Source organism: Hyperolius riggenbachi, chromosome 8, assembly GCF_040937935.1.
Source record: "Hyperolius riggenbachi isolate aHypRig1 chromosome 8, aHypRig1.pri, whole genome shotgun sequence".
Lineage (NCBI taxonomy): Eukaryota > Metazoa > Chordata > Amphibia > Anura > Hyperoliidae > Hyperolius > Hyperolius riggenbachi.
Window position 1 is genome coordinate 115,425,459 of NC_090653.1, and position 72,089 is coordinate 115,497,547.

Below are 72,089 nucleotides of genomic sequence, written 5' to 3' on the forward strand. Positions count from 1 at the left end.
GCACGCCTCCAGGACTTATCAAGAGCTGCTCCAACACGTTGGAACTCTCTACCTCCAGCCATTAGGGCAGCCCCCTCCTTCAACATCTTCAAGAAGGCCCTTAAAACTCACCTTCTCACTCTGGCCTACCACCCCTCACAATCGCTCTAAACCCACAATGGAACTCTGGTCCCTACCTTTCGTGTCCCTACCTCTCCCTCTAGATTGTAAGCCTTTGGGCAGGGTCCTCCTACTTTTGTGTCCTACCTGATCCTGCACCTCCATTACTGTGAACCCATGTTCTGCACTTGATTGAACCTAACTTGCCTAATCTCCATGCTCCATCCAGTGACTGACTAAGCATTACCTTATGCTCATACTGTGCTGTGTGATCTGGTTTTCTTGTATTCCTGTATTGTCATATTGCTGTATGTCACCCCTAAATATTGTCTGTAACCTAAATTAATGTTCAGTGATGCGTAATATGTTGGCACTTTATAAATACAATAAATAATAATAATAATAATGTGCTTTTTAGGCACAGTACAGGCTGAACAGCGAAGTTGGGAAGATTGTATGAGAAGGCTGAAAGCCAGAGAGACAGCCAACAGATCTAATAAGATTGGTACAAAAAATAAGGTGATTGGATTGGTGCAAAGCAAAGACTGTGTAACACTGATACAGCAAAGTCCCTGATATTTGGCACCGGCGGTGGGGATAGCCTGATGCCAGATACATGTGCTTGCCAGTTGCTTTTACCCATGTTGGAGCCATGCACAGATGCTGGAAAGCGGCTAAGAGTGACAGGAAGACTAGAAGATGAATATGGACTTTACTTTATGTCCTGCAGAATGGGAAAGAAACCCAGATAGTGGTTATGTTAGCATAGATTGTGGTAGGAAGTATCTTGCAGCAGGTTTGTGTAGAAGGATTCAAGATTAGAGATGGCCCAAACCTCCGATTTTCTGTTCGCGAACCGTGTTCGCGAACTTCCGCAAAAGTTTCGAGAACTGCAATAGACTTCAATGGGGAGGCGAACTTTGAAAACTAGAAACACTTATGCTGGCCAGAAAAGTGATGACAAAGATGTTTCAAGGAGTCTAACACCTGGAGGGGGGCATGGCGGAGTGGGATACATGGCAAAAGTTAGGGGGAAAAATCTGGATTTGACGCAAAGCAGCGTTTTAAGGGCCAAAATCACATTGAATGCTAAATTGCAGGCCTAAAGTGCTTTCAAACATCTTGCATGTGTATACATCAATCAGGGAGTGTAATTAGAGTACTGCTTTACACTGACATACCAAACTCACTGTGTAACGCACCACAAACAGCTGTTTGTGTATTGACTGGTGCGCACCATGGCCAGAGTGCAGGCCGTGGTGGTTTTCAAGCCCATATGGTTGCCGGGCTGAGGTAGCTGAATGACAGAACAGTGACTGTCCAGCTGATCAAATTTGGTCTGTCCACAATGAAGCAATGACCTTATTATTTTGGGTGTGCCCCCCCCCGATACACTCATATAGCCGGCGGTCATTGCTTCATTGTGATACGCAAGCCCCTTCACCGCGGCAAGGTAATGAACATGAAGGGGAATTGGCACATGTACATGCCTCTTGTTTTGTTGTTGCAGCTGCAGTGCAGGCAGAAAAATTAGGCAGGCATGTACACACACCAGAAAAATTAGTATAGCGGCCGCTGCTAGCAGCGGCCTTAAAAATTCAGGAATCCACCTGAAGTCCTGGACCCTGTTGGTGGTGGCGGAGAAGGCAGTCAAGCGGCCTGCGGGCAGAGGTGCTATGTGGTAAGCGACTTAGTCTTGGGGCAGGCAGTCACACGGCGTGCAGGCAGAGATGCTGTGTGTGGGGACTGACTTAGTTTTGGGGTGGGCAGTAGGCCTCCGGGATCCATGCCTCATTCATTTTGATAAAGGTCAGGTACTGAACACTTTTGTGACTTAGGCGACTTCTCTTCTCAGTGACAATGCCTCCAGCTGTGCTGAAGGTCCTTTCTGATAGGACGCTTGAGGCAGGGCAAGAGAGAAGTTGGATGGCAAATTGGGACAGCTATGGCCACAGGTCAAGCTTGCACACCCAGTAGCCCAAGGGTTCATCGCTGCTCACAGTGTCTACATCCACACTTAAGGCCAGGTAGTCGGCTACCTGCCGGTCCAGGCGTTGGTGGAGGGTGGATCCGGAAGCGCTAAGGCGAGGCGTTGGACTAAAGAATGTCCGCATGTCTGACATCACCATAAGTTCACTGGAGCGTCCTGTCCTTGCCTGCATGGACATGGGAGAAGGATTACTGGCAGTGGTACCTTTATTCTGTTGTGCTGTGACATCACCCTTAAATGCACTGTAAAGCATAGCTGCCAGCTTGTTCTGCAAGTCCTGCATCCTTTCTGCTTTCACGTGAATTGGTAACATGTCCACCACTTTGTGCCTATACCGAGGGTCTAGTAGCGTGGCCACCCAGTACAGCTCATTACCCTTGAGGTTTTTTTTATACGGGGGTCCCTCAACATGCTGGACAGCATGAAAGACACCATCTGCACAAAGTTGGATCCAGATGTACTATCCATCTCCTCTTGCTCTTCCTCAGTGACGTCAGGTAAGTCGTCCTCCTCCCCCCAGCCACGAAAAATACCACGGGAACATTGAGCAGCACAAGCCCCCTGTGACGCCTGCTGCAGTTGTTATTCTGCCACCGCCTCCTCCTCCTCCACCAAAGAAACACCTTCCTCATCATCTGAGTCTGACTCCTCTTCACCACACGACTCTTCCTCCTCCTCCTCCCTCTGTGCTGCCGCAGGTGTTGAGGAAACATCTGGTTCTGCTGAAAATTGCTCCCACAACTGTTCCTCCCACAACTGTTCCTCTTCACGCTCCTCCACAGCTTGATCCACCACTCTACGCATGGCACGCTCCAGGAAGTAAGCGTACGGGATCAAGTCGCTGATGGTGCCTTCACTGCGACTCATCAGGTTGGTCACCTCCTCAAACGGCCGCATATGCCTGCATGCATTTCGCATGAGTGTCCAGTTGTTTGGGTAGAACAATGAGAACTTCCCCATCTCCCCAGATTGTGTCCTTCTACTGAAATTGTAGAGGTACTGGGTTACTGCTTTCTCCTGTTCTAGCAGGCGAGAGAACATAAGGAGGGTCGAATTCCAGCAAGTCGGGCTATCGCAAATGAGGCATCTCACCGGCAACTTGTTCTCCGCAGAATCTCAGCAAAGTGTGCCATGGCCGTGTAAGACCGCCTGAAATGCCCACACAACTTCCTGGCCTGCTTCAGGATGTCCTGGGTACTTTGACACAAATCTTTGAATGACTAGATTCAGCACATGTGCCATGCAGGGTACATGTGTCAGCTTTCCCAAATTCAATGCAGAAATGAGATAGCTGCCATTGTCACACACCACGTTGCCGATCTCCAGCTGGTGCAGGGTCAGCCAGTGATCCACCTGTTTGTTAAGAGCAGCCAGGAGAGCTGGTCCAGTGTGACTCTTCACTTTGAGGCAAGACATGTCTAAGATGGCGTGACACCGTCGTACCTGGCATGCAGCATAGGCACTGGGGAGCTGGGGAGGAGATCGCAGCACCAGTAGAGTTGAACTGCCACTCAGCCAAGGAGGAGGAGGATGACAACAGTGAAGAGGATGTAGCAGGAGGAGAAGAGGTGGAAGGAGGCCTGCCTGCAAGCTGTGGAGGTGTCACAAGTTGGTCCGCTGCACAGCCACATACTCCCTGCTTGCCATCGGTCACCAGGTTGACCCAATGGGCTGTGTAAGTAATGTACCTGCCCTGACCGTGCTTGGCAGACCAGGCATCCATGGTCAAGTGGACCCTTGACCCAACACTGTGTGCCAAAGATGACACCACTTGCCTCTCAACTTCACGGTACAGTTTGGGTATCGACTTTTTAGAGAAATAATTGCGGCCAGGCATCTTCCACTGCGGTGTCCCAATGGCCACAAATTTATGGAACGCCTCAGAGTGCACCAGCTGGTATGGTAACAGCTGGCGAGCTAAAAGTTCCGCCAAGCCAGCCGTTCACTGGTGAACCGTTCGGGCCATCTCTAATCAAGATAAGGAAGAGAAGAAGGTGATCTTTGAGGAAAATGGAAACAGAGATTTGCTAGTGGACAGGTAATAACTCAGGGCAGTTGGAGAAGTGATGAATGGGGCTGATTTCTTTAGCTTGGAGGTAAAGTTTACACAGGGAAGCAGCAGACTGGAATTAAGCAACTGTCATTATCCATTGTTGTTGTTTTCTTGTGGCCACCAGGAGTCAGGACACCTACATCCAACAGTGCAAGTGCTGTCATCAGTGCTGATCATTTTAACTTCACATTGAAAGATTATTTTTCAACACATGTCTATTACTTATATGAAAGACAATGTCTTGTTTCATATATTAATGCTGCTTCTTTTTTGATGTCTAATTGCTCTGTCAAAGTTCTTGGAATTGCTGAAACATTTGCACTTTAATGTACTTGAATAATTATCAGGTCCTGTCACATCTGAAACTCACCACCAAAGACCTGACTGATCCTTTGCAGTTTGCCTACGGAGAAAAAAAAAACAGGTCCCTAAATGACGCTATTAACTATAGCCTGGAGTACAACCTTTCTCATCTTGACCAACTGGATACCTAAGCAAGGATTCTCAATTTTGACTTCAGCTCCGCCTTCAACACTATCATCCCACCCTCTGTGCATGGCTGAAGGACTTGCTCTCAAACAGAAACCAAGTGGTGAAGCTTGGAACCTTTTCCTCAGGAACAACAAAGGCACCACACAAGGGTGTGTCCTGACACCTTTTTTGTTCTCCCGATACACAAACTCCTGCACAACAAAGAGCAACTCTGTCAAGTTGATCAAGTTTGCAACAAGCCTACCGCGAGGAGATTAAGCATATCTGCAATGGGTGTAAAGATAATACGCTTTTCCTTAACTTGGCAAAAACTGTTGTAACTGACCATTGACTTCAGTAAAAAAAAAAAAAACTTGAACTATCCCCAGTTCCCACTGAGGGCACCAAGGGTCAATAGAGTCCCCGGCATTTTCCTCCTGGGTACTACCATCTCCAGGGACCTAAGGTGGAAAAACAATGCCTCCAAAATGCATAAAAAGGCCAAACAACAGCTGTTCTTCCTGCACCAATTAAAACAGTTTAGCTTGTCTTGTGTTGAGTTTGACCTGTTTCTCCTCTGCCACTATCAAGTCAATTCTCTGCTACTCTGTCATTGTATGGTACAAGGTTGCCTCAGCTAGGGACAAGCACAAGTCACAGAAATCTCCAGAGAAGATAATTGGGCCCCACCTCCAATCTCTAGACCTCCTGTATTACTCTAGACTGTTATCCAGGACCATCAAGGTTGCAAAGGACCCCTCCCACACTGGCAACCGTTACCTGAACCTACTTCCTTTGGGTCGCCACTTCAGGACCATCTCCAACAGGTATTTTTTCCCCCAATCTGTCCTTGCTATCAACTCAGGCCCCTCTCTCCTTTCCTACTCAAATAGCAAAAAGCAATCCCAATGTGTAGTTTATGCCATCCCTCGGTGTATTGTAGTTGCTGAGCTGTATGTGTCAACAATAATTCCACATACAATACCTTGTACCTGACAAATCAAGATCTATAGTGATTTAATTAACAGATAAGAGTGTATGATGAAATGTGTGGTTCAAACAGATAAACAAGTATTTTCTTTCCAAAATTCTAGCATGGGTTTAACCCTCAGTGTTTGCTGTAGGGTCAGATTGGTGGGGGGGAAGCCAGTTAGCCTACTAGTAGGTTATCTGTGTTTGAGATAAAAGCAGCACATGCAGACAACGCCCATAAAACACAACAAACAGAACATACAAATTCCATGGAGACAGTGTCCCAGGTGGTATTCAGAAAAAAAAGCCTTTAAAGGTGAAAGGCACTGTGCTGCTGCAATGACTCATCTAAGCACAGGTTTGCACTGGCACAAGGAATTGGGGATCAGTCTTGATTTTTCAAAACCTGGCCTGATTGTATTAAAATGTCTCTGCTATGTGGTGATAAAAGACTGAAATAATAAATCAAGCCAACTTAAATTATAATGAGATTTGATAAAAACAAAATATAAATTATAACTTTTAATTGTACCGTATTTTCAGCATGTAAGACACACTTTTTCTTCCCTCCCCAAAAATAAAATAAAAATAAAGGGGAGGAAAGTGGAGAAAAGTCCAATACTTCCTGTACTGTCCCATGTATTGTCCTCTGGTCCCCCCGGTCTCCTCCGCTCCCCGTGGGTAAATACAATTAGTGGCAGCAGGTAGTGATAGCCAGATTGAAGTGGCCAGCAGGAACTGATAGGCAGATTGTAGTAGCAGGCTGGTATTTAACATTTTAAGATGTTTTGTGATAGTGGTCCTTTAATGTAAATGATAAGTGTATTTGTATTTTTTACCTTTATGTTAATGTGGTGCTTTTAATCCATTTTCAATAGTCTTTTGTTTTGGCTATGAGGCTGTGCCTGTGATATATTTATTATATTGTACAGTATACAATTTTTTTCTGGATACTGTAAAGACTTGAAGAAGTAGGTCATAAGTTTATCCATGAAACATTCTCCAGTAAACCTAATTTTTAGTGTATCTCTAAGATACACTCGCTTTTTACCCTTTCAGACAGTTTTTAAAGGGTACTTACCGAGGAGGGGGGGAAGCCTGTGAATTCAAATGAGTCTTCCCCTCATTGTTCCTTCATACCAGCGCTCTCAGCCACCGAAGATTCTGTCAGGCTCCAAGACAATCCTGTGAGAGACAGAAATAGCTGAGCCTGATTGGATCCTCTCTACTGCACAGGCGCATACATCACTCACCTGAGCAGTATAGTGGATCTGATTGGGCTCGGCGATTTCTGCCTGAGCCCAAACAAAAGCCGCTACTGCACCTGCGCAGCCTGGAGCCCAGCACCACTGATGAGCTTGTCTGTGGATTTTCCGTGGCTGATAGTGCTGGAATGGAGGGACGAAGGAGGACTGGAAAAGCCTCATCAGGATCTAGAGGCTTCCCTCTCCCCAGGTAAGTACCCCACAGGGGCTCTTTTTTTCTCTTACAGTGTCTCTTTAACTATTTTATCACATTAGGGGTTCCTCTTCCCTACCCCCCCCTTTCTGCCCCAAAGCACTCATAACCATGATTATTTCTGTTTTGGCTAGACCTTATTAAATTAGGTTCAATGCATAGCATTATAGACTATATTTGCTGTAATTTCAGTTGAGCAGCTCACTTTACACATTGGCCTCAATTCACTAAGCTTATCTCCTGTCTTTAATAACGTTTCAATAGTTATCACCATGGTGATGAGGCATGTCGTATTCAGGAAACATTTTACCTCAGGCAAACCTAAAGTTAACTCTTCTGTCTTTAAGTTAACTCTTCAATCCTTAAAATAACTCCAGAATGCTAAAGTTAAAGACAGGCTTTTAATTAACTGCGTGTGAAAATAACTACAGAGGAGATAACTTAAAGGGATACTGTAGGGGGGTCGGGGGAAAATGAGTTGAACTTACCCGGGGCTTCTAACGGTCCCATGCAGACATCCTGTGCCCGCGCAGCCACTCCCCAAAGCTCCGGCCCCGCCTCCCGTTCACTTCTGGAATTTCAGACTTTAAAGTCTGAAAACCACTGCGCCTGCGTTGCCGTGACCTCGATCCCGCTGATGTCACCAGGAGCGTACTATGCAGGCCGAGTATGGTCTGTGTCTGCGCAGTACGCTCCTGGTGACATCAGCGGGAACAAGGACACAGCAATGCAGGCACAGTGGTTTTCAGACTTTAAAGTCTGAAATTCTAGAAGTGAACTGGAGGCGGGGCCTGAGCATCGGTGAGTGGCTGCATGGGCACAGGATGGCTGCGGGGGACCGTTAGAAGCCCCGTGTAAGTTCAACTCATTTTCCCCCGACCCCCCACCCCCACCCCCTACAGTATCCCTTTAACTACAGAGGGGGTAACTTAACTACAGAGGGGGTAACTTAACTACAGAGGAGGTAACTTAACTACAGAGGAGGTAACTTAAGGAATGAAGAGATAAGATAACTCTCACTGTGTGGTGGCAAGTTATCTCTTGCCTTATTATCTCCAGCATGATCTTAATGAATTGAGGCCATTGTCTGCTGTCCTATAATAAACTAACTCAGCATTATCCTGTACAATAGCAGTACCATTATTTACTAATAGCCACATTTATAGAAATACTTAATTTAAAACCCAGTTCACAAATTAGAACAAATTCATATGTATTTCACTGTTTTCCAATGTTTAGGCTCCTTTGATTGGTAATTGCTGCTAGTGTTGGGCGAACACCTAGATGTTCGGGTTCGCGAACGTTCGCCGAACATCGCCGCGATGTTCGGGTGTTCGCGCCGAACATAATGGAAGTCAATGGGGACCCGAACTTTCGTGCTTTGTAAAGCTTCCTTACATGCTACATACCCCAAATTTGCAGGGTATGTGCACCTTGGGAGTGGGTACAAGAGGAAAAAAAATATTTGAAAAAGAGCTTATAGTTTTTGAGAAAATTGATTGTAAAGTTTCAAAGGAAAAACTGTCTTTTAAATGTGGAAAATGTCATGTTTCTTTGCACAGGTAACATGCTTTTTGTCGCCATGCAGTCATAAATGTAATACAGAGAAGAGGTTCCAGGAAAAGGGACCGGTAACGCTAACCCAGCACCAGCAGCAGCACACGTGATGGAACAGGAGGAGGAGGCGCAGGAGGAGAAGGCCACGCTTTTTGAGACACAACAACCCAGGCCTTGCATGAGGACAAGAAGCGTGCGGATAGCATGCTTTTTACCGCCATGCAGTCATAAATGTAATAAAGATGAGAGGTTCCATAAACAGGGACCGGCAACGCTAACCCAGCAGCAGCAGCAGCACACGTGATGGAACAGGAGGAGGCGCAGTAGGAGAAGGCCACGCTTTGAGACACAACAACCCAGGCCTTGCATGAGGACAAGAAGCGTGCGGATAGCATGCTTTGTACCGCCATGCAGTCATAAATGTAATAAAGATAAGAGGTTCAATAAACAGGGACCGGGCGGCAACGCTAACCCAGCAGCAGCAGACGTGATGGAACAGGAGGAGGCGCAGGTCGCAGGAGGAGAAGGCCACGCTTTCAGGCGCAACTCAGGCCTTGCATGAGGACAAAAAATGCGTGCGCAAAGCAATGCAATGAGTAGTTTTCAGGACACAATGGGCTATTCGGAGGAGCTATTCCCACCCCCACAATCTTCTACCTGTGAAAGGTCAATGGAACAGCCACAAATGTTGTGCCCGGATTCACAACCTTTTTCTGTGGAAAATGCACCTCGCACTGAAATGCAAGATGAGGCCGAGGATGAACATGACGTCAACAACTCAACATGATGCAAAATGGGGACGGAACAGAAAACTGCTTTCAATGTTTTGAAGGCCTTAATTGCCTCCGGTGGCCAGTTAGATGCATCATTCATCACACCCAAATCCCAGAGCAATGTGTGCAGGAATTTGAATCGCAGGAGGTGTACCGAGATCATCTGGACAAGTGACCAAGTGACCAAGTGACAAGTGACCAAGTGACAAGTGACAAAGTGAAAAGTGACCAGTGACAAAGTGACAAAGTGACTGACAAAGTGACAAAATGACAAAGTGACAAAATGACAAAGTGACAAGTGACAAGTGACAAAGTGACAAGTGACAAAGTGACAAGTGACAAAGTGACAAAGTGACAAAGTGACAAAGTGACCAGTGACAAAGTGACAAGTGAGAGGTTGTTCTGGGGAGCTCTACTCCACTGCACACAGTCACATATGAGGAGAGGTCTCGTCGGGACTGCTGATCCTCCTCAGCTTGCTCAAAGCCTTGAGGGTTCCTGAAGATCCTCTGCTTGGAGTTCGCCGGGGTTCAGCTTGGTGTCGGGGTCGGCGGCGTCCTCCTCACTCCAACGTGGCAGATCTTCTGTTGAAGGAAAAAAAACAAACATTTTTAAAAGTCCAGTACCGCTTCTGAAGGACTCACCAAGAGATGCAGGAGCGCTTCAATCTAGCGCACCATCGCTCGCTGGGTGATGTCCCTCCCTACGCACTGGAATTCTACGCTGCACATGCTAGCACGCTTTTGCGCAGTGCCGAGGCGCATTCCAGCAGCTAGCTACCAAGCTTCTGTGGATCTGATTGGGCCACCATGTTGGATCTCTGCCAAGTCCTCCAAAATTTTGAGCAATCCACGTTGCTTGTGACTGAGCAGTGACAACTCTACAGTCAGCATTACAATACCACTGCTGTGTTTACTGAAGAAATCAATGTTGAAGATGGAAACCGCTGGCATGATGCAAGTGGGGGAATCTGAAGATGAAAACGATCAGCGTGATGATACCAACATCAGGCAACCTGCCTCAGGAAACGCTGGTCCCAGCTATGACAAAGAACAGGACGAGGAACAGCTGGAGTTGGAGCAGGAATTGGATGCCCCCACTGCCGAGGGACAGAGCGGTGCACGTTGGACTTCCACAATTTAGCGGGAATGGACAGCAGAAGAGGAAGAAAGTGATGCTGGTGACGAATATGGTGCATCACAACAATCACAACGCTCACAAGAACATGAAGACAGAGGAGTCTGGCAGGATTCTCTGGCACACATGGCTCAATTCATGCTAGACTGCATTGAACGCGGCCCGCGCATTATTCACTATTCATTATTATTCATTATTCTGGACAACACCAATTACTGGGTTTATACCCAGTTTATACAAACACAATGTTAAAAAACTGATTGAAGAAAGTGTCAGACAGGTCAGAAATGGAACAATTCCAGCAGGCCCTTGAGGATGGAGACTTTAGAGAGGAGATTGACATCCTCCTCCTTCTCTAGCCAGTTGTACGCCGACAGACTGACTTCAGCAAACCCAGGAGGACCAGGAGGGCAGCAAAGAACACAAGCTGCTGCTAGTGGCCAAAAGGGAATGGTATTGGCAGTGTCCTTGGAGTGGGAACATTTTCTGACACCCATGCAGCAGCCCACAGAACAGCAATCGGGCAGTTCCACGTCCTCCAACACCAATCGCCTGGAGAAGATGGTCAAGGACTACATGTCAGATGGCGTAGCTGTGTTGAACAATCCATCTGCAGACAGACGGTGAGTGTGACAGCACAGAAGGACCATGGCAACTCACTCATAGTACCACAGTTTGATAGTGCTGCCCAAAAAATTATATGGATCCGTGGACCCGGGCAGTACTGGGAAGTGGGAACGCAGATTTTAGTACCTAAACACACGATACAACATGTTTTCCGGGGTCGGACTCTGAGGCACATACAGATGGTCCCGATCATCATCCTCATCATACAACTCTTCTCCTGAGTCTGACCCACCCACCACCTCTGCCACCCCAACATCCCCAGACACAGACCCCTCATCGTCCTCAACATTAACTTGGGATGCTGGCCTGAGCCCGACCTCCTCCTCCACATCAGGCCCCATCATCTCCTCAATGGCAGCCCTCATTAATCGCTCTGGCGCCGGACCGATGGACACAACGTTCTCCTCCGGGAAGGGCTGCTGCTGACCACTGGCTGCTGGGGTGGATGTTATAGCTTGCGTGGGGCGTTGGCTGCTGCTGTTGTTGGGAGTGCTGCTCACAGCGGAGGTCTCTGAGGAACTCATGGTGAGCTCATATAGTGGTTGACGTTGAGTGGAGTATTACTGATCCCAGCAATATACACACTGACTGGCAGAGTACGCAATGCTATATAGTGGTTGACGGTGAGTGAAGTACTACAGATCCCAGCAATATACACAGTGACTGGCAGTACAATGGTATGGATGGGTGAGCAGAGTACTACAGATCCCAGCAATGCTATATAGTAATGGGGTGACTGAGTGAGCGGCAGTGTACTACTGTTCCCAGCAGACACAGAGTGGCAGTAAACACAATGCTATATAGTGTGGCTGAGCGAGCGGTTTACTACTGTTCCCAGCAGACACAGAGTGGCAGTAAACACAATGCTATATAGTGTGGCTGAGCGAGGTACACAGAGTGGCAGTAAACAGAATGCTATATAGTGTGGCTGAGCGAGCGGTGTACTACTATTCCCAGCAGACACAGAACAGTAAACAGAATGCTATATAGTGTGGCTGAGCGGTGTACCACTATTCCCAGCAGCGACACAGAGCACAATGCTATACAGTGGCGGGTGAGCGGTGTACCACTATTCCCAGCAGCGACACAGAGCACAATGCTATACAGTGGCGGGTGAGCGGTGTACTACTATTCCCAGCAGACACAGAGTGGCAGTAAACAGAATGCTATATAGTGTGGCTGAGCGAGGTGCACAGAGTGGCAGTAAACAGAATGCTATATAGTGTGGCTGAGCGAGCGGTGTACTACTATTCCCAGCAGACACAGAACAGTAAACAGAATGCTATATAGTGTGGCTGAGCGAGGTACACAGAGTGGCAGTAAACAGAATGCTATATAGTGTGGCTGAGAGAGCGGTGTACTACTATTCCCAGCAGCGACACAATGACTGGGGGGACCCTGGCTAGCGTGGCTGGAGCGCGAACTACCCTGCCTGCCTACCCAAAGCTAAACCCACAGACAAATGGCGGAGATATGACGTGGTTCGGGTATTTATTTACCCGAACCACGTGACAGTTCGGCCAATCAGAGCGCGTTCGGGTCCGAACCACGTGACCCGTTTGGCCAATCACAGTGCTAGCCGAACGTTCCCCGAATATACACACTGACTGGCAGAGTACGCAATGCTATATAGTGGTTGACGGTGAGTGAAGTACTACAGATCCCAGCAATATACACAGTGACTGGCAGTACAATGGTATGGGTGGGTGAGCAGAGTACTACAGATCCCAGCAATGCTATATAGTAATGGGGTAACTGAGTGAGCGGCAGTGTACTACTGTTCCCAGCAGACACAGAGTGGCAGTAAACACAATGCTATATAGTGTGGCTGAGCGAGCGGTTTACTACTGTTCCCAGCAGACACAGAGTGGCAGTAAACACAATGCTATATAGTGTGGCTGAGCGAGGTACACAGAGTGGCAGTAAACAGAATGCTATATAGTGTGGCTGAGCGAGCGGTGTACTACTATTCCCAGCAGACACAGAACAGTAAACAGAATGCTATATAGTGTGGCTGAGCGGTGTACCACTATTCCCAGCAGCGACACAGAGCACAATGCTATACAGTGGCGGGTGAGCGGTGTACCACTATTCCCAGCAGCGACACAGAGCACAATGCTATACAGTGGCGGGTGAGCGGTGTACTACTATTCCCAGCAGACACAGAGTGGCAGTAAACAGAATGCTATATAGTGTGGCTGAGCGAGGTGCACAGAGTGGCAGTAAACAGAATGCTATATAGTGTGGCTGAGCGAGCGGTGTACTACTATTCCCAGCAGACACAGAACAGTAAACAGAATGCTATATAGTGTGGCTGAGCGAGGTACACAGAGTGGCAGTAAACAGAATGCTATATAGTGTGGCTGAGAGAGCGGTGTACTACTATTCCCAGCAGCGACACAATGACTGGGGGGACCCTGGCTAGCGTGGCTGGAGCGCGAACTACCCTGCCTGCCTACCCAAAGCTAAACCCACAGACAAATGGCGGAGATATGACGTGGTTCGGGTATTTATTTACCCGAACCACGTGACAGTTCGGCCAATCAGAGCGCGTTCGGGTCCGAACCACGTGACCCGTTCGGCCAATCACAGTGCTAGCCGAACGTTCGGGGAACGTTCGGCCATGCGCTCTTTGTTCGGCCATGTGGCCGAACGGTTTGGCCGAACACCATCAGGTGTTCGGGCCGAACTCGAACATCACCGAACAGGGTGATGTTCTGCAGAACCCGAACAGTGGCGAACACTGTTCGCCCAACACTAAATTTGTTGCAGTCTTAATGATTGTTTTATATTATAACTAAACAGTAAACACTGTAGCATACAAGAGTGAAACAAGTGTACACTGCCTAATTAAATGTACAATATAGTTTTACAATGCTTATAAAATGTGCAAAAACATACGTTTCTCTCAAACTATGGATTTGTCATTTGTAAAAAGAGAAACAATTCTAGCTTTAGAATATCATCTTTTGAGTGTGGTTTAATTGGAATAACATATTTTTGTTTTTTGTGCCCCTACCCATCTGTCACAATGTATTAGTCCTTGCCAATTACACAGAACGATATCAGGTCTCCAGCTGGCTAATGGACTTTAAACTGCTCTCTCTGACACCTCACTTGAGACAGCTGAGATCACTCAAGCTGTGTGTGTTTTTTGACCAACTTCCTATGGAATGACAAGATAACCTAAGTCCAAATCAAAATGTATATTGTATAAATTAGATTCACATTGAGTATAGCAAACATGTTAGTTACAGCTAACTTTTACAGCAGTAGACATAAGATTGTGCCATAGCTAGTCCATTCCACTTTCAGCCTCTCAGGCAGGGCCGGATTTAGAGCTGTGGAGCCTATAGGCACAGAAGATCTGGCGCCCTAAACTCTGCCCACGCAGCACAGGTCACACCTTAGGCCACACCCCCCTTTGTTGCAAAATAAAACTATGCAAGACATTGAAATGGCAGCAGAGTGGAAATGTGGGCGCCCTCGGTGCCTGTTAAAAAGCATCCTAGCAGTCCAGTACCCAATATTTATTGGGTGATCTATTTACTCCTCAATTACACTATTTAAATGGGCCTATGGTGGCGCCCGAAAAAGTACGTTATTTTCTTTTTCTGTGGCAATTGGTGGCGTGGACGCAGTTAAGGGTCAGGTAGGGTGTTTGTGTGGGTGTGTGTGTGTGTGTGTGGGGGGGGGGGCGCAGTTAGGCATCAGGTAGGGTGTTTGTGCGGAATGGGTGGTAAGTATCAGGTGTCAGTAAGGTGTCTGTGCAGTGTGGGATAGTTAGGTGTCAGGGGGGAGGGTTTTGTGTGAAAGTAGGGGTAGGTGGAGCTATAGTAAAATATCGGTATTTAATACCAATATTTTACAATCCTTCTTTACACTTTAATAGTAAAATATTGGTAATTTACCTATATTTTACTACCAGCTTTCCAGAGCGCCCACATTGTTAGGTGCCCTTTGATTACGTACGCTACACACACACAAACAGATCACACACACACACTCATTAACACATGAGATCACACACACACAAACGCAGAGATAACACACGCTCACTAACATACAGAGATCACACACACACAAAGATCACACTCTCACTAACATACAGAGATCACACACACACAAAGATCACACACACACACACAGAGATCACACACACAAACGCAGAGATCACACACGCTCACTAACATACAGAGGTCAAACACACACAAAGATCACACACACATACACACAAACACACAGAGATCACACACACAAACACACAGAGATCACACGCTCACTAACATACAGAGATCACACACACACAAACACACAGAGATCACACACACACTAACACGCAGAGATCAAACACGCTCACTAACATACAGAGATCACACACACAAACACACAGAGATCACACGCTCGCTAACATACAGATATCACACACACACAAAGATCACACTCTCACTAACATACTGAGATCACACACAAAGATCACACTCTCACTAACATACAGAGATCACACACACACAAAGATCACACTCTCACTAACATACAGAGATCACACACACACAAAGATCACACTCTCACTAACATACAGAGATCACACACACACAAAGATCACACTCTCACTAACATACAGAGATCACACACACACAAAGATCACACTCTCACTAACATACAGAGATCACACACACACAAAGATCACACTCTCACTAACATACTGAGATCACACACACACAAAGATCACACTCTCACTAACATACTGAGATCACACACACACAAAGATCACACACTCACTAACATACAGAGATCACACACACACAAAGATCACACTCTCACTAACATACTGAGATCACACACACACAAAGATCACACTCTCAATAACATACTGAGATCACACACACACAAAGATCACACGCTCACTAACATACAGAGATCACACACACACAAAGATCACACGCTCACTAGCATACAGAGATCACACACACACAAAGATCACACTCTCACTAACATACAGAGATCACACACACAAAGATCACACTCTCACTAACATACAGAGATCACACACACAAAGATCACACCCTCACTAACATACAGAGATCACACACACACACACACACACTAACACACGTACACACACAGATCACTTCATAGACCACTCTCACACACACAGATCACACTCACTGAAAACATGCTCCCCCATACCATTTCTCATGCACACACATAAAACAAAACCTTCACTCCCCCATTCAATCATCTAGCTAACAGTAGGAAAAGTACCATTCAAATGTTGCAGCCAGGTGACACTCTTGTCAGGCTGGAGCCAAGCAGCAGGAATCAATCAGAGGAGAAGGCTATGCATCTGCAGCCCCCAGCCTGACCCCTTCCCCCTCGTGTCACAGATTATAGGGGAAAGATCAGATTCAGCGTGGCCCTCAACCTCAAGTCCCAACATCATACACACAGGGGGTGGAGCTGCAGCTTATACAGGACAGGGCTATCTGACACGGCTGCTTCGTCTGCCCCCCTCCCTGCCCGTCTTGTCTTAGTGTCACTCCAATTACACATGCGGGCTGGCTGGCTGGCTCTGGCTGTTGTGAACAGGAGAGGGGGGCAGAGCGGAGATTTTTGCCTACCTCCGTTCGAGTTGTCACTAACTCTCTTAGCACAGGCAGGCTGATTTCACAGGAGGTAAGGGAAGCCTGCTCAGCCCTGGCCACCCACAGTTTCTCCCAGTCCTAGCCCAGCAGATAGCGGCAGGAGAGGCTGACAAGCACACTGCCCGCTCCCCATGAGTGCCTATGCATGCAGCTGCTGCTCACTAGCAAGTTGCAGCGCTGCGTGCAGGCATGAATACAGCGGGGGCGGGAAGAAAGGGACAGACTGTGAGTGAGTGACTAGCCGCCCTCAGCCTGGCTGTCACTGTAGTTGCAGCCGCCGGATCGTGACGTAAGTGGGCGGGGCAAGCGGCGCTGTAACAGGGAACACATTTTTAGGTTTTTAACTAAGAAGGGGACTATTTAAAACCCGCCCCTTGCACAAATAGGCGCCTATAGGCACGTGCCTAGTGTGCCTTATGGTAAATCTGGCCCTGCTCTCAGGCCAAGCTGTACTAATGAATATTTTCTGAAACAACATCTATAAGTTGCTGCATATTCTGTTGCTCCCACCTGCACGCTCGCACGCACCCGCACGGCCGCCCCCTGGCTCTCCTGTTTCCCATCCAAACAATGGCTTTCCCTGTGGCACATGTGCAGTAGCGCAAAGCAGGGACACACATGGACATGGGACGCAGAGACACAGGGGTTTTCTTAGGTAGGATATATATATATATATATATATATCCTACCTAAGAAAACCCCTGTGTCTCTGCGTCCCATGTCCATGTGTGTCCCTGCTTTGCGCTACTGCACATGTGCCACAGGGAAAGCCATTGTTTGGATGGGAAACAGGAGAGCCAGGGGGCGGCCGTGCGGGTGCGTGCGAGCGTGCAGGTGGGAGCGCACATGGGCGCTGACAAGTTGCGGCGGTGACAGACCTAGAGCACATTATTAAACGGGCTAAGGCCCCTAGTACTCATATATTTATTTTCATCTGGTTTGGTACCTTATTCTATACTTATGACACTTTCATATAATCTTCTGGCATTCTGCACCAGTGGGTAAAGCTCCCTAGCACCAGGAAGGTTTCTTATTGGATCATGGTGGAACCAATTCTCCCTGTTGCTAGAGAGGATTTCCATTGGTCTTTTGTAGTACCATGCGGCTGTTAGCTATATATATCAGTGCTTGCCCTGGGGAGCAACAGTGGTTGAGGACCCAAATGGGTAGCAGCGGAGCCATTGCACAGTAATGGTGAGTGTGAATTGCACTGCCCAATACATGCTTTTGTTACCACATTGTCACATATGTCACATATGTTGGCATCAGTTCTGGCAACATGTATATTTTGTTTCTAAAATAAGGTTGTCATTTTAGTCAAAATTGATTTTAACATTTTTGTCAGGAAAAGGTGTTTTAATACTCTGTGCAGCATCAGTTTCCGTCATTGTTGAGCTCATTTGCATCCCCATCCTCTTATCTATGATTTTTATTTTGATTTAATTGATGGTGAAACTTAAGAATTTCATTTGACAGTACACATTTTTTTTTACAACTTAAACAACCTGGATCCGTCTGATTGGCCCAATTCCAAGCTTCATGCAATTCACATTAACCTCACTGGCAGTATAATTATTTCCAGATCTTAGAGTCTAAAAGCAGTACATTTTTTTGCATGCTTTTACACCCTAAAAACGCAAAACAATCATGCCGTCAGAAAGCCTGTGACAGCCCTTGCACTTACTCACCTCCCTAGGATCAAGCGCTGTACTTCTCCCTCCATACTCTGGGTGGTGCTGTAAACCTATAGTGAGATTGCTGTCTGTCGTCATGACGACAGATGGCAAATGGCGATCTCACTAGGGGGATGCAGAGCCTCGGAGGACAGGAAAAACAATGGCTGCCGGTGTCTGGATCTGCACGCTACACTCTGCATAGACCTCACAGTGGTCAGCACGTGTCTAGCTCAGGGTTACTGCTCTGAGCTGTGGATTTCCAACCCCAAGCCTGACCAGTTCTGATTGTTAGAAACCTAGTATGCACTTTAAAAAGACTATAATCTTGTATTTAACATTTGAAAAGACTTAGATGTCTCTTGAATGGAACACTACCTGGCGTTGAACTTTCATCATAACCTTCATGATATAGAGATGCTTCTATCATACTGTGTGAAATATCATAGCATTTCTTCACGTAGCTTCACTCACTCCCTACAGCTTTTCTACTGTGTTCCGTTTTCCTTTTTCTTCTCATTTTGTCCTCTTGGTTTATTTTCTCCTCTCACTGCTCATTAGGCTACAACTGGATGACCTGTCTTAGTTGGCCTTAGCTGAATGTGGCAAGCGTCTGAACTTCCGTGGCATCCCCAAGGGGCAGATCAGCTTTGTTTATTGCTCTGTTTTCAGTGCAGCAAGTTAATTTGTCTAATAACTTTTGTAGCATCCTTGACAAGGTCATTTTGTTTCCAGTTATATACGTATGCTTTGACAAGCAGTAAATGAATACCTATAACCTGTATTTCTACTGAAAGCCTTGATAAAAACTATTGAAAAATAATGTAATACTGTATTTAAGATCTCTTTTGTGCAAAGGAACCCGAGGTAAGCAGAGGCCACATGCTGTTCTTGGAATTTAAGATTGCATCCTAAGTAATGTGTAGACCTCAAACAAGGATGTTAAGGATATATTACTGAAATAGAAGCTATACTGGACTCCATTCAACTCTCCTGAAAATAAATGGCTACTTTATACTATTTTTAATCATTGGCAGTAAAGTCTTATTTTTCAAACATATACTTAGAACATTTTTCCTGATTTATGAAATGTGTCTACTTAGTTTTCTTGAAGGTTATAGCAAGTGAAAAAGTACTTAAAGTGGGTAAGAAAAGTAATATCAAACTTAAAGTGTAACTAAACTCATTCTGCTCTTAAATATTAGCCACCTGTAATGATTGGTGTCAGCAAAACAGATGTCTGGAACAACGTGTCAGCGAGAGCACAAATATCTGATTAAGTGGTGATCTGCAGGACCACTAATGCAGATATATATTGACAAAGCAATCAGTAACTTTCTGATAGTAGATCTGTGGAAGGCTTACTAACGCAATCAGTACTTTAATAAGAGTGTGATCACTGGTGGTTTAAGTGCACAATATACAGGAGTACTCCTATGTGGTAGCCCCCTGGCTGCAGGGGCTATCACTTTTAGAGTGGTCGTATAGGCAATAGTCGGTAAGGATTGGTCAGCAGCAGTACAAAATCGTCAGGCTAATCGTAGTCAAGAGTGAGGCTGAGGTCGGCAACGGGTCAGGGAGATAAAGTACAAAATCAGGAGGCAGGAAATCGGCAACAAATCAGATAGCTAAGTACAGAATCAGGAGGCAGGAATCGGAGTCAGAAAACGAGCAGAAGGTCATACACAATAAATCAACAATAGTATTCAATTATTATTATAGCTATTAAAGGTTTGAGCGCTAACACGAAGTATTCGCAACAGCAGACAAGGAGCAACTGATGGCCGGGCTCTATATATGCTGAGGATACTCAGCAGAGCCGCCCAAAAGGCCAGCCAATGGAAGAGCTCACTGGAGTCAGCTGATCTGCGGGTCAGATGACTCCTCTCTTCCGAGCATAAAGGTCCTGCTGCTGGGCGCGCGTGCGCGTAGCCCTTAGTCAATGTGCGGCAGAGGGACCTTGAAATGGCGTATCATACACCTGTGCAGCGGGGACTGCTGCCAGCTGGGATGCAGACGCGGCGGATTCGCCGCTCTCAGCTGTGGCAATGTCCCCGCTGTCCCTTACACCACCACATGATAACCTTTCTTGAAAAACAATTTATGGAAATCCTAAAAAAACAACAACTGAGGTTTTACTTGGTTTCACATTTGCAGAAGGTACTGAAAGGGTTAAGCCTCAGTGTTTACTATATGGAGAGCTACCTTGGAAGAGCTCTACTGAAGTCTGTATACAGTTGCTGATAACCATAAATCTGACAGCTTTATCTGCCTAAACACACACAGAATACAATGAAGTACTTTTCTTCAACAACTATATGTGGAAAAAAGACTCTTCATTGTGTACTATGCAAGAGTTTGGGTATGCTTTAAAGTAACCTGTTGCAATGCCGTTGGTAATGTTCTGGTTATGTATTTTGAGCACTCCATTTACCGGAAATATTTGAGGTATTTTGAGATATTTTGTCATCAACAAAAAGGGCCTGGGGTTTGTTGTAGGGAACACAAAGTGGTGGATGGAAAGATACTCTTCAATCACAATTTAAAGTAGAAAATAGAAGAAAGAAATAATACAAAAAAGAAGTGACAAATGGACAAAAAGAAAAACACAGAATAGGTACCGTATTTTTTTATTTTAAATAAAGTTAATAAAGATTAAATCCACTTTTTATGCTAAATAGGTATATGGTCAAAGGTATAACTATGCAGAGACTTGATAAAGGACCCCCACCTCAAATATTGTGCATTCTTGCCTGCATTATGCACTCTGCAAAATACATAGGAGATTCCTTTCGTATTGGTGATAGAGCTTGAGTCATTTGGCCTTTGATAGAGCCAAAAGTGACCATCTGTACCTATTTATCTGCAAGGGCAGCACGGTGGTGTAGTGACCAAAACATACGGATATTTTTAGACTTGTCACTAAAATGCCTCTTATACACCAGCACGCAAACAAAGCATCACAATAATTCTGATTCGCCTTTCTTTGATACTTTTTCCTTTGTAAAGTGCTGACAAATTATTTTATATTGAAGATGAAAAATTATCTCAAAGGAAAAAACCCAGAAGAACAAGTCAATTGCATATGGCCCCAGGTTCAAAGTCTGGATTGTATCAAAACCTGTGGGTGGATTCTGGGTGTAATGCTAACACTCAGACAGCTGTCATCAAATCCTTGTTCCATCTGAGAAATATAGCAGGAATAAAACACCTTATCCCAGCAGGAGACCTACCTAATCTAGTTCACGCATTTGTATCCTGCCACCTGGACTACTGCAATGCCCTATTCATAGGATCCCCAGATAAAGTTCTGCATCCCTTACAACTAGTATAAATTGCAGCAGCCAGACTCCTAGCCAATGCCCCTTGCAGATTACACATCTCACCAGTACTGCAACGCTTCACTGGTTGCCAGTTAAATGGAGAATCCATTTTAAGATCTGCCTGCTGACATTCAAGGCTCTAAACCACATGGGACCCAAGTACATAGCAGATCTATTGGAACTATATACTCCTTCACTCACACTACACTCTGCAAATAAGAAAGATTTGGTTATTCACTAGATCTGTTTAAAAACATTTGATGAATGGGCCTTTTCCCATGCAGTCCCTACACTATGGAACTCACTTCCACAATCAATATTATTATTATTATTATTATTATTATTATTATTATTATTATTATCAACAAGGCAATGGAGTGAGTGGTGGGGTGGGTTAACCTTCTGGGTGGTATGCTGCTAGACAAGAAAAATAGCTGAAAGCAGTATGCCTGACACAGGCATGCCAAACAGGAGGTTTTTGTAAAGTAGCCAGGTCTCCCCAGTAATAGTTAGCAAGCTCTAGGCACCGATAATATGACTACTATAGGTGCCTCCTACAACCCCTGCCCCTTTGCAGCGATCCCCAAGACCATTACTTACCATGCCTCTTTCCAGCGAGGATCGCATCAACCCCTGCCGCTTACAGGTTTGGTCGCTCTGGTCTCCTCTCTGCACACCATCAGGACTCAGTGTCATGACGTTGATGATGTCATGGTGTTGATTAAGTCATAATGCTGAGTGCCGATGGTGTGCAGAGGGAAGACCAGAGCTACCGAAGCTTTACACAGTGAGGGTTGATGCAATCCTTGCTGGAAAAAGTCACGGTGAGTAACGGTCCCGGGGATCGCTGCAATTGTACAGAAGGTGAGGGGGGAGTGGAGGGCACGGGTTGTGGGGGGCACCTATAATAGTCTTACTATAGCTGGCATACTGGGGCACTTAAAGCTAGCTAACTATTACTGTAGAGACCTACACCTAGCTATCTTTACTGGGAGCACCTATACCTAGCGATCTTTACTGGGATCACCTATACCTGGATACCTACAGTATACTGGAGGCACCTAAACCTGGCTACCTATACTGGGGGGCTAAATATTACTGGGGTCGTCATTTTTTTTTTCTAATTTGATTTTGTGTTTCAAGATTTATAATACTCAAACATGTATACTATACCTTTGCTAGACACATTTTGGTAAGTTACAGGAAAAAGGGTTATGAAAATTAACTGGTTTGCTTATGTGCGCAAAATCCAGCAAAAACTGAATGCTAGGGAGGTTAATGATGGTAATTCTCTCCATTTTAGTGTTTCATAAAGAAATGTTTGTAAGAAATGTAAAACCCATTTTAATCTGTACAAAAGTTTTTGGTAAAGTTCCACCTCATATTTTGTGTTTTCAATCCCCAAAAGTATACAAGTTACGAAAGCGTTTAAATTGTGCATGGTTTATTGATTTTTAAATGAGAATATCGTATTACTGTAAATGTATAATTTATGGTTTCTTTCTGTACATTTTGTTAGATGAGATGCAAGTAGCTGCAGTTAGAAAACACTGTGGCAGCTGTGTTCCTATAATTAAGAAGCACAAAATTAAGAAAGAATTTAACTGCAGGTTAAACACATCACCCTGACAACATCAGCTATTGTGATAGCTTTATATTTGAAATACATCACAGGATGTCTGTCAGTTGTTTTCAGTTAATGTATAACCCAACGCCAATGCAGATGGAAATTACACAAAAGAAGTGCTGTGGAACTCATTAAGTTCTAGAACTGAAAATTAAACATTTTCAAAAGGCATGGAAAGGAAAGAAAGTACAAATAACAGTTATCAACTGAAATATAAATTCAGACAGAAATCTGTGACACAAATAGCAATAAAAACCACTAAAGTTGTTTAAAATAAATCTCTCGCTATAAATTTTTACCTTAAGCTAGTTTACTTTGGCACAGTGTCCTCCTTGAAATTGGTCGCTACTTTAACCTACACCTTTAACCCTGCAATAAATCTGCAGTGTGTCTACTTCCTGCTTTCATAAAAGCAGACATAGGGTTAACATCTTGTGTTTACAAATTGTCTGCTCTGCAAAAGCAGTCAGCTGACACAACTGATAGATCAAATTACACTTGTGATTACAGATGAGCAGGAATTAGTAGAGATTATCCAAACTGTTTGCCGGTGGACAGTTCCAGGCGAACATTGGCTAGTCACGTTCCCGTCTGTTTGCAAACATATGGTGTGTTCGACCCACCCCTATACATTATAATTGAGCTAAAAATTGACCCCTCAAGCCAGAGTCAGCAGACACATGGCAGCCAATTAGCTATCCACCTGAATAGTCCCCCCTCTGCCCCCCCCCCTTACACACACACACAAACACACACAAACACACACACACACACACACACACACACACACACACACACACACACACACACACACACACACACACACACACACACACACACACACACATATCAGAAAGCCAGCACATCAGCCATTTTGCAGTCTGTATTTGGTTTCTGTGCTATTCAGATCAGATCAGGGTGAGTGTGCTGACGATAGGGAAAGCGTTAGGTAGGCCTGTGTTCTGTGTCCTCAGTGCAGATTCTTGCTGCTACCACAGCTAATAGCCCTGAACAGCTAATAGTCCTTCGTAGGGCTGGTACATTGTTTTTCTTGCTACTGTACTGCTGTTCTGTGTTTCCAGTGCACAAGTATGCCGTTGGAAACAGGTCTGCTGGCCCTAGTAGTGCACAGACAAGGTAACCCAATATTAATTCACCACTACTGGCACCTAATATCCACTACTACCTTGCATAAAGCTTCACTGGTAGGGCCTATATTTTGAGGCGATTGTTGCACAAAGCATAATCCTGTCACCTGGCCTGCCTGAAGTGATAACCAGTTCCTCCTGGCAGTGTTTTTCTTTTATTTCTTTTTTTTGATATTGTAATACTTGTAATATTGTTAAAAAAAAATGACAGGCAGGGGCAGGCCACACCTCAGGGGTCATGCTGCTGTGATTTCCTGTGGCCCTAGCCTATTGCCCAGTCAAAGTAGCCAAAATATGTGAACAAGTATTATCATTTTCACAACTATTTGGGGAATTTTCTTGCCTGCTGGTTGATTAAAATGTATTTTATTGACAAATGTGAAAATATCACCTAGGAGAAAACTCAGGAGAAAATGTTAATTGCATATGGGCCTACATTTATTTGTAAGCATACATACTATATTGATTGTGGCCTGGCTTCAAGCTGTAGCTCTCTTACCCCATGCTATGTTTGCACATTATTTATAGGTGCTGTGAGTGGAAGAATTCATTGCTTTCTAGAAATTTGTTGATGTGTGTGTTCCCTTTATTCAAAATTACACCTATTTCAGGTCTAGGTGTATGAAGTATCTTCTTGTGTGTTAACGGATATAAAAATAGGGATGACGTCTAAGGAGAAGATCATGTCAAACTGTTCTGGCATGACACAAAACATCATAGTTTCTTGGTAGACTTATACCCTCTAATGTAACATCCAAAGGAATCATCCCTCACATAATGCTGCCCTGTTATATACAGCACTCGAGTGATCCCCCCCCCCTTCCTCCAGCCCCTTGCAGCCGACATGTCCCTTGTAGCATTTCTGCTCACAGCCTCCAGTCCGGGGTCAACACTGGTGCAGAGGCCGACCTCCTCTACTGCACCTACATGAGCACCGCTGTCTATCAAGTCAACGTTGTCCGCAGTGTACTGTGCAGGTGCAGTAGTTCTGCGCCTCTGCAGAACACTGCAGACAACGGGGACTTGATTGACAGTGGCGCTGATGCAGGCACAGTAGAGGGCAACCTCGAGGCCGGCCTCTGCACTGGCAGGGACCCCGGGTTGGCAGCTACGAGCGGAGCTGCGGTGTAGCGCATATCGGCTGCAAGGGGCTGGAGGAAGCCCCAGGTAAGTATATAATGGGGCAGCATTATTTGGGTGATGATTCCTTTAAGGCCCTTCCTTAATTCACCAGCAATAAGCACTTGTGATTTCTAAAAATAAGTGATGGGACTGCCACCTAATTCAATTATATTACCGGGCGGTCTGAAAAAAAAAGTTGCTTGGTGACTTAATTGCCCAGAAAGTTATTTTGCTCTATTTAAAGCAGAATATAACCCTGCATTTCAACTTTGCTCTAAAACATTATTTACAGTATATTATATGCAACCAGCATTTTTTTTTACTAGACCAGCATTGGAAGGGTTACACAGGGCTTTAAAGTTCCTGGAGATTTCTGCAGACGCATCCGAAGCTCAGATAGTTACATTTTGTTTACACAAATGTATCTAAGTGTTGAATGTGACTCACTCTCTCTGACTGAGCTGGAGGACAGCCAAAGAGTGTAACATTCAACACTTAGATACATTTATGTAAAGAAAATGTAACTATCTGAGCTTCGGATGCGTCTGCAGAAATCTCCAGGAACTTTAAAGCCCTGTGTAACCCTTCCAATGCTGGTCTAGTAAAAAAAAAATGCTGGTTGCATATAATATACTGTAAATAATGTTTTAGAGCAAATTTGAAATGCAGGGTTATATTCCGCTTTAACCTCCCCAGCGTTCAATTTCCCCAGGATTTCTGTGCAAACAGTGATAAAATTTATTTTTAAAACTTTTTTTTTCCTGTAACTTGCCAAAATGTGTCAAGCAAGGGTCTAGTATGCAGTGCAGGAGAGTATTGATGTGTATGCATGTTTACACTGTTCACAGCATGTTTTTTTGAACGGACATTTCTGTCCATACCGCTAGGGAGGTTAATCATCTCTTTCATGCTAGCAGGAAGTAACGGCTCTCATCAAAGAAGAAGGCAAATGGAGGAGAACGTTTCACCTGCTCAGGTAAAAAGTTCCTATCACTTATCTACAACCGGTCAGTTAGTATCTGGGAGCCACCTTAACTGAGGGGATTCCAAATGCCAAACTTTGAGAGTAAGTCTTGATTTCCTACCTATTTAGTGTAAAAATAAATAAATAAATCTGAAGATGCTTTTGCCAGGATGCCAGCTTTCACTACTACAAGAAGTAGCAGATGAGAGCGGGTGGAGTCTGACAAGGTAGCGATGGGTACGATGGATCTTACGGGGCAGTGAGATAGAAGTGGTCGGGTGCTGACAGACAGCTCCACAGCACAAACCCTTGCTTCCCATTTCCTGGCAGCTATGAGCTATGCGCTGATAAATAGCTGTTATTCACCTGAGTGAGACTCTTCTTGCTTGCACTGTTGCTCAGGTGAAGCTAGCAATTGGATTTGCTGGTAAATTCTCAGCAATGCCAGGTGATAAGAGGCTTGCACATTAAGAGCAGTGGTGCTCATCCGGATTTTGGATATATGAACTACCCAGCTAATCCGAACTTTTTCCACTATCCGAACTTTGAATAGCAATTTGGATATTTTTTAAAAGCCGAATAGCACTATCCGACAAACTCGGATTTCCCATCTGAAATCCGAAATCCGGGCGGATAGTTAGTTCAGATATCCGAGCAGAAGCCACAATCACCTTCAACGTCCTCTCTCTCTCTCTCTCTCTCTAGGCAGTCAGGGCTAGAGAGAGAGAGAGAGAGAGAGAGAGAGAGAGAGAGAGAGAGAGAGAGAGAGAGAGAGAGAGAGAAGAGAGAAAGAGAGAGAGAGAGAGAGAGAGAGAGAGAGAGAGAGAGAGAGAGAGAGAGAGAGAGAGAGACCTCTGAAAGGGGTTTTTGCCATTTGAAGAAACTGTTGGAACCATTTTATGCCATGTTCAGGTCACTTACGGTTTTCTATCCGGATATCCGAATCCGGACGAATATTGGGTTCGGATATTTGAATTTACTCGGATACCAAAAAGTTTGGATTCAGATATCCGATTCGGATCCAGATATCTGGGTATCCGGATCCGGATCAATTCGTATTTTGAAAAGGGGTATCCGAGCAGCACTAATTATGAGCTAGTTAACACCTTGCATTGCATATGGCTTAAGGTGGCCACCAATTATACAATTTACTAAACAATCTTTTACGGATGATTCTTCACATGAACAATTGGAAATGATCACTTGGGATCACTAACGGACAAAAATCTCCTAACCAATCAGATTAATGAAATCAATCCCATTTTCAGTTGCATTCTGTCAATCTGATCAAATTGGTTAGGATTTTTTTTTTGTCCATTAGTGATCCCAAAAGATATTTTCCGATTGTTCATGCGAAAAATCATTCATAAAAGTTTGCTCAGCAAATTGTATCATTAGCGGACAGTGTTTTCAGCACTGTCTGCAACAGAGTTCTGCTGTGTGAATGTATTTTTGCAGCAATGAGTTTATTGTTAATATTGTTATGTATTTAGTTTGGCAAATCCTTTAACAGCTGCACTTCCTATTTAGGATGTTTACAGGAGGAGCTCAGCTAAATTTGCTCTAGTATTACTACAGAGAGCAAGGTGGTAGATTGTATTGATTGATTTGTAGTGTTTTCTGTGGCTCTATGGCAAATTCATCTGCAATATACTGCCATGTCTCTATACAATTCAATGACTTCAATTTAGACAAAAACCAACACTGTAAGAAGTCTTTAAGAGAACCCTGTATTTCAGAATGGTGAATAGAGTAGGATGTGAGTAAAGCTTGAGAAGTTCTGTTATTGTAAATCTGTTGAGCTGTACCCTGTTTTGCATTGGATGCCGTACAATAGATTTAGTTATGCTCCTTTAGTTTTGTACAGCTGTTACTTAAAGCAGTAGGATTAGCCAGACTATGCCAGGGGAAAAAAAAAAACCCAAATATATAAGGAGATAAATACTTGATCTACTTGCATAACAACGTGTACTGTACTGTCCACGTCTTGATTTCAGTGAATTTTATATAGTAAATTAAGAGAATTCTGTTCCCGGTGGGAACCATGTCTTTTGCCCACAGTTTAAGGCTAAATACTGGAGTAATTTCTGCCCTTAACGTTTTTCTTTTCTCCTCCAATCGCTGAGTCACCTCACCCTTGCTTGTAAACACAAGTGAGCAGGGGATTGTGTTTCAGATAGGCAGCTAGGCAGCGTACATTTAAAAAAGTCGCGGTCAAATTTAGGAGCGATTTATCGGGAAAAGAAAAATATCGTAATTTAGAAATATCGATAATTTAACGGTATTTGTAATGTAAAATCGATAATTCTGGTTATTATTATTACAGGTATAAAATAAATGTGAGATTAAATGAAAATATAATAACATTAAATATCGTAATGTAATTCAACAACACAGCTTAACCCAACCCTACTCTCACACAGAACCTTCCCTTGGTGGTGCCTAACCCTAACCATCCCCTGGTGGTGCCTAACCCTAACCACCCCCTGGTGGTACCTAACCCTAACCACCCCCTGGTGGTGCCTAACCACCCCCCTGGTGGTGCCTAACCCTAAAACTTCCCTGGTGGTGCCTAACCCTAACCACCCCCCTGATTGTGCCTGATTGTGCCTAACCCTAAAACTCCCCTGGTGGTGCCTAACCCTAACCACCCCCCTGATGGTGTCTAATCCTAAATTATCATAAATACTTCATATATTATCATAAATAGACATGTCAAATATCGTTATTACATCTGTACAGTGAATGTTATATTTTCGTAATTACAAAATTATATGTATTTGGACTGAATTTGCTTACACTCCATCATTAAACATGTTCATTTACCGTTATTACACCAAAAGACTGTTTTTCATTTTCAAGTTATCATTATGACCGACGTTTTTCTTTATTTAGCGTTATGATATTCGTTCTGATATATTATCATAAACTTTAAATTACCGATATTACCGATTCCACAACAAAATTAGGAATATTACTGACTTTACTTTATCGATTTATGTAAAATATCGATTTTAGGCACTTGCGCCCAAACATATGCAAAATTGAGTGTAAATTTACAAAAACAATAATTAACATTAGAAATATAGCCGCGCCCAAATCTATTAGCGCTATTTTTAGCTGATTCGGCAAGGCAGGGTAATAAATGGAAGAGGAGGAATATATTATAGATAAAAAGCACACCCAGCATGCAACTGTTTGGCACTGACTATTAAAGGGCCAGTGCTCCTAAAGTATGTGATAACTCCAAACCATAACACCAGAAAATGTTTTGAAAGTTTTGAATACAGGATTAGCATCTTTATTACTTAAAGGGGAACTTCAGCCTAAACAAACATAATGTTATTAAGTTACATTAGTTATGTTAATTAGAATAGATAGGTAATATAACCTTTTACCCACCCTGTTTTAAAAGAACAGACAAATGTTTGTGATTCATGGGGGCTGCCATCTTTGTCATGGGGGCAGCCATCTTTTTGGTTGAAAGGAGGTGACAGGGAGCATGAGACACAGTTCCAACTGTCCTGTGTCCTGATAACCCCTCCCAGCTGCACACACTAGGCTTCAAATGTCAAATTCAAAATGTAAAAAAAAAAAAAAAATGCACCAAAACAGCAGAACGAGAACAACAACATCAGAAATCCCATCATGCTTTGCACAGCATAAGGGGGAAAACTGCCCGGGCAGTTTTCTTCTGCGCAGCTAAAAATGAGGCTTGTATAAGAGAAACAAAGTTCTGATGCTGTGAAACTGTTAAAGAAACACCAGGCCTTTTCAGTGCTGCTGAGTCGATTTTTAGTCTGGAGGTTCACTTTAATACACTCAGACCAGTTGCTGTTGAAATTTGGTTTTTATGGTAACAATCTTTAATTTGAACCTGAATCGAATTGTAAAATTTGGTACCTGGGGTAAGATGATGTTGGGACATACACTTGCCCAGTAGTACTTCTTTGTTTAGTTTTTCCTTGTTTTTTTAAAGAGTAGTTAAATGCCAAAAACTGTACAACAGAAATGGCAAGAAGCGCCACCGATTAAAGGAAAGCTAAACATTTGCAGAAAATTTGAAGCAACATATGATAAAAACCTCACTTTATTGATACATTAAAGCAATAGTTCTGTCTCCCATTGTTAATGTGTAACTTTTGGCTTGATAAGTGCCAAATGTTTTTTTGCATTTCACATCTATAGCTTTTGCAATACCTATTTTAAAATTGCCTGGCTATCCAAGTCACGTGGTCCTATATCCTGTTGAGATAATAGTGTAATTTTACTGAAGGAAATGTAGTCCAGACTCATCATCCCAACATTACCCACAAAAGGTAGTCAGGTCAGAGCTTGGAGAAGGCAGCAGCCAGTCTCTCCCTTTGTATACAAAACACTTGAACTCTCCGACACCAGTCTCTCTTCAGGCAAAAGATTGACTCTTTGTTACCAGCAATGTTTCTACAGCTCATACTTATAATGCTTAAAACCTGCTGAGCTGCTTGCTTGCATTGCTGGAAACAAAGAGTAAATTATTCAGCACTAGGTAAGGAACACCCAGATCCCTCTGAAATGACTGTACCAAATATGAAGTTTGAGCGAACAGTCCCCTATTCAGCACCACTGAAAATTCAGCAGGTTTCTAAAAAGCATGAAGCCAAATCAATCATGGTATATAAAAAGTTATGAATCTCATTCCACAATTTATACATTCTGTTAATGTCTTAAACATTTCCATAACTTTGTACTCAGAAATCTTTCTTGTTTGTTAATTTTTGAAGTTGCCTTTAAGAATAAGTACTTTGAGATCTTGCATGCTGTGTCCTGGTTCACAGAAGTGTTGGGCCACTGGTGTGTCCATTTTACCCTCATTGATTTGAAAGTGGTGATGGTTCATTCTTGTGAGCAGTTTTTGTCCATGGCTGCTCAAATAATATTGGGAAAAATAGAAAATTGTCAAGGTGAAAAAAGGACCTTTTTCATAAGGAGAAGGAGACACAGTATGCTCTGTAGGAAAAAAAAAATACTGCAACATCAATATATTTATTAATTCAGTGCAGGAAAATACAACTGATTTTGCCTACCAGATGTTATGTTCACTTTTAGGCTACTCTCCATTGTGCTTGGCATGCGTCTTGCGAGACGCGATGCCGGCACAGCTGTGACGCGTCTCACAGCCGAAGCCCTCTAGCTGCGCTATGCATGGCTATGGGATCCAGAAATGTTACGCAAGATTATGCTGCAGGCAGATTTTTCCCCGGTCACAAATTCGGAGGCTCTGCATTAACTTCTATAGGTTGCCAAATTCTATCCGAATTCGTGGCCGGGGAATCAACCGTTTTGCACAAGTGGAAACCTAGCCTAAAGGGATTATTCAGGCTAAAATAAACATGGTATGGATCACTTGCTACATATATATATATTTTTTTGAAAGTCAGTGTATGCAGGGAAACTTCTACTTTATAAGGAGTTTCACTTCAAAGATTCAATAGCAACTGGAGGAAAACCACACAAGCACAAAGAGAACATATATATTACCTACAGATATATCCTTGCTGGGATTCAATCTGGAGCTGTTTTGCTGGAATTAAATCACTTGGCATTGTTTAAGTCTGCCTTCAAAGAAAATATTCAACCTAAAATAAACATGCTATGGATCTTTTCCTCATAAAAAGTAATAATCACTTGCCGGGTCTCTTTCCAACAGCTCAACCCCCGATCCCCCGGGGTTATATAATAACTAACATTATCAATAGTTTGTATATTGAGGGTAAGGATAGATAATTGTATATACTATATATATGCCTTTTGAGGGGCACTTTGAACAGAGTAATGTCAACATAATGACAATTAAAAATCTAGAAAAGTAAAATAACGTATTATGCAGCCTGTTTATTTCTTTATTCATGCAATGATAAAATATTGTTATCTACTGTTGAGAAAGAGGGTGTACAGAAAATCTAAGTAGAAAAAAATGTAATCCATTGACTGTAGCAGAGCAAATAAGGTATTTGTGTTCAATATCCACTTCAGAAGCACTTGAACTATTGTTCCTCTACAGAACAAGCACTATCCATGGTGTAAGGATTTGCAGAGTGGGTGCTGAAACTAAAGTATGGCTAGTGCTATCAGAGCATTTATTATTATGTATTATTATTTGGTCAGACAGCTTTTATTCTTCAAGTACTGAACAAAAGAAAAAAGTTTTGGAACTCATAGATTTTGTTTTTATTCTCCAGCATATGATGAATAAAAGCATTTTTTCTTTCATAAACTTTGAGGTGTTCTTGTAAGTAGCTGTCCAGAGGATTCCTTTTCAAAAGTGCATTAGTCTGGTCTGTCCTTTCTCTTGCAAACACAAGATAGGCTTCAGCTTCACTGCAGCTGTCCGGTCCCAGTTGCATAGTCCTTTTTATACAGGACCCCTGAGATCAGGAAGTGTGTGCATGAAAACACAGAATCTATCTTTGTTCTTTTATTTTTCAACTTGTAGTAACAGGCTGGCCAGAACTTTCAGGGATACCTTCCAGTAGTGTTGGGCGAACAGTGTTCGCCACTGTTCGGGTTCTGCAGAACATCACCCTGTTCGGGTGATGTTCGGGTTCGGCCGAACACCTGATGGTGTTCGGCCAAACTGTTCGGCCATATAGCCGAACTAAGAGCGCATGGCCGAACGTTACCCGAACGTTCGGCTAGCGCTGTGATTGGCCGAACGGGTCACGTGTAGTGTTGGGCGAACATCTAGATGTTCGGGTTCGGGCCGAACATGGCCGAACTCCGAACATAATGGAAGTCAATGGGGACCCGAACTTTCGTGCTTTGTAAAGCCTCCTTACATGCTACATACCCCAAATTTACAGGGTATGTGCACCTTGGGAGTGGGTACAAGAGGAAAAAAAATTTAGCAAAAACAGCTTATAGTTTTTGAGAAAATCGATTTTAAAGTTTCAAAGGGAAAACTGTCTTTTAAATGCGGGAAATGTCTGTTTTCTTTGCACAGGTAACATGCTTTTTGTCGGCATGCAGTCATAAATGTAATACATATAAGAGGTTCCAGGAAAAGGGACCGGTAACGCTAACCCAGCAGCAGCACACGTGATGGAACAAGAGGAGGGTGGCGCAGGAGGAGAAGGCCACGCTTTGAGACACAACAACCCAGGCCTTGCATGAGGACAAGAAGCGTGCGGATAGCAATTTGCATTTTGTCGCCATGCAGTCATAAATGTAATACAGATGAGAGGTTCAATAAACAGGGACCGGAAACGCTAACCCATCACAGATGTTCATTGTTCATGTTTCTTGGTTGGGGTCCGGGAGTGTTGCGTAGTCGTTTCCAATCCAGGATTGATTCATTTTAATTTGAGTCAGACGGTCTGCATTTTCTGTGGAGAGGCGGATACGCCGCCGATCTGTGACGATGCCTCCGGCAGCACTGAAACAGCGTTCCGACATAACGCTGGCTGCCGGGCAAGCCAGCACCTCTATTGCGTACATTGCCAGTTTGTGCCAGGTGTCTAGCTTCGATACCCAATAGTTGAAGGGTGCAGATGGATTGTTCAACACAGCTACGCCATCTGACATGTAGTCCTTGACCATCTTCTCCAGGCGATCGGTGTTGGAGGTGGATCTGCACGCTTGCTGTTCTGTGTGCTGCTGCATGGGTGTCAGAAAATTTTCCCACTCCAAGGACACTGCCGATACCATTCCCTTTTGGGCACTAGCTGCGGCTTGTGTTGTTTGCTGCCCTCCTGGTCGTCCTGGGTTTGCGGAAGTCAGTCTGTCGGCGTACAACTGGCTAGAGGAGGGGGAGGATGTCAATCTCCTCTCTAAAGTCTCCACAAGGGCCTGCTGGTATTCTTCCATTTTGACCTGTCTGGCTCTTTCTTCAAGCAGTTTTGGAACATTGTGTTTGTACCGTGGATCCAGAAGGGTATAAACCCAGTAATTGGTGTTGTCCAGAATGCGCACAATGCGTGGGTCGCGTTCAATGCAGTCCTAGGCCGAAGAGGTCATAGCCTAGGGTCACAAAACCTGTTTATTGGGCAATTTCAATGGTGGCGAGTCTGACGTACATAAATCGCAGCAATGGCCGTTAGCAACGTCTGAATCTCACGAAATGTCTCATGCAGGTAGAAGACATATTGTTAGACTTGGGCTCCAAAGATGGGTTCCCTACATCTCTGCAAACCAGAGTTACAGGGCTCCAAATTTGGTAAAATCCCCCATAGGCTTTCATTGGGCCTCCTATTTACAGTTCCAAAATCTCACATCTTTTCAAAGGGCAATTACTCAGCAGTGGCAAATTTTCTAGCATTGTAGGGACCCTTAGGGGGAACATGACTGGTGAGTTTCGGGCCCCTAGGCCGAAGAGGTCATAGCCTAGGGTCACAAAAACCTGTTTATTGGGGCTATTTCAATGGTAGTGATGGTGACGTACATAAATCGCAGCAATGGCCGTTAGCAAAGTCTGAATCTCACGAAATGTCTCATGCAGGTAGAAGACATATTGTTAGACTTGGATTCCAAAGATGGGGTCCCTACATCTCTGCAAACCAGAGTTACAGGGGTCCAAAATTGGTAAAATCCCCCATAGGATTTCATTGGCTCCCTATTTCACTTTCCAAAATCTCACATCTTTTCAAAGGGCAATGGCTCAGCAGTACCAAATTTTCTAGCATTGTAGGGACCCTTAGGGGGAACATGACTGGTGAGTTTCGGGCCCCTAGGCCGAAGAGGTCATAGCCTAGGGTCACAAAAACCTGTTTATTGGGGCTATTTCAATGGTAGTGATGGTGACGTACATAAATCGCAGCAATGGCCGTTAGCAAAGTCTGAATCTCACGAAATGTCTCATGCAGGTAGAAGACATATTGTTAGACTTGGATTCCAAAGATGGGGTCCCTACATCTCTGCAAACCAGAGTTACAGGGGTCCAAAATTGGTAAAATCCCCCATAGGATTTCATTGGCTCCCTATTTCACTTTCCAAAATCTCACATCTTTTCAAAGGGCAATGGCTCAGCAGTACCACATTTTCTAGCATTGTAGGGACCCTTAGGGGGAACATGACTGGTGAGTTTCGGGCCCCTAGGCCGAAGAGGTCATAGCCTAGGGTCACAAAAACCTGTTTATTGGGGCTATTTCAATGGTAGTGATGGTGACGTACATAAATCGCAGCAATGGCCGTTAGCAAAGTCTGAATCTCACGAAATGTCTCATGCAGGTAGAAGACATATTGTTAGACTTGGATTCCAAAGATGGGGTCCCTACATCTCTGCAAACCAGAGTTACAGGGGTCCAAAATTGGTAAAATCCCCCATAGGATTTCATTGGCTCCCTATTTCACTTTCCAAAATCTCACATCTTTTCAAAGGGCAATGGCTCAGCAGTACCAAATTTTCTAGCATTGTAGGGACCCTTAGGGGGAACATGACTGGTGAGTTTCGGGCCCCTAGGCCGAAGAGGTCATAGCCTAGGGTCACAAAAACCTGTTTATTGGGGCTATTTCAATGGTAGTGATGGTGACGTACATAAATCGCAGCAATGGCCGTTAGCAAAGTCTGAATCTCACGAAATGTCTCATGCAGGTAGAAGACATATTGTTAGACTTGGATTCCAAAGATGGGGTCCCTACATCTCTGCAAACCAGAGTTACAGGGGTCCAAAATTGGTAAAATCCCCCATAGGATTTTATTGGCTCCCTATTTCACTTTCCAAAATCTCACATCTTTTCAAAGGGCAATGGCTCAGCAGTACCAAATTTTCTAGCATTGTAGGGACCCTTAGGGGGATCATGACTGGTGAGTTTTGCCACTGCTGAGCCATTGCCCTTTGAAATGGTGTGAGATTTTGGAACGGTAAATAGGAGGCCCAATGAAAGCCTATGGGGGATTTTACCAATTTTGGACCCCTGTAACTCTGGTTTGCAGAGATGTAGGGACCCCATCTTTGGAATCTAAGTCTAACAATATGTCTTCTACCTGCATGAGACATTTCGTGAGATTCAGACGTTGCTAACGGCCATGGCTGAGATTTATGTACGCCACCATCACTACCATTGAAATAGCCCCAATAAACAGGTTTTTGTGACCCTAGGCTATGACCTCTTCGGCCTAGGGGCCCGAAACTCACCAGTCATGTTCCCCCTAAGGGTCCCTACAATGCTAGAAAATTTGGTACTGCTGAGCCATTGCCCTTTGAAAAGATGTGAGATTTTGGAAAGTGAAATAGGGAGCCAATGAAATCCTATGGGGGATTTTACCAATTTTGGACCCCTGTAACTCTGGTTTGCAGAGATGTAGGGACCCCATCTTTGGAATCCAAGTCTAACAATATGTCTTCTACCTGCATGAGACATTTCGTGAGATTCAGACTTTGCTAACGGCCATTGCTGCGATTTATGTACGTCACCATCACTACCATTGAAATAGCCCCAATAAACAGGTTTTTGTGATCCTAGGCTATGACCTCTTCGGCCTAGGGGCCCGAAACTCACCAGTCATGTTCCCCCTAAGGGTCCCTACAATGCTAGAAAATTTGCCACTGCTGAGTAATTGCCCTTTGAAAAGATGTGAGATTTTGGAACTGTAAATAGGAGGCCCAATGAAAGCCTATGGGGGATTTTACCAAATTTGGAGCCCTGTAACTCTGGTTTGCAGAGATGTAGGGAACCCATCTTTGGAGCCCAAGTCTAACAATATGTCTTCTACCTGCATGAGACATTTCGTGAGATTCAGACGTTGCTAACGGCCATTGCTGCGATTTATGTACGTCAGACTCGCCACCATTGAAATTGCCCAATAAACAGGTTTTGTGACCCTAGGCTATGACCTCTTCGGCCTAGGACTGCATTGAACGCGACCCACGCATTGTGCGCATTCTGGACAACACCAATTACTGGGTTTATACCCTTCTGGATCCACGGTACAAACACAATGTTCCAAAACTGCTTGAAGAAAGAGCCAGACAGGTCAAAATGGAAGAATACCAGCAGGCCCTTGTGGAGACTTTAGAGAGGAGATTGACATCCTCCCCCTCCTCTAGCCAGTTGTACGCCGACAGACTGACTTCCGCAAACCCAGGACGACCAGGAGGGCAGCAAACAACACAAGCCGCAGCTAGTGCCCAAAAGGGAATGGTATCGGCAGTGTCCTTGGAGTGGGAAAATTTTCTGACACCCATGCAGCAGCACACAGAACAGCAAGCGTGCAGATCCACCTCCAACACCGATCGCCTGGAGAAGATGGTCAAGGACTACATGTCAGATGGCGTAGCTGTGTTGAACAATCCATCTGCATTCTTCAACTATTGGGTATCGAAGCTAGACACCTGGCACAAACTGGCAATGTACGCAATAGAGGTGCTGGCTTGCCCGGCAGCCAGCGTTATGTCGGAACGCTGTTTCAGTGCTGCCGGAGGCATCGTCACAGATCGGCGGCGTATCCGCCTCTCCACAGAAAATGCAGACCGTCTGACTCAAATTAAAATGAATCAATCCTGGATTGGAAACGACTACGCAACACTCCCGGACCCCAACCAAGTAACATGAACAATGAACATCTGTGATGGGTTAGCGTTTCCGGTCCCTGTTTATTGAACCTCTCATCTGTATTACATTTATGACTGCATGGCGACAAAATGCAAATTGCTATCCGCACGCTTCTTGTCCTCATGCAAGGCCTGGGTTGTTGTGTCTCAAAGCGTGGCCTTCTCCTCCTGCGCCACCCTCCTCTTGTTCCATCACGTGTGCTGCTGCTGGGTTAGCGTTACCGGTCCCTTTTCCTGGAACCTCTTATATGTATTACATTTATGACTGCATGCCGACAAAAAGCATGTTACCTGTGCAAAGAAAACAGACATTTCCCGCATTTAACCTGCTGGGCGGTCTGGACGAGCTCAGCTCGTCCAGTACCGCCGGAGGCTGCCGCTCAGGCCCTGCTGGGCCGATTTGGCTGAAATAAAAAGCAGCACACGCAGCCGGCACTTTGCCAGCCGCGTGTGCTGCCTGATCGCCGCCGCTCTGCGGCGATTCGCCGCGAGCAGCGGCGAAAGAGGGCCCCCCTAGCCGCCTGAGCCCTGCGCAGCCGGAACAAAAAGTTCCGGCCAGCGCTAAGGGCTGGATCGGAGGCGGCTGACGTCACGACGTCGGCTGACGTCGATGACGTCACTCCGCTCGTCGCTATGGCGACGATATAAGCAAAACAAGGAAGGCCGCTCATTGCGGCCTTCCTTGTTTATTCTGGGCGCCGGAGGCGATCGGAAGATCGCCTCCGGAGCGCCCTCTAGTGGGCTTTCATGCAGCCAACTTTCAGTTGGCTGCATGAAATAGTTTTTTTTTTATTAAAAAAAAACCCTCCCGCAGCCTGCCTGGCGATCTTAATAGAACGCCAGGCAGGTTAAAAGACAGTTTTCCCTTTGAAACTTTAAAATCGATTTTCTCAAAAACTATAAGCTCTTTTTGCTAAAAATTTTTTCCTCTTGTACCCACTCCCAAGGTGCACATACCCTGTAAATTTGGGGTATGTAGCATGTAAGGAGGCTTTACAAAGCACAAAAGTTCGGGTCCCCATTGACTTCCATTATGTTCGGAGTTCGGGTCGAACACCCGAACATCGCGGCCATGTTCGGCCTGTTCGGCCCGAACCCGAACATCTAGATGTTCGCCCAACACTACCTTCCAGCTCTCGACTGAAGAGAATGCTAGTATCATTTCATCATCAGCGTGACTGTAACTGTTCAAGTGACATCAGCTGATCATATTTAGCACAAATTCATCATCTAGGGTAATACTGTAGAAAGTTTTTCTTCAGGCACACTTCCGTAGAAATGACTTCTTATGTCTTCTGAACATTTCTCAACCATTTTTTTCCAACAGACATCTCAAATTGCCTGCATGACAATTGCAGCACAGTGGTTCTGGAGGTGTGTTTAGCTATCAGGGACAACAAAGAGATAAACTATAGGTGTAACTATAGCCCATGCAGGCCCTGAAACTGCAGGAGGGCCCAGATTCAAAGGGGCCTGCCCACGCTGGCTGCCTGGCAGCATAAGGTGATCCTGGGCCGACGAAAGCAAGCAGCAAGTAAGGGCTGCATCAAATACAATATGCACGGAGATGGAGAATACAGGTGGCATGCAGAGGCACAGAACAGAGGTAACCTGTGTCTTGGATGGAAGTTATCCTGCTGATGGAGCTGGCCACTTCTGATCCTCTCTGCTCTCTGATGCTGGCTGTATGCATGCTAAACCAGGTCATCAGGGCAGCATTCAGTGAGGGATGTAGAGGACTTCTCCTTGTAAGATGCTTATCTCCAGCACTCTGGTGTCCAGTGAAACAGGGAAGGAAAGGACAGTCTGTGCAGGCTCAGCAGAGGGATGATATCATGTGCAAAGGTATGCTTCATCCCTGTTGTACCCTGCATTTCACTGACATTGTGATGTGGTAGCAGTGAAAAGCACTCACTCACACACACTCACTCTCTCTCTCTCTCTCTCTCTCTCTCTCTCTCTCTCTCTCTCTCTCTCACACTCTCTCTCTCTCTCTCCCCTATACTTAACCCTGACCTCTATGCCCCTATATGAATCACTTTCTAATATACTAATACTGTAGTCCACATTACATATATAATCCGGATGGTGTGGGGCCCCATCCAAAATATTGCAGTTACGCCCCGGGAGGTGAATTGAATGTTCAATAGTGATGCACTGTGGGACACTGTGAGACACTCCAACCTGAATACTGAAATTGCATTTGCAAATACCTTCTGTTTTAAGAAGGCAAGCCATTCAAATGAATCCCTTACCTCCCCCACTCTCCCATAGTCACCCAAATAAAACATTTGCATATAAAAAAAATGACATTTAAAAAAAAATGCATAAATAGTTACCTTAGGGACTGAACTGTTTTAGTATGTATGTCATAAGGGTATATTACTATTATTTTTGCAAATATGGGCTTTTAATCAGTGATGGATGGACACAAAACCGAAAAAAAAACTAACAAACCTTTGTTTCCAAATAAAATATTGTCACCATACCCTATACTAGGGAATAATTGTAAACATTGCAATAACCGGGACAAATAGGCAATCTAAAATGTGTGGGTTTTATCTGAAATTTTATTTTACACCTATAATGGCTAAAACTTTAGAAATAATGATGTTTCTTCCATTTTTCTTATTATTCCCATTAAAATGTATTTAGAATAAAATAATTCTTAGTAAAAGGTACCACCCAATCAATACCTAATTGGTGGCAACCCCCCCCCCCCCCAAAGATATAGATAATTTTGTTGTGATAAGTATCTATAAAGTTATTGGTAAAAGAATGGGAGGAGTGCTGACAGGTGAAAATTGCTCTGGTACAGAAGTGGAAAAACCCCTTAGTAGGGAAGTGGTTAATTACATTCAGATATGGCCTCATTTGCCCACATGGCCTAGTCTGTGCATTATTGAAAATGATAAAGATGACATCAGAGAATTGAGATGGGAGGAGGGGGATACATTCAGGTCCATTTTAACTTTAATTTTGTGCTTCATGTGACTGGTAAATTCTGTCTTTAGACAAATACACAGTATAAGAAAATGAAATTATTTCCCTTTAAGCCCGCGACATTAGCAAAGGGTATCTATTTGCTTTGCTAGACGGAAATAACTAGCTACGGTAATCATGGTCTGCACATATGTTTCTTATCTCCATTTCTGTAATGCTAATGTGATAAAAAGTTGCATAAATTGTAAATATATTCTGTTGTCTATTAAAAAAGGCAATTTTCTATCTAAATGAAGTAAAGTATGTAAATGAAAAAGAAAATCTAATTAAGATAACAGTGTCAATCATCAATCACATAATACAATCATTCTGCTTTGTCTGGGTCCTGATATACCATAAATAGCACAAAAAAGTTTAGTTACGTTACATGTCGTCTTGTTAGCAGGTATAATTTCAAATCAAGAATTCTAATCAAGCCATGTACAGCTGCCTGGAATTACATGCAGAACAAACTGTAAAAGATTTCCCTGTAATGAAAATAAGCAGTCAATGAATTGTGCCTTCTTGGCAATCAAGGAAGCTATTCACAAAGTCATAATCAGCAATAGTGTAATTGTATTAATACAACGGAAAACAAAATATAATACGGCAAATGATAGACTGGAGCATTTGTAGGAGGCAAATGGGTTCCAGTTAAAAGCGGGAACAACCTGAGGAATAAACTGGTTCCTATTATCAAAACACTTTATATGTATGAACTTATTTGCAGAATACTGATGTGTGGGAAATGATGAAAGCTGATTGTGTGCTGGACTCTCAATGAACTACATCTGCTTTGATCACAGGAAAATGATTAAAGAGAGACTGAAGCGAGAATAAATCTCGCTTCAGACCTCAGAGTTAGCAGGGGCATGTGTGCCCCTGCTAAAACGCCGCTATAGCGCGGCTTAACGGGGATCCCTTCACCCCCAAATCCCCCTCCGTAATGCGGGGGAGCGCTTCCTGGTTGGGGCAGTGAAGTCTTCCTTCACTGAGAGGGGCGGGGGAGAGGCGGCGATGCGCCGCTGACAGACGTGACTGGAGGCACGGCTGCAGCCGTTAGCCCTGCCTCCAGGAGCGACCAAATGCATGACCAAGTCGTGCTGGGGTGGGTTTGGGGGTGAAGGGACCCCCTTTGTGCGGCGCGATAGTGGCGGTTTAGCAGGGGCACACGTGCCCCTGCTAACTTTGAGCTCTGAAGCGAGATTTATTCTCGCTTCAGAGTCTCTTTAACCACTTCCCGTCCGCCGTATTGACAAATGGCGGCCGGGAAGTGGACCCCGCAAGGACCGCCGTATTGACAAATGGCGGCGGTCCTTGTAGGGGCATGGGCGGAGCGATCGCGTCATCAGTGACGCGATCCTCCGCCTCCGCCTGGCGCCGCACACCCGCCGCAACATCCCGCCGGCCATACGGAAGCGCCGGCGGGATGTTAACCCGACGATCGCCGCATACAAAGTGTATAATACACTTTGTAATGTTTACAAAGTGTATTATACAGGCTGCCTCTTGCCCTGGTGATCCCAGTGTCCGAGGGACCACCAGGGCAGGCTGCAGCCACCCTAGTCTGCACCAAGCACACTGATTCCCCCCCCCCTGCCCCAGATCGCCCACAGCACCCATCAGACCCCCCCTGCCCACCCCCAGACCCCTGTTTGCACCCAATCACCCCCCTAATCACCCATCAATCACTCCCTGTCACTATCTGTCAACGCTATTTTTTTTATCCCCCCCCCCTGCCCCCTGCTCCCTCCTGATCACCCCCCCCCCACCCCTCAGACTCTCCCCAACCCCCCCCCCCTAGACCCCCCCCCATGTACTGTATGCATCTATCCCCCCTGATCACCTGTCAATCACCTGTCATTCACCTGTCAATCACCTGTCAATCACCCATCAATCACCCATCAATCACCCCCTGTCACTGCCACCCATCAATCAGCCCCTAACCTGCCCCTTGCGGGCAATCTGATCACCCACCCACACCAATAGATCGCCCGCAGATCCGACATCAGATCACCACCCAAGCGCAGTGTTTACATCTATTCTCTCCTCTAAACACCCACTAATTACCCATCAATCACCCATCAATCACCCCCTATCACCACCTCTCACTGTTACCCATCAGATCAGACCCTAATCTGCCCCTTGCGGGCACCCAATCACCCGCCTACACGCTCAGATTGCCCTCAGACCCCCCCTTATCAATTCGCCAGGGCATTATTTACATCTGTCCTTCCCTGTAATAACCCACTGATCACCTGTCAATCACCTGTCAATCACCCATCAATCACCCCCTGTCACTGCCACCCATCAATCACCTCCTGTCACTGCCACCTATCAATCAGCCCCTAACCTGCCCCTTGCGGGCAAACTGATCACCCACCCACACCAATAGATCGCCCGCAGATCCGACATCAGATCACCACCCAAGTGCAGTGTTTACATCTATTCTCTCCTCTAAACACCCACTAATTACCCATCAATCACCCATCAATCACCCCCTATCACCACCTGTCACTGTTACCCATCAGATCAGACCCTAATCTGCCCCTTGCGGGCACCCAATCACCCGCCTACACGCTCAGATTGCCCTGAGACCCCCCCTTATCAATCGCCAGGGCATTATTTACATCTGTCCTTCCATGTAATAACCCACTGATCACCTGTCAATCACCCATCAATCACCCCCTGTCACTGCCACCCATCAATCACCCCCTGTCACTGCCACCCATCAATCAGCCCCTATCCTGCCCCTTGCGGGCAAACTGATCACCCACCCACACCAATAGATCGCCCGCAGATCCGACATCAGATCACCACCCAAGCGCAGTGTTTACATCTATTCTCTACCCTAAACACCCACTAATTACCCATCAATCACCCCCTGTCACCACCTGTCACTGTTACCCATCAGAACAGACCCTAATCTGCCCCTTGCGGGCACCCAATCACCCGCCTACACGCTCAGATTGCCCTCAGACCCCCCCCCTTATCAATTCGCCAGTGCAATATTTACATCTGTTCTCCCCTGTAATAACCTACTGATTACCTGTCAATCACCTATCAATCACCCATCAATCACCCCCTGTCACTGCCACCCATCAATCACCCCCTGTCACTGCCACCCATCAATCACCCGCTGTCACTGCCACCCATCAATCAGCCCCTAACCTGCCCCTTGCGGGCAATCTGATCACCCACCCACACCAATAGATCGCCCGCAGATCCGACGTCCGATCACCTCCCAAGTGCAGTGTTTACATCTGTTCTCTACCCTAAACACCCACTAATTACCCATCAATCACCCCCTGTCACTGCTACCTATCAGATTAGACCCCTATCTGCCCCTAGGGCACTCAATCACCCGCCCACACCCTCAGAATGCCCTCAGACCCCAGCCCTGATCACCTCGCCAGTGCATTGCTTGCATCTATTCCCCCCTCTAATCACACCTTGAGACACCCATCAATCACCTCCTGTCACCCCCGAGCACACCTACCCATCAGATCAGGCCCTAATTTGCCCCGTGTGGGCTCCTGATCACTCGGCCAAACCCTCAGATCCCCCTCAGACCCCCTTCTGATCACCTCCCCAGTGCATTGATTGCATCTATTTTCCCCTCTAACCACCCCCTGAGACACCCATCAATCACCTCCTGTCACCCCCCTAGCACTCCTATCCATCAGATCAGGCCCAATACAACCTGTCATCTAAAAGGCCACCCTGCTTATGACCGGTTCCACAAAATTCGCCCCTTTATAGACCACCTGTCATCAAAATTTGCAGATGCTTATACCCCTGAACAGTCATTTTGAGACATTTGGTTTCCAGACTACTCACGGTTTTGGGCCCGTAAAATGCCAGGGTGGTATAGGAACCCCACAAGTGACCCCATTTTAGAAAAAAAGACACCCCAAGGTATTCTGTTAGGTGTATGACGAGTTCATAGAAGATTTTATTTTTTGTCAAAAGTTAGCGGAAATTGATTTTTATTGTTTTTTTTTCACAAAGTGTCATTTTTCACTAACTTGTGACAAAAAATAAAATCTTCTATGAACTCGCCATACACCTAACGGAATACCTTGGGGTGTCTTCTTTCTAAAATGGGGTCACTTGTGGGGTTCCTATACTGCCCTGGCATTTTAGGGGCCCTAAAACCGCGAGGAGCGATGCAGATCGGCGCTACAGGGAGCCGCGCTCTTTCCTGCCCCCTGCATCATCAGAGCAGCAGCGCCGGGCGCGCTGCTGTGATTTCTTCATAGAGGCATGAGAGCGGGGAAGAGGAAGCGCCGCCGGGGACGAGGAAGCCGCTGCAGGTAATAGCAGCGGGGGGAGCAGGGCACTATACCGGCCACTACCTACCTACACTGGGTACTATACTAGCTATACTGGGGCACTACCTACCTAAACTGGGCACTATATTAGCTAAACTGGGCACTATACTAGCTATACTGGGGCACTATACTAGGTACTATACTAGCTATACTGGGGCACTACCTACCTATACTGGGTACTATACTAGCTAAACTGGGCACTATACTAGCTAACCTGGGCACTTTACTAGCTATACTGGGGCACTACCTACCTATACTGGGGCACTACCTACCTATACTGGGCACTATACTAGCTATACTGGGAACTATACTAGCTATACTGGGCACTATACTAGCTATCCTGGGCACTTTACTAGCTATACTGGGGCACTACCTACCTATACTGGGGCACTACCTACCTATACTGGGCACTATACTAGCTATACTGGGAACTATACTAGCTAAACTGGGCACTATACTAGCTAACCTGGGCACTTTACTAGCTATACTGGGGCACTACCTACCTATACTGGGGCACTACCTACCTATACTGGGCACTCTACTGGCTAAACTGGGCACTATACTAGCTAAACTGGGCACTATACTAGCTATACTGGGGCACTACATACCCATACTGGGCACTATGCTAGCTATACTGGGACACACTGGGGGGATTACGCGGCCTGCACCAATCCAGCATTTCCTACCCCCGGCTTATATGGGGGTCAATCATTTTTCCCTGTTTTTCCATGGAAAAGTTGGGGGGTCGGCTTATATGCGGGTCGGCTTATATGCGAGTATATACAGTAGTCTAGAAAACAAATGCCTCAAAATGACCTGTGAATAGGACGTTGGGCCCCTTAGCGCACCTAGGCTGCAAAAAAGTGTCACACATGTGGTACCGCCGTACTCAGGAAAAGTAGTATAATGTGTTTTGGGGTGTATTTTTACACATACCCATGCTGGGTGGGAGAAATTTCTATGTAAATGGACAATTGTGTGTAAAAAAAATCAAACAATTGTCATTTACAGGGATATTTCTCCCACTTAGCATGGGTATGTGTAAAAATACACCCCAAAACACATTATACTACTTCTCCTGAGTACGGCAGTACCACATGTGTGGCACTTTTGTACACCCTAAGTACGCTAAGGGGCCCAAAGTCCAATGAGTACCTTTAGGATTTCACAGGTCATTTTGCGACATTTGGTTTTAAGACTACTCCTCACGGTTTAGGGCCCCTAAAATGCCAGGGCAGTATAGGAACCCCACAAATGACCCCATTCTAGAAAGAAGACACCCAAAGGTATTCCGTTAGGAGTATGGTGAGTTCATAGAAGATTTTATTTTTTGTCACAAGTTAGCGGAAAAAGACACTTTGTGAAAAAAAACAATTAAAATCAATTTCCGCTAACTTGTGACAAAAAAATAAAAACTTCTATGAACTCACCATACTCCTAACGGAATACCTTGGGGTGTCTTCTTTCTTAAATGGAGTCATTAGTGGGGTTCCTATACTGCCCTGGCATTTTAGGGGCCCTAAACCGTGAGGAGTAGTCTTGAAACAAAAATGACCTGTGAAATCCTAAAGGTACTCATTGGACTTTGGGCCCCTTAGTGCAGTTAGGGTGCAAAAAAGTGCCACACATGTGGTATCGCCGTACTCGGGAGAAGTAGTACAATGTGTTTTGAGGTGTATTTTTACACATAATCACACAAGTTTGGAGAGGTATATAAACTACAGGTGATCCCAATATACTCAGATTGGAAAACAGGTTAAGTGGAAAAATCTACAAAATTTTATTGAAACATTACAGTACTAAATTTTTTTTAAAAACATGAGGAAATGGCCATCCCACCACACATGCAACCACCACACTCAGCACATGTATACAGCCGGCCTCACAACCTAGTTGGAAGTCTATTTAGCTTGCAAGCGGTTAGTGTGTTGCTGAACAATGGACATTGATAAGCATTAAGTAGCAAGAGCAAGCATAAGGTGCAGGTTACTCTCCTGTCTATGGAGACATATGCTCAGAGTTAATCCATGCATATAGGCAAAAAGGCAGAAGCGACAATGGCAGATATCAACTCTGGTTAGAGGAACAGTCTTGATACCAAGAACATATGTATTGACATCTCACCCATCCGGCGTATCCACAGGCAAACCCGTGCCGGCATAGAGCAATCAGAGATGAGACCAGAGTTGCAGGTGTATCCGTCCGCAGTGGTCGCTATGCTCAACAGCGTCCCATGGGCTGGTTCCGGAAGCCACAGGAGGACCAGGTGTGGGAACTCGTTCCAATGCAAAGTAAGCTCTGTGCGGTTAACCGCAACTGCCTGCGGCAGAGGTGAGGCTGTGCTGGCGTGGCTGCAACCCGTGGTGCACATACAAGTGTCACCTGGATGGTCTGAAGGGGAGCCGGTGGGATGAGCGTGGCGGGAGGGCGTCTCCTCCGAGCCCACAGCCCTTACTAGTTTCGCCGGATGTCCGACATCATCAGAAGGCATGAGTATTTTTACACATACCCATGCTGGGTGGGAGAAATACCTCTGTAAATGACAATCTTTTGTTTTTTTACACACAATTGTCCATTTAGAGAGTTATTTCTCCCACCCAGCCTGGGTATGTGTAAAAATACACCCCCCAAACACATTGTACTACTTCTCCCGAGTACGGCGATACCACATGTGTGGCACTTTTTTGCACCCTAACTGCGCTAAGGGGCCCAAAGTCCAATGAGTACCTTTAGGATTTCACAGGTCATTTTGAGAAATTTTGTTTCAAGACTACTCCTCACGGTTTAGGGCCCCTAAAATGCCAGTATAGTATAGGAACCCCACAAATGACTCCATTTTAGAAAGAAGACACCCCAAGGTATTCTGTTAGTAGTACGGTGAGTTCATAGAAGATTTTATTTTTTGTCACAAGTTAGCGGAAATTGATTTTTATTGGTTTTTTTTACAAAGTGTAATTTTCCGCTAACTTGTGACAAAAAATAAAATCTTCTATGAACTCACCGTACTACTAACTGAATACCTTGGGGTGTCTTCTTTCTAAAATGGGGTCATTTGTGGGGTTCCTATACTGTCCTGGCATTTTAGGGGCCCTAAACCGTGAGGAGTAGTCTTGAAACGAAATTTCTCAAAATGACCTGTGAAATCCTAAAGGTACTCATTGGACTTTGGGCCCCTTAGCGCAGTTAGGGTGCAAAAAAGTGCCACACATGTGGTATCGCCGTACTCAGGAGAAGTAGTATAATGTGTTTTGGGGTGTATTTGTACACATACCCATGCTGAGTGGGAGAAAGATCTCTGTAAATGGACAATTGTGTGTAAAAAAAATTAAAAAATTGTCATTTACAGAGATATTTCTCCCACCCAGCATTGGTATGTGTAAAAATACACCCCAAAACACATTATAATACTTCTCCTGAGTATGGCAATACCACATGTGTGGCACTTTTTTGCAGCCTAACTGCGCTAAGGGGCCCAAAGTCCAATGAGCACCTTTAGGCTTTACAGGGGTGCTTACAAATTAGCACCCCCCAAAATGCGAGGACAGTAAACACACACCACAAATGACCCCATTTTGGAAAGTAGACACTTCAAGGTATTCAGAGAGGGGCATGGTGAGTCCGTGGCAGATTTCATTTTTTTTTGTCGCAAGTTAGAAGAAATGGAAACTTTTTTTTTTTTGTCACAAAGTGTCATTTTCCGCTTACTTGTGACAAAAATTAATATCTTCTATGAACTCACTATGCCTCTCAGTGAATACTTTGGGATGTCTTCTTTCCAAAATGGGGTCATTTGGGGGGTATTTATACTATCCTGGAATTCTAGCCCCTCATGAAACATGTCAGGTGGTCAGAAAAATCATAGATGCTTGAAAATGGGAAAATTCACTTTTTGCACCATAGTTTGTAAACGCTATAACTTTTACCCAAACCAATAAATATACACTGAATGTTTTTTTTTTTAATCAAAAACATGTTTGTCCACATTTTTCGCGCCGCATGTATACAGAAATTTTACTTTATTTGAAAAATGTCAGCACAGAAAGTTAAAAAAATCATTTTTTTTTGCCAAAATTAATGTCTTTTTTGATGAATATAATAAAAAGTAAAAATCGCAGGAGCAATCAAATAGCACCAAAAGAAAGCTTTATTAGTGACAAGAAAAGGAGCCAAAATTCATTTAGGTGGTAGGTTGTATGAGCGAGCAATAAACCGTGAAAGCTGCAGTGGTCTGAATGGAAAAAAAGTGGCCGGTCCTTAAGGGGGGTAAAGCCCTAGGTCCTCAAGTGGTTAAGTACTATACAATGATTTTCCTGGTCTTTTTTTTTCATCATGTAAAACAGGAAAAATATGCTATTATGTATTAAAATAAAGTAAAGGGGAACTCTGCCCAATAATTAAGTGTTGGGATTTATGGTAGTATTGCACTGTCCCCCTCCTGAGACACATTATACATTGGTTTAACCACTTGAGGACTGCAGGATTATACTACCCAAGTGACCAGGTGTTTTTTGTTTTTACAATTTCACACTCTGCAGCTTTAACAGTTTATTACTCTGCATTTCAACTTAGCTGCTAAATTAACTTTACACTCTGTTCTTCCCACCGACAGAGCTTTCTGTTGGTGGGATCTGATAGCTGCTGCAATGTTTTTTTTTTGTATTCTTTGGTGGTCGGCGCATCCTCACAAGTTTGCCGCAGGCAGCAATAAGTCTAGAACCGGCCCTGGCTGCGATCTAGTGCAGCGACGTACAGGGGACAGCTCTGTCACTGAGCTGTCCCCAGGAGAGACTTACAAACTGATCCCTCTCATAGGCTGATGCCTATGAGAGGTGATTGATGTGGCTGGATCTCGGGGGGTGGAAGGGGGGGGGGGATAATAAAAAAGTTATATATATATATATATATATATATATATATATATATATATATATATATTATATATATATAACTATTATATATATATATATCATGAGAGGTGATTGATGTGGAGGGATCTCGGGGGGTGGAAGGAGGGGGAATAATAAAAAAGTTATATATATATATATATATATATATATATATATATATATATATATAACTTTTTTATTATCCCCCCCCCCCCCCCTTCCACCCCCCGAGATCCCTCCACATCAATCACCTCTCATAGGCATCAGCCTATGAGAGGGATCAGTTTGTAAGCCTCTCCTGGGGACAGCTCAGTGACAGAGCTGTCCCCTGTACGTCGCTGCACTAGATCGCAGCCAGGGCCGGTTCTAGACTTATTGCTGCCTGCGGCAAACTTGTGAGGATGCGCCGACCACGCACCTTCCTCCCCGAATTGGAATGATCGCACAGCAGCACCCGACAATTATCACCACATGTAATAGCTGCGGTGAGCCCCCCAAAAAACACCCTTAGCATAGGTAGGTAGCAAGATATAGGTGCGCCCAGTATTGGTACCCAAGTACAGCTGACCCCCAGTAAAGGTTACCCAGATACAATTGCCCCCAGTATAGGTTGGCCAGGCACTCTCTTCACTTCCTGTTTCTGCCTGGTGCTGCCCCCAGACTTCTGCTGCATCCATTTGGAAAGGGTGCCTGGAAAAAAGGGCACCTGGTGCAGCCCATATATGCCAAATTTGTCTACAAAAAGGGCGTCTGGTGTATCCCATGTGCCAAATTTGGCTACAAAGGGCATCCGGTGTAGCCCATACATGCCAAATTCAGCTACAAAGGGTGCCTGGTGTAGATGAAAAAGCTAGTTTTATTTTTTAAAAAGGATGCTTTTATAGGCAAAATGTGTTGGGCTATAAAAGGGCTCTGGATATAGCTGAGGAAAGTGATTAATATGACCTAATTTCTCCCTACTCTCACACAGAACCCTCCCCTGATGGTGCCTAACCCTAACCCCCCTGGTGGTGCCTAACCTTAACCCCTCCCTGGTGGTGCCCACTGCCTAACCCTAAGACAGCCCCTGGTGATTACTATGACCTAACTTCTCCTTACTCTCACACAGAATCCTTCCCTAACCCTAACTCCCTCTGGTGGTGCCTAACACTAAGACCCCCCCCCCCAGGTGGTACCCAACCCTAAGACCCCCCAGGTGGTGTCTAACCCTAAGACCCCCCAGGTGGTGCCTAACCCAAAGACTCCCCAGGTGGTGCCTAACCCTAAGACTCCACAGGTGGTACCTAACCCTATGACCCCCCAGGTGGTGCCTAACCCTATGTCCCTCCTAGTGGTGCCTAACCCTAACCCCCTAGTGGTGTCTAACCCTAAGACCCCCCCCCCTTCCTTTCCCCCCTCTCGGATATAAAAAGGTGCCCTTTTGTATCAGAATCAAAAACCTTGTAGCCGAAAACCTTGTAGCTCAATAAAAAATATGGGCTACAAAGAGGCGCCCTTTTGTAGCAGAATCAAAAACCTTGTAGCCGAAAACCTTGTAGCTGAATAAAAAATGTGGGCTACAAAGGGGCGCCCTTTTGTAGCAGAATCAAAAACCTTGTAGCCGAATAAAAAATATGGACTACAAAGGGGTGCCCTACTGTAGGCGAAAACCTTGTAGCCAAATAAAAAATATGGGCTACAAAGGGGCGCTCTTTTGTAGCTGAAAACCTTGTAGCTTAATAAAAAATATGCACTACAAAAGCATGCCCTACTGTAACCGAAAACCTTGTAGCCGAATAAAAATATGGGCTACAAAGGGGCACCCTACTGTAGTCAAAAGTAGCCAAATAAAATATGGGCTACCAAGGGGCGCCCGCTTGTAGCCTATATCAAAACTCGGGTGCCCTTTTCACCACCTTGTAGCCGATAATTGCAGAAATAATATTGATATCTATGGAGGCGCCCTTTTCATACAGGTCAGGCAGCTCAGGCGCCCTTTTATGCCGCCTGAGGAAGTCGCCTCACCTGGCATCATGGGTGGACCAGGCCTGATTGCAGCACTGTACAATTGAAATTACCGTTAGATTTGTCCTCAAACAGCCTGCCAACTCCGATCGTGGCTGGCAGGCTGTTCACTATTATGCCGCTGATGTCACTGCAGGGAATGTGCGCACATGTGCACACGCATTCCCTGCTAATCCCCGCATCCAGGACTTGATGCCAATTAGCATTAGATGGTCCTAGTGGCGCCACCCTCCCACTGCCCATTGTCATTAGGCAGTCGGGGAGGTTTAAAGTTGACTTGCTGAAAGTGTTTTGGGCTCTTCTCTTAGATTCAATTTGATTGCAGTCTGGAAATTGTCTTAAAAGACAACTGAGGTAAGGGGTATATGGAGGCTGCCATATTTGTTTATTTTTAAACAATACCAGTGGCCTGCCAGTCCTGCTGATCTATTTGGTTGCAGTAGTGTCTAACTAACACCAAAAACAAGCATGCAGCTAATCTTACAGCTAAATGCCTGTTCAGGGTCTATGGCTAAAAGTATTAGAGGCAGAGGATCAGCAGGGTAGCCAGGACACTGGAATTGTTTAACCACTTCAGCCCACAGGTATTTTTCACCTTATGCATCAGAGCAACGTTCACCTCCCATTCATTCGCCAATAACTTTAATACTAATTATTACAATTAATTGATTAATATCTTGTTTTTTCTGTCACCAATTAGGCTTTGTTTGGGTGGTATATTTTGCTAAGAATTATTTTCTTATAAATGCATTTTCATAGGATGGAAAAATGGAACAAAAATCATCATTTCTCAGTTTTTGCCCAATATAGCTTTAAAATAATACATGCTACCATAAATAAAACCTATGTATTTTATTTGCCCATTTTCCCGGTTATTACACCATTTAAATTATGTCCCTATCAAAATGTATGGCGCCAATATTTTATTTGGAAATAAAGGTGCATTTTTTCAGTTTTACGTCTATCACTATTTACAAGCTTATAATTTAAAAAATGTTCGTAATATACCCTCTTTACATGCATATTAAAAAAGTTCAGATGCTTAGGTAACTATGAATGTATTTGTTTTCATTAAAACATTTATTGTTTAATGTGTGTTTATTTTATAAAAAAAATGTATGTAGATGTAGTTTTACTATTTGGCCACAAGATGGCCACAGTCAAAACATTTTTTTTAATCCTGGAAGCAAACACTCTTACTTCCAGGAAGCATAAGGAGGATAGGAAACTTTTTTCTTATTAGAAAGACGGCGGCTTCTGTTAAGAAGCTGTCGGTCTTTCTACTGGGGACTTCGATCAATGAATGGGAATTATATTCCCATTCACTGATCTCTGGGCTAACGGGGGGGCAACCCAGGCATGCAAAGGTGTGCACGGGAGCACATAGCTGTGCAATAGCAGACACCTGGATGTGACAATCACGTCCAGGCGGCTTAAATAGTTAAAGAGAAAAAAAAAACATCAATCCAGGCACACCGCCTCTAGTTAGGACATTAAATAAGTTATTAAGGAAAGGGAGGTGCTAAAGGGGATGTGGCCAGAAAATTAGCAAGAATCAGTAACCCTTCGCACACTCGCATCCAAATGTTCAAACAAATGCATTCACAGATTGACTCATCCAGGCACCACTGTTATCCCTACAGCTAAGTAGATATGGCTCAAACCTCAGATTTTCGGTTCACGAACCTCGAACACGAACTTCCACAAAAGTTCTGTTCGCACAAACTTTTACGAACCGCAATAGACTTCAATGGGGAGGCGAACTTTGAAAACTAGAAACATTTATGCTGTCCAGAAAAGTGATGGAAAAGATGTTTCAAGGGGTCTAGCACCTGAGTTTTTTCAGTGACTACAAGAGGGAGAAAAAAATGTCAAAAAGACCTTATACTTTTTGAGAAAATCGATTTTAAAGTTTCAATGTAAATTCTCCTGACTGTGGGAAAATTAACCCCCCACGGTTGCGGTTAATAGCAAAGCCCCTTTAAAAGCTGGAAACACCAAAATTGCAGGGAATGTTAAAAAGAACATTGGGAACAAGAACATTTTTCGAAAATACCTTATACTTTTTGAGAAAATCAAATTTAAAGTTTCAAAGAAAAAAGAGCCAATTCATTTGATTCATTAAAAAAGAGCTGATTCATTAAAAAGAACCGGTTCATTAATGAACTGTTAGGATAGCTTAGAATGCATCCTGTGCAGGTTGTATAGCTGCCATCTCCTGCTGTCTCTCCCCACCTGCCTTCACCTGTCACCCTCACCTAGGCTGGCACCCAGTGCACCAGGTGCCAGCCTAGGTGAGAGGTGAGGTGAGGAGGAGGCGGGGAGGACAGTGGGAGACGGCAGCTATGCGTCCCAAAGGAGGCAGCGGAGATCTTCAATTAACTTTAAGTTGAAGATTGCAAGATAAGAGGATACTGTATTCATGGGACATTTACCGAGGATATTGGTGTGGCAATTTTTTATAAAGGTACAGGTAAGTATTTCTGGTTAATTAAGAACATTAAAGGATTTTTTTAGTCGTTGTGTTTTATTTCATTTAAACCTTTGTGGAAATGGGTAAGGGGTACTTTGTACCCCTATACTCATTTATCCTGGGAGGGGGGTGGGCATCTGGGGTCCCTTTCTTAAAGGGAATTCCCAGATGCCACAATGAACCCCCACGGAGTCGTCGCCCCCACCTCCTCCTGGGGCACCGGAGGTGGTAAAGAGCCCCTTGTCCATGGATTGGACAAGGGCTCGGGGGGAGATGGGAAGGCTTGGCCACCCCTCTACCCCGGAGCCCCCTCATACCATGGACCATGCGGGCTGGTATAGTTTAAGGTGCGAAGCCCCACATGACCGGGGCTCCGCATTCTGGCTATCCCAGCCTGCATGGGGGACAAGGGGTTACAGAGAGCTCGGTAGGGGGGACCCCATGTCATTTTTTTCAGATTTCACACACTCAGCACATACATATAATAAAAATATATATATTTTTTAACCACTTGAACTGCAGTGTTAAACCCCCCTAAAGACCAGGCTGTTTTTGTACAAATTGGCCACTGCAGCTTTAAGGCCAAGCTGCAGGGCCGCACAACACAGCACACAAGTGATTCCCACCCCCTCTTCTCCCCACCAACAGAGCTTCCTGTTGGTGGGGTCTGATCCCCCCCCCCCCCACACACACACACACACACACACACAGTGTTTGTTTGTTTTTTTTATAAATATTTATGTTGTGGGTTTTTTTTAGATTTTTTACCATTTCTTTATTTAAATAATTTTTAAAAATTTCTCCTCCCCCCCCCCCAGCTGGCGGCTAATCATGGTGATCGGCTGTCATAGGCTTCTGCCTATGAGAGCTGATCGCTCTCTTGTCCCCCAGGGGTACAGCGCTGCTGATCGCAGCGCTATACTAAGTGTAAAGACGGTGGTTTCGCCGTCTAACAGTCTCCCGAGCGGCGATCGTCGCTCGGAGACTGGAGGCAAGGAAGAGCTCCGCCCACCGAGCAGGAGATGTGCGCGTGATCTCCTGCAGTAGCCGGCTCCAGGACCTGACGCTAATTGGCGTTAGTCGGTCCTGGGGCTGCCGCCGTGTTCACGCCCATTGGCGTTAGGTAGTCAAATATTGTTTCCTGCTATCTTTTTGACATATCCTGCAAATTTGGTGTTGCTAGGATGTAAGGAGCCTTTGCTATTAACTGCTAAAGTCGGTGGGTAATAACCAACCAGAGTTATGGGGGTGCAAAAATGCTGAATTTTGCCATTGGCTTGCATTGAGCTTCCTATTTCACTGTTAAAAGCCTCAAATCTCTTTAAAGGACGATGGCTCAGCAGTGGCAAATTTTCTAGCATTGTAGGGACTTTTAGGACGCACAGGACTGGTGAGTATGGGGCCCCTAGGCCAAAGAGGTCATAGCCTAGGGTCACAAAAGCTTGTTTTTTTTGGCTATGATGCCGGTGACAAACGTAAATCGACGCCATGGCCGTTAGCAATAGCAAAGTCTGATGCTCACGACATGTCGCATGCAGGTAGAAGGCATATTGTTGTACTTGCACTCCAACGTTGGGTTCCCTACATCTCTGCAAACCAGAGTTATGGGAGGGCAAAAGTGCTAAAATCTCCCATAGGCTTTCATAGGGGCCTAGGTTTTGAGGGTACAAAAGCACAGGTTTCTGCCGAACGGTATGGCTGAGCAGCCCCAAATTTTCAGGCTTTGTACGGAGTTAAAGGAGGCTCAGGGCTGGTGTGTTTTGGGCCCCTAACCCAAAGAGATCATATCCTAGGGTCACAAAAACCTGTTTATTTTTGCAATGGTACTGGTGACGAACGTAAATCGCCGTTATGGCCGTCAGCAAAGTCTGAAGCTCAAGACATGTCGCATGCAGGTAGAAGGCATATTGTTGTACTTGCACTCCAACTTTGGGTTCCCTACATCTCTGCAAACCAGAGTTATGGGGGTGCAAATGTGCTAATATCTCCCATAGGCTTTCATTGGGCTTCCTATTTCACTTTCAAAAACCTCAAATCTTTTCAAAGGACGATGGTTCAGCAGTGGCACATTTTCTAGAGCCTTTTTGACCCTAGGCTATGACCTCTTTGGCCTAGCCCTAGGGGACCCAAACTCACCAGTCCTGAGCCCCCTAAAAGTCCCTACAATGCTAGAAAATTTGCCACTGCTGAGCCATCGTCCTTTGAAGAGATTTGAGGTTTTTAACAGTGAAATAGGAAGCCCAATACAAGCCAATGGCAAAATTCAGCATTTTTGCACCCCCATAACTCTCATTGGTTATTACCTGCCGACTTTAGCAGTTAATAGCAAATGCCCCATACATCCTAACAACACCAAATTTGCAGGATATGTCAAAAAGATAGCAGGAAAAAATATTAAACTACCTAACGACCGCGTCACACCAATGGGCGTGAACGCGGCGGATTGCCGCTTGGGAGACTGTTAGTACAGCGCTACAATCAGCAGCAGCGCTGTTCTGGGGACAGCCGTGTGACACGGCTGTCCCCCTGGGGAACAAGAGAGCGATCGGCTCTCATGGGCAGAAGCCTATGACAGCCGATCGCCAGGATTGGCCGGCTGGGGGGAGGGAGGGATTTTAAAAAAATATTTAAATTAAGAAATAGTAAAAAAAATCTAAAAAAAAAAACCCCACAACATAAATATTTATAAAAAAAACAAACAAACACTGTATGTGTGTGGGAATCAGACTCCACCAACAGAAAGCTCTGTTGGTGAGGAGAAAAGGGGGGGGGGGGGGGGGAAATCACTTGTGTGCTGTGTTGTGCGGCCCTGCAGCTTGGCCTTAAAGCTGCAGTGGCCAATTTGTACAAAAACAGCCTGGTCTTTGGGGGGGGGGGGGTTAACACTGCAGTCCTGAAGTGGTTAAAGAAAATATTATTTTTATGTGCTGTGTGTGAAATCTAAAAAAAAAATGATGTGGGGTCTCCCCTACTGAGCTCTCTGTAACCCCTTGTCCCACATGCAGGCTGGGATAGCCAGAAATGAATGCGGAGCCCCGGCCGCGTGGGGCTTCGCACTAGTGTTGGGCGAACAGTGTTCGCCACTGTTCGGGTTCTGCAGAACATCACCCTGTTCGGGTGATGTTCGAGTTCGGCCGAACACCTGATGGTGTTCGGCCAAACCGTTCGGCCGCATTGCCGAACTAAGAGCGCATGGCCGAACGTTCCCTGAACGTTCGGCTAGCGCTGTGATTGGCCGAACGGGTCACGTGGTTCGGACCCGAACGCGCTCTGATTGGACGAACTGTCACGTGGTTCGGGTAAATAAATACCCGAACCACGTCATATTTCCGCCATTTGTCTGTGGGTTTAGCTTTGGGTAGGCAGGCAGGGTAGTTCGCGCTCAGCCACGCTAGCCAGGGTCCCCCCAGTCATTGTGTCGCTGCTGGGAATAGTAGTACACCGCTCGCTCAGCATTCTGTTTACTGCCACTCTGTGTACCTCGCTCAGCCACACTATATAGCATTCTGTTTACTGTTCTGTGTCTGCTGGGAATAGTAGTACACCGCTCGCTCAGCCACACTATATAGCATTCTGTTTACTGCCACTCTGTGTACCTCGCTCAGCCACACTATATAGCATTCTGTTTACTGCCACTCTGTGTCTTCTGGGAATAGTAGTACACCGCTCACCCGCCACTGTATAGCATTGTGCTCTGTGTCGCTGCTGGGAATAGTGGTACACCGCTCACCCGCCACTGTATAGCATTGTGCTGTGTGTCGCTGCTGGGAATAGTGGTACACCGCTCAGCCACACTATATAGCATTCTGTTTACTGTTCTGTGTCTGCTGGGAATAGTAGTACACCGCTCGCTCAGCCACACTATATAGCATTCTGTTTACTGCCACTCTGTGTACCTCGCTCAGCCACACTATATAGATTTCTGTTTACTGTTCTGTGTCTGCTGGGAATAGTAGTACACCGCTCGCTCAGTCACACTATATAGCATTCTGTTTACTGCCACTCTGTGTCTTCTGGGAATAGTGGTACACCGCTCACCCGCCACTGTATAGCATTGTGCTCTGTGTGGCTGCTGGGTATAGTGGTACACCGCTCACCCGCCACTGTATAGCATTGTGCTCTGTGTCGCTGCTGGGAATAGTGGTACACCGCTCAGCCACACTATATAGCATTCTGTTTACTGTTCTGTGTCTGCTGGGAATAGTAGTACACCGCTCGCTCAGCCACACTATATAGCATTCTGTTTACTGCCACTCTGTGTACCTCGCTCAGCCACACTATATAGCATTCTGTTTACTGCCACTCTGTGTCTTCTGGGAATAGTAGTACACCGCTCACCCGCCACTGTATAGCATTGTGCTCTGTGTCGCTGCTGGGAATAGTGGTACACCGCTCACCCGCCACTGTAGAGCATTGTGCTGTGTGTCGCTGCTGGGAATAGTGGTACACCGCTCAGCCACACTATATAGCATTCTGTTTACTGTTCTTTGTCTGCTGGGAATAGTAGTACACCGCTCGCTCAGCCACACTATATAGCATTCTGTTTACTGCCACTCTGTGTCTTCTGGGAATAGTGGTACACTGCTCACCCGCCACTGTATAGCATTGTGCTCTGTGTCGATGCTGGGAATAGTGGTACACCGCTCACCCGCCACTGTATAGCATTGTGCTCTGTGTCGCTGCTGGGAATAGTGGTACACCGCTCACCCGCCACTGTATAGCATTGTGCTCTGTGTCGCTGCTGGGAATAGTGGTACTGTATAGCATTTCTGTACTGCCACTGTACTGCTGCCAGTCAGCGTGTACTGTAAGGATAAGTGAAATGAGGAAGAAATCCGGTGAAAGAGGGAGGGGCAAGGGAAGAGGTGTTTCCCCTGATGGTTCACGTACAGGCCACAGGGGAGCACCCAAGAAAACCCACTCAATACCGCCCATGTTGTCCAGGACAACAACCCTCACAAATCCAAAAGAACAGGACCAGATAATTACTTGGATGACCTCTCAAGCGTCCAGCAGTGGGTTAAGCAGCACCAGCACATCACGCACGAGGTCCGAGTCCTCAGCCAGTTACAAGGAGCCAGTGGGCACAAAGCTGACACAACCGGCAGCAACACCACGCACACAACTGCCAGATAACCAGTCCGATGAATTACCTCAGGACACAATGGGGTATTCGCAGGAGCTATTCCCAGCCCAACAAACTTCCACCTTTCAAAGGTCAATGGAGGAACAGCCAGAAATGTTGTGCCCAAATTCACAACCATTAACTGTGGGAAATGCACCGCGCACTGAAATACAAGGCGAGTCCGAGGAGGACTCGGAAACCCAAATCCCAGAGCAAGTTGGGCAGGAGGGGTTGCAATTGCAGGAGGTTGGCCGACAAGATCTGGAAGACGACGTTGGAGTGAGCTGCGCAGAGGTTGTTCTGGGGAGCTCTACTCCACGGCGGCGGCCCCCCACAATGACATATGACGAGTTTGAGGAGATGGAAGAGGAGGGTATGGACAATGTGGACATAGACCCAGATTTTGTTTGTGAACGAGAACATCGCCGTCGTAGCAGCAGCACAGATGAGTCTGTTGAAGAACCCACTGCTGCACGAGTTCGCCTTGTGCCACAAGGTAGGCGGCGCGCAATTTCAGGCACCACAAGCGTGGAAGTTCAAGTGAGAGGCAAAAGAGGAGCAAACAGAAATCGCCAGCAAGGCAGGTGCTCCAAAGTCTGGGCTTTCTTTGAAGACTGCACTGAGGATGTTACCATGGCGATTTGCAAGGTGTGCAAGACCCGCCTGAGCAGGGGGAAAAGTATTAACAACCTCTCCACCACCAGCATGAGCCGCCACATGCTATCCAAACATCCCACTCTGTGGGCAAACGCGGCAGGACAGGGTACCAGCAACACTGCCTCCCTTGGGTTCACCAGACTCACCACCAGACCCGCCTCAGCAGCAGCAGTAGCCCAGCCATTGCATGGTTCACAACATTCACAAACATCAGACGACGCTGACACTGTCACTTTCCGGAGTAGTGCTCTTGAGGTCTCCCAGTGTTCATCAAACACAACAACCAACAGCCCTTCCGTGTGCAGCGCTACGGTTCAGTTGTCTGTGTCGGAGATGTTTGAGCGCAAGAGGAAATTGCCAGCAAATGACCCCCGGGCCGTGGCAGTAACAGCCAGCATAGCCAAGCTTCTGGCCTGCGAAATGCTGCCATATCGAGTGGTGGAGACAAATAGCTTCAAGGGCATGATGTCAGTGGCCATCCCACGTTACGTGGTTCCCAGCCGCTACCACTTTGCGCGCTCTACAAAGCCTGAGTTGCATGAGCACGTGGTCAGCAAAATAACCCGAAGCTTGAAGAATGCCGTTGCCTGCAAGGTTCACCTCACCACTGACACCTGGACGAGTGCGTTCGGCCAGGGTCGATACATCTCCCTTACCGCGCACTGGGTGAACCTTGTGGAGCCTGGCAGCGATTCCTCACCTGCTACGGTGCGGGTGTTGCCCACGCCGCAAACAGCTGCACCGCCGTCCCTCCCACTGGATAACAACAGCAGCACCTACCTCTCTGACTCCTTCTCCTCCAACGCATCTCAAAGCTGTACCTCATCCGGAAACGCTAACCCAGCAGCAGTAGGATCGTGGAAGCAGTGCAGCACAGCTGTTGGCATGCGTCAGCAAGCGTTGCTGAAGCTGATCTGCCTTGGGGATAAGCAGCACACAGGGGAGGAAATTTGGAAGGGAATAAAGGAACAGACGGATTTGTGGCTGGCACCGCTGGACCTGAAACCGGGCATGGTTGTGTGTGATAATGGGAGTAATCTCATTCGCGCTTTAAGGTTGGCTAAGCTGACACACATCCCTTGCCTGGCGCACGTGATGAACCTAGTAGTTCAGCGGTTCCTGAGGACATACCCAGGCGTGGCCGATCTTCTGTTGAAGGTGCGTCGAGTGGCCAAACATTGTAGAAATTCCAGTACTGCTTCGGGGGCACTCGCCAAGATGCAGGAGCGCTTCAATCTCCCCCACCATCGCTTGCTGTGTGATGTCCCTACGCGCTTGAATTCTACGCTGCACATGCTAGCCCGCTTTTGTGAGCAGAAAAATGCAGTGGTCCAGTACATGACGGCGCAGTACCGAGGTGCATCCGGACAGCTGCCAAGCTTCTGTGGATCCGATTGGGCCAACATGTTGGACCTCTGCCAAGTCCTCCAAAATTTTGAGCAATCCACGTTGCTTGTGAGCAGTGACAACTCTTCAGTCAGCATTACCATACCACTGCTGTGTTTACTGAAGAGGTCAATGTTGAAAATCAATGAAACAGCTGTCATGATGCAACTGGGGAAATCTGAAGGAGAAAACGATCAGCGTGATGGTACCAACATCAGGCCATCCGCCTCAGGGAACGCTGGCCCCAGCAGCTATGACGAAGAAGAGGAGGAGGAACAGCTGGAGTTGGAGCAGGAATTTCATGCCACCACTGACGAGGGCCAGAGCGGTGCACGTTGGACTTCCACAATTCAGCGCGAATGGTCAGCAGAAGCAGACCAGGAGGAAGGTGACGACTATGATGCATCACAACAACTATCACAACGCTAACAAGAGGATGATGAGGATTCTGGTAGGACTCTGGCACACATGGCTCAATTCATGCTAGACTGCATTGAACGTGACCCACGCATTGTGCGCATTCTGGACAACACCAATTACTGGGTTTATACCCTTCTGGATCCACGGTACAAACACAATGTTCCAAAACTGCTTGAAGAAAGAGTCAGACAGGTCAAAATGGAAGAATACCAGCAGGCCCTTGTGGCGACTTTAGAGAGGAGATTGACATCCTCCCCCTCCTCTAGCCAGTTGTACGCCGACAGACTGACTTCCGCAAACCCAGGACGACCAGGAGGGCAGCAAACAATGCAAGCCGCAGCTAGTGCCCAAAAGGGAATGGTATCGGCAGTGTCCTTGGAGTGGGAAAATGTTCTGACACCCATGCAGCAGCAGCCCACTGAACAGCAAGCGTGCAGATCCACCTCCAACACCGATCGCCTGGAGAAGATGGTCAAGGACTACATGTCAGATGGCGTAGCTGTGTCGAACAATCCATCTGCACCCTTCAACTATTGGGTATCGAAGCTAGACACCTGGCACGAACTGGCAATGTACGCAATAGAGGTGCTGGCTTGCCCGGCAGCCAGCGTTATGTCGGAACGCTGTTTCAGTGCTGCCGGAGGCATCGTCACAGATCGGCGTATCCGCCTCTCCACAGAAAATGCAGACCGTCTGACTCAAATTAAAATGAATCAATCCTGGATTGGAAATGACTACGCAACACTCCAGGACCCCAACCAAGTAACATGACCAATGAACATCTGGGATGGTGTAGCGTTTCCGGTCCCTGTTTATTGAACCTCTCATCTGTATTACATTTATGACTGCATGGCGGCAAAAAGCATTGCTGCTATATCCGCACGCTTTTTGTCCTCATGCAAGGCCTGGGTTGCTGTGTCTCAAAAAGCGTGGCCTTCTCCTCCTGCGCCTCCTCCTGTTCCATCACGTCTGCTGCTGCTGGGTTAGCGTTGCCGCGTGGTCCCTGTTTATTGAACCACTTATCTTTATTACATTTATGACTGCATGGCGGTACAAAGCATGCTATCCGCACGCTTTTTGTCCTCATGCAAGGCCTGGGTTGTTGTGTCTCAAAAAGCATGGCCTTCTCCTCCTGCGCCTGCTCCTGTTCCATCACGTGTGCTGCTGCTGCTGCTGCTGCTGGGTTAGCGTTGCCGGTCAATGTTTATGGAACCTCTTATCTTTATTACATTTATGACTGCATGGCGGTACAAAGCATGCTATCCGCATGCTTCTTGTCCTCATGCAAGGCCTGGGTTGTTGTGTCTCACAAAGCGTGGCCTTCTCCTCCTGCGCCTCCTCCTGTTCCATCACGTCTGCTGCTGCTGGGTTAGCGTTGCCGGTCCCTGTTTATTGAACCACTTATCTTTATTACATTTATGACTGCATGGCGGTACAAAGCATGCTATCCGCACGCTTCTTGTCCTCATGCAAGGCCTGGGTTGTTGTGTCTCACAAAGCGTGGCCTTCTCCTCCTGCGCCTCCTCCTGTTCCATCACGTCTGCTGCTGCTGGGTTAGCGTTGCCGCGTGGTCCCTGTTTATTGAACCACTTATCTTTATTACATTTATGACTGCATGGCGGTACAAAGCATGCTATCCGCACGCTTCTTGTCCTCATGCAAGGCCTGGGTTGTTGTGTCTCACAAAGCGTGGCCTTCTCCTCCTGTGCCTCCTCCTGTTCCATCACGTCTGCTGCTGCTGGGTTAGCGTTGCCGCGTGGTCCCTGTTTATTGAACCACTTATCTTTATTACATTTATGACTGCATGGCGGTACAAAGCATGCTATCCGCACGCTTCTTGTCCTCATGCAAGGCCTGGGTTGTTGTGTCTCAGAAAGCGTGGCCTTCTCCTCCTGCGCCTCCTCCTGTTCCATCACGTCTGCTGCTGCTGGGTTAGCGTTGCCGCGTGGTCCCTGTTTATTGAACCACTTATCTTTATTACATTTATGACTGCATGGCGGTACAAAGCATGCTATCCGCATGCTTCTTGTCCTCATGCAAGGCCTGGGTTGTTGTGTCTCACAAAGCGTGGCCTTCTCCTCCTGCGCCTCCTCCTGTTCCATCACGTGTGCTGCTGCTGGTGCTGGGTTAGCGTTACCGGTCCCTTTTCCTGGAACCTCTTCTCTGTATTACATTTATGACTGCATGGCGAAAAAAAGCATGTTACCTGTGCAAAGAAACATGACATTTTCCACATTTAAAAGACAGTTTTTCCTTTGAAACTTTACAATCAATTTTCTCAAAAACTATAAGCTCTTTTTCAAATTTTTTTTTTCCTCTTGTACCCACTCCCAAGGTGCACATACCCTGCTAATTTGGGGTATGTAGCATGTAAGGAAGCTTTACAAAGCACGAAAGTTTGGGTCCCCATTGACTTCCATTATGTTCGGAGTTCGGCGCGAACACCCGAACATCGCGGCGATGTTCGGCGAACGTTCGCGAACCCGAACATCTAGGTGTTCGCCCAACACTACTTCGCACCCTGAGCTATACCAGCCTGCATGGTCCATGGTATGGGAGACTCCGGGGTAGAAGGGTGACCAAGCCTTCCACTGTTCTTCTTAACATTCCCAGCAATTTTGGTGTTTCTAGCTTTTAAAGGGGCTTTGCTATTAACCGCTAAAGTTGGCAGGGGTTAATTTTCCCACAGTCAGAAGGAGAATTTACATTGCAATTTTAAAATCGATTTTCACAAAAACTATAAGGTCTTTTTGAAAAAAAAAATGTGCTCTTGTTCCCACTGTTCTTCTTAACATTCCCAGCAATTTAGGTTCTTCTAGCTTTTAAAGGGGATTTGCTATTAACCACTAAAGTCGGCATGTGTTTAATTTTCCCACTTTCAGAAAGAGAATTTTAAAATCGATTTTCTCAAAAACGATAAAGTCTTTTTGAAAAAAAAAAATATTTCCTCTTGTAGTCACTGTTCTCCTCTACATACCCTGCAAATTAGGTTTTTCCACTATGTAAGGGGACTTTGCTATCAACCGTTAAATTCGACAGGCATTAAAGTCTATGGGAAAAATGCGAACACAAACTTTTTTGAAAATAAATTGTGGTTCACCGCGATTGCGAACCACCACCAGCGAACCGTTCCGGCCATCTCTACAGCTAAGTTTAAAGCCGAGGTCTTAGTTCACAGAAGAATGTATTCTTTTACTTAGTCACAGGGCCGGATTTACAGCTCAGGAGCCTATAGGCACATAATCTCTGGCGCCCTAAACCCCGCCCCTTAACACAGGCCACACCCCTTAATTTACACCCCCTTTTCTTAGGGGGTGGCTGGGTCTGGTTGCAGGCTGGGTCTGATAGCAGGGTCTGGGTGGCTAGGGCAGGGAGCAGACTGGGTCTGGGTGCAGGGTGACTGGGTCTAGCTGCAGTGTGGCTGGGGTAGAGTGCAGGCTGGGTCTGGGTGTAGGGTGGATGGGTCTTGGGCAAGGTGCAGGGTGGATATGAGTGCAGGGTGCTGGCTAGGTCTGTGTGCAGGGTGGCTAGGGCAGGGTGGATGGGTCTGTATGCAGGCTGGGTCTGTGTGCAGGGTGGCTGGGTATGGGGGCAGGCTGGGTATTGGGGCATGGTGGCGGGGTCTGGGTGCAGGGTGGAGGCTGGCTTGGGCTGGGTTCAGGCTGGGTCTTGAGGGCAGGGTGGCTCGGACAGGGTGAAGGCAGGGTATGGAGGCAGGGTGTCTGCGGCTGAGTGCAGACTGGCTGGGGCTGGGTGCAGGGTGGTTGGAGGTGGGTCTCGGTGCAGGGTGGCTAGAGCAGGGTGCAGACTGAGTATGAGTGCAGGCTGGGACTGGGGGGCAGGGTGCAGGCTTAGTATGGGGGCAGGTTGGCTGGGAGCAGGCTGGGTCTGGGGTGGCAGGGGGGCGGTGGCAGGGGCACGGTGCAGGCTGGGCATGGGTGCAGGCTGGCTGGGATCAGTGTGGGTAAGGTGAAGGCTGGCTGGGCGGCTAGTGCAGAGTGGGGAAGGTGCAGGCTGGGTGGCTAGTGCAGGGGGGGTGGCTAGTGCAGGCTGGGGAAGGTGCAGGCTGGGGAAGGTGCAGGCTGGGTTGCTAGTGCAAGCTGGGGAAGGTGCAGGCTGGGTGGCTGGTGCAGGCTGGGTGGCTAGTGCAGGCTGGGGAAGGTGCAGGCTGGAGTGCTAGTGCAGGCTGGGTTGCTAGTGCAGGCTGGGGAAGGTGCAGGCTGGGTGGCTAGTGCAGGCTGGGTGGCTAGTGCAGGCTGGGTGGCTAGTGCAGGCTGGGTGGCTGGTGCAGCCTGGGTGGCTGGTGCAGGCTGGGTGGCTAGTGCAGGCTGGGTGGCTAGTGCAGGCTGGGTGGCTGGTTGCAGGCTGGGTGGCTGGTGCAGGCTGGGTGGCTGGTGCAGGCTGGGGGGCTAGTGCAGGCTGGGGGGCTAGTGCAGGCTGGGGAAGGTGCAGGCTGGGTGGCTAGTGCAGGCTGGGTGGCTAGTGCAGGCTGGGGAATGTGCAGGCTGGGGGGCTAGTGCAGGCTGGGGAAGGTGCAGGCTGGGTGGCTAGTGCAGGCTGGGTGGCTAGTGCAGGCTGGGTGGCTAGTGCAGGCTGGGGAAGGTGCGGGCTGGGGGGCTAGTGCAGGCTGGGGAAGGTGCAGGCTGGGTGACTAGTGCAGGCTGGGTGGCTAGTGCAGGCTGGGTGGCTAGTGCAGGCTGGGGAAGGTGCAGGCTGGGTGGCTAGTGCCGGCTGGGGAAGGTGCAGGCTGGGTGGCTAGTGCAGGCTGGGTGGCTAGTGCAGGCTGGGTGGCTGGTGCAGGCTGGGTGGCTAGTGCAGGCTGGGTGGCTAGTGCAGGCTGGGTGACTAGTGCAGGCTGGGGAAGGTGCAGGCTGGGTGGCTAGTGCAGGCTGGGTGGCTAGTGCAGGCTGGGTGGCTAGTGCAGGCTGGGGAAGGTGCAGGCTGGGTGGCTAGTGCAGGCTGGGAAGGTGCAGGCTGGGTGGCTAGTGCAGGCTGGGTGGCTAGTGCAGGCTGGGTGGCTAGTGCAGGCTGGGGAAGGTGCAGGCTGGGGGGCTAGTGCAGGCTGGGGAAGGTGCAGGCTGGGTGGCTAGTGCAGGCTGGGTACCATGATAGGAGACCTCAGATCAGCGGCGACATGTAGCCTGCCTCCCTCCCTGCAGAGTGCGAGCGGAACGTTAGTATGAGGAGACTCAATGGGACTTGACATGTCTGCAATGTCCGCTTCTCTCCCCGCAACGCGCTGAGCGTCATCTCCTAAGTAACAGCGTGTCTCCTTACTGTGACGCGCCGCCGCCAGTACGTGCAGGTGCGTCACAGTGGGGAGACACGCTGTTACCTAGGAGATGACGCTGGGAGCGCTGCAGGGAGAGAAGCTGTCATCACTGGCATGACGGATCCCGGTGAGTCTTCTCATATCTAACGCACCGCTCGCACTCTGCAGGGAGGGAGGGAGGGAAGGAAGGGCATTAGTGAGCCGCCCCTCACGGATGGTCCCGCCTGTAGGCACGTGCCTTGTGTACCTATGGGTAAATCCAGCCCTGCTTAGTCACATATACTGCGCAGAAGTACCCAGGTAAACGTAGGTGTCCTAACTCTGGCCCTGTAACATGCATAGTGCAGACATGAAAACATTCATTGCATCAAACCTATCAAGGGATTAAAAGCACACATCCTGACATCCTCTACTGGGACAGATAGCGCATCATACCAATCGCACAAGGGAGCTAACGTAATGTATCCATGCGCACCATGTACATACACCAGCATAAGCTGTGTGCATGCTGAAAAAAAACACAAACAGGGGAAGGAGGGAGTGCAGTGAATTAAAACCCTAGCCACAGGGGGTCAGTAACAAGAAAAAAAAAACACATCAATTCAGGCACATCCCTGCATTTCCACTTGTGCGGTGGGAATCGTCGCGGGAAAAATTTGCATGCGGATGCGAATTTCGCATGCGGGTCTATGCGAATTTTCATGCGAATTCTCATGGATGACGATGTATGCGAATTTAACCATGGCAGGGCTGGTGTGATTTTCCATTGTTTCTATGCGATTTCGCATGAAAATTTGCATACCCAAAGCACATGCGAATTTCCTATTAAATACATGGTATGCGATTCGCATAGTGGTATGCGGTATGCGAATTCTGATGGCTCTGCCATGCAAATTTTTTCTGCACAGAAAAACGCAACGGAATCCTGACAAGTGGAAACAGTCCCATTCACTTGTATTGCTATGCGAATTCGCATGCGGAAAAACGCATGCAAATTTGCGATAGTGGAAATGGGCCCTGAATAGGTTTGATGCAATTAAATGTTTGCATGTCTGCACTATGCATGTTACAGGGCCAGAGTTAGGACACCTACGTTTACCTGGGTACTTCTGTGCAGTGTAGGTGACTAAGCAAAAGAATACATCCTTCTGTGAACTAAAACCCCGACTTTTAACTTAGCTGTAGGGATAGCAGTGGTGCCTGGATGAGTGAATCTGTGAATGCATTTGTTTGAACATTTGCATGCAAGTGTCCGAAGGGTTACTGATTTTTGATAAATGGTTAAAGAGAACCTGAAGTGAAATGGATATAGAGGTTGACATGTTTTTTCCTTTTAAAGAGAACCCGAGGTGGGTTTGAAGAATGTTATCTGCATACAGAGGCTGGATCTGCCTATACAGCCCAGCCTCTGTTGCTATCCCAAACCCCCCTAAGGTCCCCCTGCACTCTGCAATCCCTCCATAAATCACAGCCACGCTGCTGACAAACAGCTTGTCAGAGCTGGCTGTGTTTATCTCTATAGTGTCAGTCTGCTGCTATCCCCGCCTCCTGCAGAACTCCAGTCCCCGCCTGCATCCCTTCCCTCCCTGCTGATTGGAGGGAAGGGACAGGGGCAGGGACCGGAGCTATGCAGGAGGCGGGGGAGCAGCTGAGACTGACACTACAGATGTAAACACAGCCTCACAGCAGGGCTGTGATTTATGGGGGATTGCAGAGCGCAGGGGGACCTTAGGGGGGTTTGGGATAGCAACAGAGGCTGGGCTGTATAGGCAGATCCAGCCTCTGTATGCAGATAACATTCTTTAAACACACCTCGGGTTCTCTTTAAGTAATGTGCATTGCCTGACTTTCCTGCTGATACTCTGCCTCTATAAGTCATAGACCCTGAACAAGCATGCAGATCAGATGTCTATGACAAATCTCTTCATGACAAGATTAGATTAATGCTTCATTTCAGATGTGTGATTTAGATCCTACTGACCAGAAAGATCAACAGGACTGCCAGGCAACTGGTATTGTTTAAAAGAAAATAATTATGGCAGTTTTCATAGGTCTCATACCTCAGGTTCCTTTTCATAGCAATCTAGTTTCTTTCTTTTAGCCTATTCTTTGAATTCTGCTCAGCTTGCTTTCTGTGTCAGGCTCCATTTCTATTTTAGATTAATCTGGCTTATTTAAACTTCCTGTCACAGCTTACGTGACCAACCATATCAGTCTGCTCCAAACCCTAGCGGATTCTATAAACCTCTGTGCTTGTGGTTTTTTTTTTCTGTTTACTATTACGTATAAAGGTACTTTACTGAAAGATAGTAGTAGGGAAAACAAAATGAGAACTTAAAATGTAGAAGATATATCAATAAATGATTGATACTTGCTTTGTAATTTGCTGGTGTTGTTTGACGCGCTGTGAGCCCACCTGTCATCTCTTTATGGCTGGGCTGGCTCGCTTAAAAATCTGGACAGCACCAACTGTCATTATCTATAAGCATACCCACAAACAATGTGATTGGCTCAAAGGTTGTTCTTGGTAGTTGGCAGTTTTCCACCAGGTATGGTCATAGTCAGCCAACTTCGCTACGCTGGAACTACGCATAGTTTTCCGCAATTACGCTTATCCAAACTATGGCTTCGAAATCAAATATTTGATTTTTATGCATTTCATAGACTACACGTTAAGATACGCAATTACGCATAGTGTGAAGCGTAGTGTATGCGGACGCTTATATCCTTATGCGGATAAATTCCTGCATTAATTCCCCTTTAAACGGTTATAGCGGGAACTCTTATGCATACATTCCCCTTTCCGATGTGTAATTCAAAATAGACGTGATTACCGCATTCGTAGTTTGCTTCGCTATACACATGTTAATTACGCATAGCGGGCATAAATTACTTATAGCGGTACTTCACTACGCGTAAATGCATTAATGTAGTTTTGAAACTTCACCTACGAACTACGATGCGTAGATGCGAACTATGAAGCGTAAATTCGCACTGGCGTAGTTTCTACTCATCCCTGTTACCCACAATGCAATAAGGTTCACAGACAGGAAACTGTCAGGGCCATGGACATCACACTGTGGTAGGAGTTTACCCACGTCAGCCACACAGGCGTTGCTGAAGCACTATAAGGGAAAGGGTAATTATGGGAAAGGTAGTACTGACCACTGATTTGGATGAAGTTAAACCCTCCTGGGTTAAAGTTCCTTGATAAGCTCCGATAGCTGAAAAGTATTTAACACCTGGGACAAAGTAGAGATTGGAGAGTGTTAAGGCAGGGGTTAAAGGGGCTTGGGGTGCTGCTCCAAGGATCATTAAATGGACAATTAGATACTAGAAGCAAAGATTAGAGTACACACTCAATGCAATGAAGATTTGTTAATTAGCCAGTGGTAAAACAATTTCACATCAGTTTTTGGCTGGTGTGACAGTATGGGCAAGCCAACATGCAAGTGTGTGTCCCTTTTAGCTGAGAAGTGGGTGTGTGTTATCCCAAGGGATTCAACAGACTTCCTAGAGAGACAGGAAAAAACACAGAGACACCAGGGGCCCCTTAGGGTGTAATATGTCAAGTGCTGATTACGTAGACTCATATAGCAAAAGAATACTCACAAGTGTGGGTTGTACTAGCTAGTGTCTTTATACTGTAGACAGTAAGTTCGGAGCACCTAATAGCTAGCTTAGGCACTCCGTACTTACTGTCTACAGTATAAAGACACTGCTTTGTATTTGATCTGAGGAAGCGGACTGTGTTCCGCGAAACGCATTATCATTGATAGTGTCTGATGAATAATAAAACTTTTTGTTTGAAATTGGCTTTGCCCCTTCCTTTGTAGTAAGCCATTTTTATTATTTATATTTTTTGCTATTTTGATTCATTCATCAGGGTTGCTTTGACCTCTGTTGTTCCACAGCCTGAGGATGTAATCCAGCAAGGGAATGCATGCAGTGAGAGCAGCTGGAACAATAGGATGAGGCTGTGGGGAGCATGTGCACTCTCATCTTTGTCTCTAGTGTACAGGTGTCAAACTTCAGTCCTGGAGGGTCTTATCCATGCCCAGGGCCGGATTTACCATAAGGAACTATAGGCACATGCCTACAGGTGCCTTACCGAGGAGAGGCAGCCCTCCCATGAATGTCCCCCTAGCCTTGGCAACTAAAGCTGCGCTTCACTTCTGTCCCTCTGCAGGAGTACTCCGCTCCTGTCCGGTCTGGTGCGCTTCTCTCCCTGCCTCCCTCAGATGTAGGATGCAGGGGCAGCGGAACGTACTTCCTCCCTGTCCCGCTAGCGGCGGCTGTTGTCTGCATTATACCGACAGTGTCCTTCTGTTCTGTGTCTTTAAGGGCCCTTGCTTGATGAGGTCATCAAGAGAGGACCCTTTC